At 45.8% G+C, this 70,212-nt stretch overlaps 4 protein-coding genes across 10 annotated transcripts; 2 read left to right on the top strand and 2 right to left on the bottom strand.

The window, feature by feature from the left end:
* Positions 1-17,171: 17,171 nt before the first annotated feature.
* Pwwp4 (PWWP domain containing 4) lies at positions 17,172-24,079 on the bottom strand. Of its 3 annotated transcripts, none has more exons than XM_076918301.1 (5): positions 23,454-24,079; positions 23,072-23,164; positions 21,657-21,819; positions 18,394-19,650; positions 17,172-18,261 (listed from the first exon to the last, which is right to left on the bottom strand). In XM_076918301.1, the coding sequence occupies exons 4-5, from the start codon at positions 19,462-19,464 to the stop codon at positions 17,347-17,349; spliced, it is 1,986 nt and encodes a 661-aa protein (XP_076774416.1). In that variant the 5' UTR covers positions 19,465-19,650; positions 21,657-21,819; positions 23,072-23,164; positions 23,454-24,079; the 3' UTR covers positions 17,172-17,346. The 3 variants fall into 3 exon arrangements, with proteins under 3 accessions (XP_076774416.1, XP_076774415.1, XP_034342202.1); XM_076918300.1 differs by having other exon boundaries at positions 17,172-19,250; positions 19,377-19,650; XM_034486311.2 differs by having other exon boundaries at positions 17,172-19,650.
* Positions 24,080-28,228: 4,149 nt separating this feature from the next.
* Positions 28,229-37,618, top strand: LOC117695328 (X-linked lymphocyte-regulated protein 5C-like). 2 transcript variants are annotated; one of them, XM_034486184.2, is made up of 9 exons: positions 28,229-28,330; positions 30,487-30,608; positions 31,209-31,278; positions 32,185-32,219; positions 33,260-33,377; positions 34,100-34,199; positions 35,668-35,766; positions 37,001-37,105; positions 37,200-37,618. In XM_034486184.2, the coding sequence occupies exons 2-9, from the start codon at positions 30,518-30,520 to the stop codon at positions 37,272-37,274; spliced, it is 693 nt and encodes a 230-aa protein (XP_034342075.1). In that variant the 5' UTR covers positions 28,229-28,330; positions 30,487-30,517; the 3' UTR covers positions 37,275-37,618. The 2 variants fall into 2 exon arrangements, with proteins under 2 accessions (XP_034342075.1, XP_076774466.1); XM_076918351.1 differs by having other exon boundaries at positions 31,185-31,278.
* A 10,196-nt stretch (positions 37,619-47,814) lies between these two features.
* On the top strand, positions 47,815-57,429 carry LOC117694594 (X-linked lymphocyte-regulated protein 3B-like). 4 transcript variants are annotated; one of them, XM_076918186.1, is made up of 9 exons: positions 47,815-47,892; positions 48,969-49,120; positions 49,820-49,889; positions 50,564-50,598; positions 51,829-51,946; positions 52,786-52,885; positions 54,220-54,318; positions 56,370-56,465; positions 56,560-57,429. In XM_076918186.1, exons 2-9 carry the CDS (start codon positions 49,015-49,017, stop codon positions 56,614-56,616), a joined length of 681 nt encoding a protein of 226 aa, XP_076774301.1. In that variant the 5' UTR covers positions 47,815-47,892; positions 48,969-49,014; the 3' UTR covers positions 56,617-57,429. The 4 variants fall into 4 exon arrangements, with proteins under 4 accessions (XP_076774301.1, XP_076774300.1, XP_076774303.1 ...); XM_076918185.1 differs by having other exon boundaries at positions 51,823-51,946; XM_076918188.1 differs by having other exon boundaries at positions 47,827-47,892; positions 48,984-49,120; positions 51,823-51,946.
* An 8,052-nt stretch (positions 57,430-65,481) lies between these two features.
* Positions 65,482-66,745, bottom strand: Pnma3 (PNMA family member 3). The gene is given in 2 exon segments (XM_034486030.1): positions 65,482-66,226; positions 66,228-66,745. Coding segments are annotated over 2 exon segments (1,263 nt in total).
* Positions 66,746-70,212: the final 3,467 nt, after the last annotated feature.

The following is a 70,212-nucleotide window of genomic DNA, read 5'->3' as shown; positions in this document are numbered from 1 at the left end:
AAAGAGGCAAGAACCTGCAGCACACCACCAGAACTTTTTGGTGCATTTCTCTCTATGGAGTCCTGACAAATGCAACTCATCTACAAAATGTAAGGTGGACCAATACTTGTGTGTTGTTGGCAAAGAATCCTTTATCAGATGTCCTTTCATGGGCTTGCTTTAGCAGAACATGCTTTCTCCTGTGTCTGCTTCACCTAAAAGTTCTTTGACGAGTCTGCCTTAGTCTTTCACCTGTGTCCACTTCAGGGAACATTCCTTCACGTGTTTGCCCCAACAAAACACCATCCAACTGACTTTACAAAGAACCCTTAATTTTCCACTTCACCTGTACTTTTATGCTTACGTTTTCCCTGACATGGAGCTTTCTGCCTTCTTCACCACTTAAAGGCCTTCTTGATCATATTTGGTAACCAGGATCCTCCAAGATAATCTCCCATCTCAAAAATGTGAAGTTAATTACAACAGTGATGACTTTTCTCCTAAATAAAGTAATACACTGACAAGTTCCAGGGATTAGAACACAGACATCTTTGAAGGTATGTTGTATCATCCTACTTACCACACAATGCTTCCTGCAGTGGAAACCAGAATGGTAAGTATGCCTTTAGGTGGTAGTATTAATGATTTCTTTTAGGTAAGGGTCATGGTTTTCTGGCAAAAAAAAAAAATCAGCATTTTGCCTTACACTACTAATATTTCTTGAAAAGTATGATCTTGCATCATACTAGATTCTTTTGCCTTTCTTTTTGCCCCTGATTTTTCTTTTGTTTGTTTCTCTTTCCCCTTAATTTTTTTATTGTATATTTTATTTATTTACATTTCAGAGGTCATTCCCTTTCCCCATCCCCCCCCATAAAAACCCTATCCATCCATCCCTCCTCCTCCCTTTTGCTTTTATACCATTTTAATTACATGCAAGTATTAAGGTCAGTTCTAAGTTGAGGAACTACAATAGATGCAAATAGTCAAGGAACAAGCAATACAGTAAACACAAATAGTCAAAGAACAAGCAAGGTAATACACAAAGTCCCATGATCAGGGCTTATCAGGATGACCAAAATATCTGAGCCTATTTCCCTGTCCTAGCCCAAAGTCATTTTCATGTCTGAAGCCTAATTGTTCAAGCCTAAAATTTATATTTCTTCCTACAATTACTTCTTAGTTCTAGCCTAAGATTTAGATTCCTGCCTGAAATTACTTCTTTGTTCTAGCCTAATGTCAGATTCCTGCCTGAAGCCCATTTCTTTGTCCTTGGCCAATGTCAAATTCCTACCAAGTAGCCCGTTTCCTTATCCATGGCCAATGTCAGATTCCTGCCAAGCATCCCCTAAAGCTCTCCACATCTTCTCCTTTTTATTTCATTAACAAGACTGTGCCTGTCTTAGGTTATTCTGACAAGAATGCCTTCCTTACCTGTTGTGGAATATGCATTATCAAAAGCAATGCACTTCTGTCAGGTTGGTAAGGCTCTGTACAGAATCTTACCCATCCTTGGCTTGCCAGCCTGTTAAATTAATAAATCTGTCTAGGGTCCATTTTCAGTTTTAAATGATGTACTTTGGCAGCTAACATGTTGTTGCTGTCTAAGACAAGCTTTAACACAATGGGCAGAAATAAAAGTATTCCCAGGACAAAAAGGGCTAGCATGATCAAGCTATATATGCCATTTTTGATGCTTGACCAAAATGGAAATACTGACCTCAAGCCATGGATAATTTTATCAACATTATCTGCAGCATCAAAGCTCAGCAGAGCAGCATTCTTTAAATTCACAATCTCACTATGCAAAGTTAAAACATCTAGAGAGGTGTTAGAATTATGTCAAATACACTGCAAGTGATTTTAAACTTTTCCTAATTATAATGACTATCATTGTAAATTTTAGAAGTAACACAACTCCATTGGTATTTTTCATGACACTCGAGATGGCTCCTTACTTTTAAACTCTGAATCTCCTTCCAATAATTTGAATAGGACAAAGAACATCAATTTGTTCTCCCAAACGATTTGGAAGATGCCTATCTAAATCCTCTTATATACTCAACACATTAGTAACATTTTTTGCTAAATGATTAACAAAAGTAGCTGTCTTAACTTCTTGTGTCAAAGCAATTGCAGAAGCAGTGGTGCTAGCAATTAATGTAATTAAAGCTGTTATACCAGCAATAATTAAGCCCACTAACTTCAGGCTTCTGCTTAAATCCTGACTCACTTCCTCCAGTACTTGCAAGCATTTTTCAGAAAACCAAGGTTCTGCAATACTCAAGGCCATATGACAAAAACTGGTTGATAGACCCACATAATAGACATGCCAAGTTTCTACAAACTAACACACTTAGAAAGTGTACAATCAATGCAACTTACATTAAATACTGTAGAAGAAACAAAAATATTTTTAACTTGACAATTGAAAGAGCCTTAGCACATGTACTAACACTTGTTTGAAATCCAGATCCTGCCCCAACTTTATCTCTTACTAATATAACCTCATAGAGAACTACAGTTAACTTCCAAATATATCACTGAAAATGTCCAGATCCAGCCTTCCTAATGAAGACTGTTATTTCCAATATATTTTTAAATTGGATATTTTTAAATTTATTTACCTTTCAATGTTATCTCCTCTCCCATTCGCCCACCCCAAAACCCCTTATCCCATCCCCCTCCTCCTATTACTATGAGGGTGTGCTCCTACCATCCTCCCATTCCCACCTCCCTGCTCTCAAATTCCCCAACACTAGGGAATCCAAACTTTCAGGCACCAAGGCTGTCCACTTCCACCGATGCCAGGCAAGGCCACCCTCAACTACCTATATAGGTGGAGCCATGAGTTCCTTCCCTTTGTGTTCTTGGGCTGGAGATTTTAGAATGGCTACTCCAGCTTATTTCTTAGGACTATTTGCTTGAAAAATTGTTTTCCAGCCTTTTACCCTAAGGTAGAGTCTGTCTTTGTCACTGAGGCGGGTTTCCTGTATGCAGCAAAATGCTGAGTCCTGTTTATGTATCCAGACAATTAGCCTATGTCTTTTAATTGGGGAATTTAGTCCATTGATGTTAAGAGATATTAAGGAACAGTGATGGTTGCTTCCTGTTATTTTTGTTATTAGAAGTGGAATTATCTTTGTTTGGCTATTTTCTTTTGGATTTGTTAGAAGAGGATTAGTTTCTTGCTCTTTCTAGGGTATAATTTCCCTCCTTGTATTGGAGCTTTCCTGCTATTATCCTTTGTAATGCTGGGTTTGTGGAAAGATATTGTGTAAATTTGGTTTTGTCGTGGAATATCTTGGTCTCTCCATCTATCCTAATTGAGAGTTTTGCTGGGTATAGTAGCCTGGGCTGGCATTTGTGTTCTCTTAAGGTCTGTATAACATCTGTCCAGCATCTTCTAGCGTTTATAGTCTCTGGTGAGAAGTCTGGTGTAATTCTGATAGGTTTGCCTTTATATGTTACTTGGCCTTTTTCCCTTGCTGCATTTAATATTCTTTCTTTGTTTTGTGCACTTGGTGTTTTGATCATTTTGTGACAGGAGGTATTTCTTTTCTGGTCTAGTCTACTTAGAGTTCTGTAGGCTTCTTGTATGTTTATGGGCATCTACTTCTTTAGGTTATAATTTTGTTGAAGATATTTTCTGGCCCTTTAAGTTGGGAATCTTCACTCTTGTCTATACCTATTATCCTTAGCTTTAGTCTTCTCATTGTGTCCTGTATTTCCTGAATATTTTGTGTTAAGAACTTTTTGCATTTTGCCTTTTCTTTGACAGTTGTGTCAATATTTTCTATGGTATCTTCTGCACCTGAGATTCTCTCTTCTATCTCTTGTATTCTGTTGGTGATGCTTGCATCTATGACTCCTGATTTCTTTCCTAGGTTTTCTATCTCCAGGGTAGTCTCCCGTTGTGGCTTCTTGATTGTTTCTACTCCCATTTTTATGTCCTAGATGGTTTTGTTCAATTTCTTCACCTGTTCAGTTGTGTTTTCTTGTAATTCTTTAAGGGATTTTTGTGTTTCCTCTTTAAGGGCTTCTACCTGTTTACCTGTGTTCTCCTCAATTTCTTTGAGTGTTATTTATGTCCTTCTAAAAGTCCTCTATCATCATCATTAGAATTGATTTTAAATCTGAATCTTGCTTTTTTGGTGTAATGGGGTGTTCAAGACTTGCTATGGTTCGAGAACTAGGTTCTGATGATGCCAAGTAACCTTGGTTGCTGTTGTTTATGTTCTTGTGCTTGCCTTTCACCATCTGGTTATCTTTAGCACTACCTGCACTCAATGTTTCTGACTGGAGCCTGTCTTCCTGTTATCTTGGTTGTGTCAGAACTCCTCTCTGGGCGGTGGTGGCGCACGCCTTTAATCCCAGCACTTGGGAGGCAGAGGCAGGCGTATTTCTGAGTTCGAGGCCAGCCTGGTCTACAGAGTGAGTTCCAGGACAGCCAGGACTACACAGAGAAACCCTGTCTCGAAAAACAAAAACAAAAACAAAAACAAACAAACAAACAAAAAACTCCTCAGAGTCCAGCTGTCTCTGTGTTCCTGTGTTCCTGTGATCCTGAGATCCTGGGTGTAAGAGCTCCTGGGAGTCAGGCTGCTTCTGGGATCCTGAAATCCTGGTGTGACCAATCTCCTGAGATCCTGTGATTCTATGATCCTATGATCCTGGTCGTGTTAGAGCTCCTGGGAATCCAGCTTCCTCTGGGTTTGGGGGGATTGTGTTCAGAGCTGATGCTTAAGGTCTGCTAAGGGCACCTAGGCAAAGCAATAGGTTTCATCATAACATTTTCAAATGTGTATTCTTTGATTGCAACCCCAACTTCCATTATCTTCTCCTGTTCCAATCTCAACAGACTTGACTCTATCTTTATAAAATAATTTCCAAAGCTTACACACCTTGACAATGGAGCAAAACCTCTTAAGGATGGGCAGGAATGAGCCCCAGTGTATCTGTGTTCAGCCCCTTCAGTTCCTTTGCTTCACTCACTGCCTCACACCTACATCTACTCAACACTTGCTGCAGATTCAGCCTCTCCAATTGGTACGGCAGACACTAATGTGTAAGGTTGATTACCACCATGGTGATTTAAGGTTGGTGTTTTCACTTGGGTGATCCCACCCTTTGATACTCAGAGATAGTAAGTCTCCATCTTACTTTTTGAGGCAAGATCTTACATTACACCCAAAGTTCACCAATTAGCTAGATTGGCTATCCAGCATTTCCCCAGGACCCTTCTACTTCTGCTTCCTAGTACTGGAATTACAGGTTCACACTACAGTGCTCAGCTTTGAAAATGCTAGAGATCTGAAGTCAGGTCCACATGCTTGTTAAGTAAGCCCTCACCTATTATCAAAATATATGCAGTACATTATTGCTAACCTTCCTGCATGGTAGCACACCAAAACTTCTTGCTAACCATAGCCACAGATCAGCCTTACCCACACTTCCTTCTTATACTTTTTCATTTCTTTTCTTCACTGTAAAACTACTCAGAATACTGTCTTCAAACTGACTTCTTCTATATATTTTTCCGTAACATATGATTTTTGTAATATAAATGATAGAATATGAAAATAACACAAAAATATACAACTTAATAACATCAAAGAATAACATAAATCAGCTAGTTTTAGGCATATGAGTCATGCTAAGATTGGCTCTGAACTTTTAATCCTCCTGACTCTGCCTCCCAAATATAGCAATTACAGGTATATACAACAAGCCCATAGCCAACATCAAATTAAATGGAGAGAAAATTAAAGTAATTTAAGCAATAATTGTTATAATGCCTTTATTGTGTTTATGTATGTACCTTGTATCCCTCATCTCTCCAAGGCTTTTACCATGAAGGGGTATTGGATTTTGTCAAAAGCTCTTTTAGTATCCAGTGAGATGGTCATGCATTTTTTCTTTCAGTTTGTTTATATGGTGGATTACATTGATGAATTTTCATACATTGAACCACCCCACCCCTGCATCCCTGGCATGAAGCCTATTTGATCATGGTGGATGATGTCTTTGATGTGTTCTTGGATTCAGTTTGTGAATGTTTTATTGAATGTTTTTGCATCAATGTTCATGAGGGAGATTGGTCTGAAATTCTCGTTCTTTGTTGAGTCTTAGTATGGTTTAGGTATCAGGGTAACTATGGCCTTATAGAATGAGTTTGGCTGTGTTCCTTCTGTTTTGTGGAATAGTTTGAGAAGTTTTGGTATTAGCTCTTATTTGAAAGTCTGGTAGAATTCTATGCTAAAACCATCTTACTCCGGGACTTTTTTTTTTTAATTGGGAGACTTTTAATGACTGCTTCTATTTCCTTAGGGTTATAGAACTATTTACATAGTTTACATGATCTTTATTTACTTTTGTTAGTGGCATCTGTCTAGAAAATACAAAATGTCCAGGAAATTTGAGACACTATGAGAAGACCAAACCTACTAATAGAAGAAGATTCCCAATTCAAAGGCCCAGAAAGTATCTTCAAGAAAATCACAAAAGAAAATTTCCCCAACCTAAAGAAAGAGATGCCTATAAATATAGAAGCTTACAGAACACTAAATAAGTGGACCAAAAAGAGAAAACCCTTCCCCACATAATAATAAAACCACTAAGTGTACAGAACAAAGAAAAATATTAAAAGCTGCAGGGGGAAAAGGCCAAGTAACATATAAAGGCAGACCTATCAGAATTACATCTGACTTCTCAACAGTTACTGTAAAGCCAGAAAGGCCTGGGCAGATGTCTTGCAGATTCTAAGAAATCACAGATGTCTGCTCAGACTATTACACCCTGCAAAATGTTCAATCATCATAGATGGAAAAAAAACCCAAGATATTCCATTACAAAACTACATTTAGACAACATCTTTCCACTAATCTGCCCCTACAAAGGCTACTAGAAGGAAACCTCCAACACAAGAAGGGTAACTCCACCCAAGAAAACACTCAATATGATATGTAGGAGGAGCTAAGGTGGGGGGAGTAAGGAGAGGAGGAGCTAGGTGATGAGAGAGAAAGAGAGAGGGGGGCCAGACATGGAGGCAGATGTTCACATGTCTCCGCCAGTCAAAGATTGTTGATATATCTAGGTTGGGTATTAGGTTACACTTCTGATTGATATTGAGCATTACCAAATTTATAAAGTCATTGGTTAACATTAAACAAATTGTATAAAAGCAAAAAGGAGAAGGGGGTATGGGATAGGGGTTTTCTAGGGAGGGGAAATGGGGAAAGGGGATGGCATCTGAAATGTAAATAAAATATCCAATTAAAAAAATAAATAAATTTAAAGAAAAAAGAAAACACCCAATAAACCATTTATATCTTCCAAACCATCAAAATCAAAAGAAGGAACCCCCCCCCACACACACACACGGGGAGAGAGAGAGAGAGAGAAAGAGAGAGAGAGAGAGAGAGAGAGAGAGAGAGAGAGAGAGAACCACCACCAACATCAAAATAACAGGAACAAACAATCATTGGTCAGTAATATCAATGGTTTCAATTCTCCAATAAAAAGACACAGGCTAACAGAGTAGATGCATAACTAGGATTCATCATTCTGCTGCATTCAAGAAATACACCTCAGCAACAAAGATAGATATTACTCAGATTAAAGGGCTGGAAAAAGGTTTTCCAAGCAAATGGACCTAAGAAGCAAGCTGGAGTAGCCATTCTAATATCTAATAAAATAGACTTTCAACTAAAAGTAATCAAAAGACATGAGAAGAGACATTTCATTCTCATCAGAAGAAAAATTCACCAAGAGGACATTTCAATTCTCAACATCTATGCCCCAAATGCAAGGGTACCCACACTCATAAAGGAAACATTACTGAAGCTTAATTCACAATCAAACCCCACACATTAATAGTGGGAGTCTTCTACACCACACTCTCACCAATGGACAGGTCATTGACACAGAAGCTAAAAAGAGAAATAATGAAACTAACAGAGGTTATAAATCAAATGGACCTAACCTATCTATAGAACATTTCACACATTTCACCCAAACACAAACGAATATACCTTCTTCTCAGCACCTCACACATGGAACCTTCTCCAAATTTGACCATATAATTGGTTTCAAAGCAAGCCTCAACAGATACAAGAATATTGAAACAACCCCATGCATCTTATCAAATTACCATGGGTTAAAGCTGGACTTCAACAACAGAAACAATAGAAAGCCCACATACACACAGAACCCGAACAACTCTCTACTCAATGACCACTGGGTCAGGGTAGAAATAAAGAAAGAAATTAATGACTTTCTAGACATTAATGAAAATGAAGGCACACCACACCCAAACTTATGGGACACAATGAAAGCAGTACTAAGAGGAAAATTCATACCATCAAGTGCCGTCATAAACTGGAGAGATCCTACACTAGCAACTTAACAACACACCTGAAAGCTCTAGAACCAAAAGAAGCAAGCACACCCAAGAGGAGTAGATGGCAGGAAATAACCAAAATCAAGGCTGAAATCAACTAATTAGAAACAGAGAGAACAATACAAAGAATCAATGAAACCAAGAGTTGATATTTGAGAAAATCAACAAGATAGACAAACCCTTAGTCAACCTAAAAGGCAGAGAGACAGTATATAAATTAACAAAATTAGAGATGAAAAGGGAGACATAACAACAGACACTGAAGGAATCCAAAGAATCATCACTAGGTCTTCTTTCAAAAGCCTGTACTCTACAAAATTGGAAAATCTAAATGAAATGGATGATTTTCTAGACAAATACCAATTATACACATTAGTAGATTTCATTAATTGAATTGTAGTTCTTTAGCTGAGATGGCTCATGTATGAGGAGCTCCTTCAGGCTATCTCTCAAGACTTCTGAACTAGCCATTGTTGGGAGCTGGAGAGATGGTTCAATAGTTAAGATCTTTTACTACTTTTGTAGAGGACTTTAGTTTGCAGCTGCTACATTGTGGCTCACCTTAACTCCAGTTCTGTGGGATCCAATTCTGTTTTTCTGACCTACATAGGCACCAGACACACATGTGATAAACATAGATACATGCAGGTAAAACACTCATATGCATAAAATAGACAAAACTAAGAAAAATATAACATAGTTATCTTTGGGTTTTCGCTTATCTGTTCTTTCTTTTTATATTATTTTCTTGTTCGTTTCTACTTTCTTTTCGTTATTTTTTCCTCCTGATCTGAAACCATTTTCCCCAGGGGATCCATTGCTGGGTTTCCTTCAAAACCTTTTTTTTTAAACGTGGGAAATATAATTTCTAGAACAATCTGGGTGTTTCAGGCATTCCTTGCTGCTGCATTCATTACTTCTTTTAGACTTCTATAGTGTTCAGTTCTAGGAATCACATACACACTGGAAAGATTAAGCTGTCTCATAGCCCTCAAAGATGATTCCAATTTATATTCAGGACTGCAGAGTAACTTTATATACTTAACAAACATGTAAGAATTAGAGTATAACTTACATAAAGCTTACAATAAAAATAAATAATAATGACAAAGGTAACCTTCCACCACAGTAATGAAAAGATAATGTAAATAGTATTTGCACATCTGGCCTTTTCTTGATTTTTATTCATTCTAGGATGTGTAATATAGAACTACCCTGAGGTACATACTGTAAACTTCCTCATTAGCCTGGGGCTTGTTAATTCAAGGAAACAATTTACTTTACCAATCTCCTTTCAGTCATTCTGATCACTTGAAGCTTATTCTTGTACAGGTTCCTAAGAAAGGTGTCATGGCAACACCATTCTGCAAGTCATTGCATGTCTATGAGGTTTTGCTGCAGTCACACTCTGAAGGTGAGCTTGGTTGGATTTTAAATCCTTTGCTATGATTTCCACACCACCTTTTTTCCCCCTTAAATTTCATTCTGTCCAAGAGCATTGCTTTTGGACACTATAAGGGGAATTTAATTTTCTTTCTATTATACCCTTAACTTCTTTGGCTACATAGCCAGACTTGTTTTTTTTAAGTTCAATAATTTCACTAAAACACAATTTGGTTTTGCTTGTTCTTGACTAGTTCTCTTAGGTACATTTTGTTCCCATTCTGTTTGTGGTTTTGAATAGTACAGGAAGTGTTCATTGAATTAAGCATTTTCATGTTTGTCCTTTTCATTTGCTTTATTTTTTATCTTGGAGATATTTATTATTTACAGCAGAGTTTTATATTTGTTCTCTTTCTCAAGTCCTCTTCATCTCTTTGCCATTTTATTTTAAATGTGCACCTGGTTTCTTCATTTGTTTCATCTTTAAAAATGTGTATAAGTGTTTGTATGTATGCATGTCAAGTGCCTATGGAGTCCAGAAGAGTATGTTGGGTCACTCAGAACTGGAGTTACAGATTGTTGTGAGATGCCCTGTAGGTTCTGGGACTCAAACTAGGGTCTTCTGTAAAAGCAACATGTACTTTTAACCACCAAGCCATCTATCCAGACCTCTTTTTCTTTTGAGGAATTATAAGCTATGTTTAGTCACTTCATTAGAGTTTTATTGCTGTGAACAAACACCATGACAAAGGCAATTCTTATAAAGGACATTTAATTGAGGCTGACTTACAGGTTCAGAGGTTCAGTCCATTATCATCAAGGCAGGAACATGGCAGCATCCAGGCAGACATGGTGCTGGAGGACCTGAGAGTTCTACATCTTCATCTGCAGTCAGCAAAGAGGAGACTCACACTGAGCATAGTTTGAGCATATATGAGACTTCAAAGTGCCCACAATGACACACTTCCTCTAACAAGGCCACACCTACTCCAACAAGGCCACATCTTCTAAAAGCACCACTTGTCATGGGACAAGCATTCAAACACATGAATGTATGGGGGTCTATTCAAACCATCATAGTCACTTATAGGTCTTTTAAATTTAATCCTATTTACTGAAAAAAAATTAAAAACCTTAAATTTTCACCTAAAATTACTTTTTAAATCAATTGCCCCATTTCTGTGATTTTATGATTCTGATTTGTGTTGTTCCTTCACGTCTTGGATTATCCTCCCTTGGTACTGACAATTGAACATAGAGCCTTGCACATGCTAAGCAACTACTCTACCACTGTGCTGTATCTCTAGCCATTTCTTACTCAAATATATTGTATGTTGAGCAAATTCTCCCCTTTCTTACCCTCCCCATCCACTTAGTTTTCCTAGACAATTTTACTTTTACTTTCTGTAGAAATTCTCTCTCTCTCTCTCTCTCTCTCTCTCTCTCTCTCTCTCTCTCTCTCTCTCTGTGTGTGTGTGTGGGGGGGGTGTATGCATCTACTCTTTCCCCTTTTTTTCTTCTCCCAAAGAACATAGACTAGCCAGGTTGTAGGATCTCAGTAGCTCAGTCTCTTGAAAGCTAAGAATAACATGCAGAATAACATGCATCATTTAGTTTGGTTGTATCTTTTTTGTCTACTTTCAGCTAAGACTGCCTCACTGCTCCTTCGTATGTTTCTACCATTCTCTGTTCTATATACATTTTCTTCCTTAATCTTTCCTCAGCCCACTAATCATAAAGTATTACTTTGGGTCTGTTTTCATGGTGGTTGTTTTTCATTTTGGCTCAACACAAAGTAACTAAAAAAAAAAAAAAGACCCATCTGCTCAGCGGAGTGGACCCATCAATGCTGGAAAGGACCTGTTTATCCACATCTACTCATAGTCCTAGTCATGGGCACAAGACTTGTAGTCAATTGGTTCTTCAGGCTTAAACCATACAGTGTTTTTTTTTTTTTTTCTCAGCACTTTTTACTGAATTGCTGACAACTTGAATGTAGAAATCCCCTTGAATGGTGCCTGTTTTAGAATCAGCAGGACTGGTCTTTCTAAACATCACTTGGCCAGGTTTTATCCCATTGAGCTCCTCCAATTGCCTCCTCCACAGGCCTTAAATTCATATACTTCACTAGCCTGGGGAAGAAAGGATTGTTTCTCAGGTCAGTGTAGTGCTGCTGCTTGAGGTGCTCGTCAGAAGCCCAAAGGAACTTCACAGTCATCACTAGGAATCTCTTCTGCTTTGAAACCCTTGATGATCTTGTCCACTAGCCTGGCTTGATGGTAATGAAGGTGTGCTTGAAGTTAGCAATGGTCTGAAAGCTAGTGGACTGGCCTGTGGTAGCTTCGAGGAGACACTGGAGCCATCAATGGGCCAGTGAGGTAAGTAGAGGAGTGGGTGGGGGCATGGTGATTATTTTTATTAGGCTATTACTATAACTTTAATTTTTGAGAAATGGTTTCACTGCTGCCTAGGCAAGCTTTCAATGTGTGATCCTCCTGATTGAGCCTCTAGAGTACCTGAGATTACATGTGTTCAATAAACACACACAACCTGAATTATTTTCTTAATGACTTTACATTAGTTTAAAGCGAGGGAGACTAGGAAGGTGTTTTTCTGCTTTTATTCCTTTCCCCTGTTAGTGATTTGCATACGATTGATCTTTAATTGTCTTCTGTTTGTTCATTTTCACATGAAGTAAAACTTTTCTTGCTTTAGGGAAGAACAGCATAGCACAGGCTGATTGTCTCTGCTCATATGTGTGGAGCGCCCTCTTCTGTTGACTTTGTGAACCCTCCAATGCTCATATCTTGCTTTGGGTTCTTTGAGTGCTTTATACCATCTTCTTTGTGGGGGATGTTCTTGTTTCTTGGTCATTATTCTCATCTCTCTGCATCTTTATGCTATCCCTTGCATATATCCTCAGTGAAATCTCCCTTAACACTTCTGAAAGAAAAATTTGAGTCATCCCTGAGAAAGGAAAAACAAATCTTCCTCTTCAAAGTTAGGCCCTGGTTCTTTGTGATGTGGGCTTTGTTTAGGGGCCACCAATTGGCTGGAAACTGCCGGTTGTCAGAATATTCACTGTATTTCCTGACTTATCTTCTGTACTATTTGCTTTATTAGGTCAGAGTACCATTTTTATCTCAGTAACAGTTAAGCAAAGGGTACCAGGCTGCCCTACTTGGGCCACATCCTCAGCCTTCTCCAACATACAGGCCACCAACCTGCTCTAATCTACACTAAGATGGACTTAACTTCCAAAGGAAGCTCAGGATTCATTTTTAAAAGTATACAAACTTTACTGTATGTAAAAAATATCAAAGTCCCAGTGCACTGTCTCCTCTTTGTTTCACACTTCTGCCGTCTTCCTAGTAGGATGCCTCTGGAGAAAGCTGATGAGGCTGGGGGCCATTAGTTCACTTCCTTTACTTCCCCAAACTACAGGGCTGGATTTTCTGTACTCTTGTGGATTATTTACATACAGCATCTTTTTAATTTTTAACTTACATTGACCCTTTGAGTTTATTCCAAATATGTGAAATGTATAGGCAGTACTTCCTGATTCATAGATAAAGAAGTAGAGAGGAAAAGATGCAAACAATAGATTAAACTAGCTAGTTAGATGCATCTCTAATAGAATACAGCCCTCCCAATTTGTTGAATAGCTGTTAGCATTTATAAAGATAAAGAAGCTTTCTTGATGTGTGTGCTGTGGCTGGCAACCAAGTCCAAAAAGCCAGGAGATTGATTGATCTGGTCTAGCACAGCAGTTCTCAAACCTGAAGTTTCATCAGAATGAAAAATGGGATTGTGAAAATACAGGCTGCTGGGCTTCTCTCTTTGGGGTTCTTTTTCAAGATTTTGCTTTCCTACAAAGTTCCTGGGAAATGTTGATGCTGCAGGTCCCACACTCCTAGGTCTGAATGTAGCTGGGAACAGAAAACACATTAAGTTCAGATTTCAAGGTTAGGAGCACGAAAAGGAGCAGTTTGAAGTAGATGAAAAAATAAGAGCAAGGTGATGCTCTCTTACATTATTAGAATGACATACACTAGAATAATTGGCTAAGATGGGAAGAAAAAAATGTGGAAAGTTTGCAGACAGTACACCATGAAAGGGTAAAGTGGACCAGAAGGAGAGAGTCAGACTGATGGCCAGTCTGGAATCAAGGAATGAAGGACATAGAATCTGACCACACATGATGAAAGGAGTGATCCCAGTTGTGTCAGGACAGAGAACAAAGGGCTGGTGGGAGATTTGGCGGGGCTGAGAATGTATTAGGATATCAAGTGTGTGCCAAAAGGAGAGAAGGGATGGTCAGAGAGTGTGGTCCTTCGAATAGAAATGGCCCCCATAGATGCATGTGTTTGAATGCTTGGCCCATAGGGTGAGGCACCATTGGGAGGTGTGGCTTTGTTGGAGTAGGTGTGGTCCTGTGAGAAGAAGTGTGTCACTGTAGGGGTGGGCTTTGAGGTCTCCTATGCTCAAGCTCTGCCCACTATGGAATCTAGCCTCCTCCTTGCTGCAAGCAGATCAAGATATAGCTCTCTTGGCTCCAGCACCATGTCTGCCTGCCTGTCTCCGTGTTTCTTGCCATGACAATAATGGACTAAACCTCTGAAACCGTAAGGCAGCCCCAATTAAATGTTTCCCTTTATAAGATTGCTGTGGTCCTGGTGTCTCTTCACACCCAAACTAAGACAGGGCATAAGGTTGTGTTACCCATGAGCTCTCCACTTTTTGCTGCCATATCTGAGTGCCCCAAGTGTCATCCACGGGAGGTTGTGTTCCTGTGGCCCAGCTCACATAACCCACAGACTATTCTAGCCTTAATTCTGTTCCTGGGCATGGCTGGTGGTCAGTGCTGTGTTGGCCAAGGTAGTGTTCCTCCTGTCCTGACTCACATGTGGGACACCCCTTTAACACTGAGTGACAGTTAAGATGTTTAGCTTCTGCGGAAAATGGAGATAAAGAGAGAGTTGCAGATCAGATCAGTTTAGCTCAGGTAAAACAGAGAGCAGGGACCATAGCACCAGCTGTTGCTAATAGGAAGTGACAGTGTAGCTATGAGAGTGGATGACAGAGGTTGCAGTTGCAGAAAAACATTGAGGAGTTGAGAACAGGAGTGGAGGGCTCAGGTCCATTACTGATTGCATAGGGTTTGAGGACTACAGAGTCTCAAGAAGCCAAGACTGAAGCAGTGGTAGAAAAGACAAAAGGACAGGAGACAACAGGCAAGTGAGCAGATGGATGCAGCAGTTAGGAAACTTACGTGTTCTTGTCCCATGGCAGGCACTCACAGTAAGAAAAATGGCAGCAAGTTCACTTAGGAAATGTGAAGGACAAATTGTCTTCTAGCTCTTGAAGAGGATGCTGTAGGTAGGGAAAATGGTGCTGAAGGGGCACATAGGCCCATATGTAGTCGAGGTAAGAAGAGGGGGTTTTGTTGTCAGATCACATGCACAATGGGGCAGTTAAAGTCCGAAGAGGCTGAATGCTCAGGTGAGAATATGACTGACATGTAGCCTCTTGACTATTCCATTACCATGGTGCTTAGGTATATAAAACACAATTACATTAGATGTGGCCTTCTCTTGCAAAAGCCATCAACAGACTAGAATTATTAATTCCTAACCTAGGCAGATTCAAAAGCAGGAAGAAGAGAGGTCTCAGTGCTTTACATACTTTTAAAAATAAGGTGCGAGATATACTGGGTTGGTAGCTTTTACAGAGAGACAGCTCACAGCACAAAGGGAAAACTCAGTTCTATTTAAAATTCTTCTATACTTTGTTCATATTTAGGGTATGTACATGGTCATTTTTGTGTACAACTAATTGCAAAAGTGAGAAGATGACATCTGCTGTCTTCCACATTTATTTTCCACAAAGTTTTTTAGACAAGGTCTCACACAAAACCAGGCACTTGCCAATTCAGCTATACTGGCTAGTTTAAGAAGATGCATGTCTCTACAGTCTGACTACTGAGAATATAATCACCTTCACCATGCTTGGATTTCTACACATATAAAAACCCACTGTGTGCATAAAGTCAGCAATTAGCATCAAAACCTAACATTTACCATTCTCCAATGCGACAGGAGAAGTATTACAAATCCAGACACTTAAGCTGGAAAACACATGGATATTAAACAGAGATTCAGCAGAGACCAACTGGAGAGTGGGCTCAGGAGTTTATAAAGATGTACTTCAGAGTTCACAGAGGTACCAACTAAGTGCCCTGTCAACAAAACATGTCAAAGATACAGATCAAAAGAGGAGGAAACAGGACCTTCTGGGAGATATGTCAGGGTTGCTTCTCATCAGTACACCCCAAGTGTCAGTGATTCTAAGGGCTGACAGCCCCCCTCCCTTTCCTGCAAACACCAGAAGTCTCTGATCTCAGATATGTGGGAAAAGCTGAGATACCAATGTCTACTGCATGGCTGCAGACAGTCAGCCCACAAGGTCCGCAAATTTCTCTCTCTCAATTAAGAGTATGAAGTCTCTGGCGTGTGGAGGATGGCTGAGAATGTAAACTGCTTCCTGCATGGGCTGAAAACCTGAGTTTATTACCCAGTACTCATACAAAAGGGGGGAAAAGGGTATATGGACAGGCATGTTTAATCTCAGCACTGGGGTAACAGAGACAGGAGGATCAAAAGAGCTGCCTGGCAAGCCGCTCTAGAACAATCAGTGAGCAACAGGTTCAGTCAGAGATCCTGTCTCAAAAAATAAAGAGAATATCTGAAGAAGACACCTGATCTTAACCTATGACCACTGCACACTTGTGCACGCACACACTTGTACATATATACAGGATACAGATAGGGAGAGAGGAAAACAGACACAACACACACACACAAAAGCAGGGGAGGGAGGGAGGGGAGAGAGAGAGAGAGAGAGAGAGAGAGAGAGAGAGAGAGAGAGAGAGAAACGCAATAGACTGTGTTCTTGTGTTTTTGTTGCCTTTTGTTCTTTGCATCATTGTTCCAGGGTCACAACATTTCCAACCCCTTCTGTGGCTTCAAAGCACAGCCTCAAAACACACATCTGTTCCTCTCCCTCGGTATGAGTGAGTGAAGGAGGAAGTAATGGAGAAAACAGTGGAACCCAGCCTCATCCATAGTAGCACCCTGGAGAGGAAGAGGATGGGGGTGGAGGGGTGTCAGAGACCCGGGGTCATCAGGAACCTGGGTGTGCTGTCTCGGTGCATGGGGTCCATACAGAGAGGTGCGACAGCCTGTGTTTCAGCTAGCCAATACTCCACACTGGGTTGGTGACCTTCCAGAGAGGCGCCCCCACGGGACTTGTGCGCGTTTGGGCACAGGTGAGAGAGAGAGAGCCTAAAGGCTAGGCCTGGCCTGAAGCTCACAGGATCGGTAGAGCCGACTTAGACATCTACACTTAGTCAAGCACGAAACATGAACATTTATTTCGAGGGAGAAAAGAAACACTTAGTGAGGAGCTTTGGCAGCGGCCATAGCGCGCGCCCCACGGTCTCCCAGATGTTCCCATTTGGAGGCGTTTCCTGTCTCCTGTCTTGGGAGCTGCAGGGGTGATGGCTGAAAGGAGGACGCTCCCTTCTAAGGGGTGGGCACAGGAGGGCCCCTGGCAGCCTGAATCCTGGCTGCTGACCTCTTCCTGGCCGCCTTTAAGATGGTCTTGTCAAATAGCTCTTTCTCACGGTAGTGCACGGGTGGACCACGTAGGTACTTCTCTTCTGCCTCCTTGTAGCTGAGCCCATCCAGGACAGCGATGCAGTAGATGATTGCTTCTGGAAGAAGAACCTCCGTGGTAAACCGCACTTTGTCGCCTCTTGCCAGCGAGAGCAGGGCCTCGTCTGCTTCCTTGGCTACTTCTTGCAAATGTCTGGCCACGAGATGCAGCTGGTCCTCGTCCTCCAGGTAGGTCTCAATGCAGAAGACATCCCTCCTTGATTTCCAAAGATTGTCCAGCCACCTGGACTGTTTTCTGCCCTTCACGATGTCCAGCAGGTGCTGGTCAGCCCCCTTCCTCTTCACGATGAAGTCCACGAGCTTCTGGTTGGCTCTGTCCCGAGCGGCCCTCATGCGGTCAGGCAGGAGTTTCTTGCGGGTCCCCTTCCCACCCGGGGCAGTCTCCTCCTCCCAATCTTCCAAGTCGGCATAGCTCACCTTGGGGAAATCGATGTGCAGGTCGCCCTCCTGGATGGCTCTCCTTAGCGGGTAACTGGCTCGGGTGGTGTAGTAGTCCATAAAGGAGCCCAGGAAGGAGCCACAGGCGAGGCCCTCTCTGTAGTGGTCGATCACTGAGAAGCACCAGTTGATGCCGTGGGCGTACAGTCGGCTGGCTCGCCTCAAGAGTGATATTTTCTCCCCACAGTCCAGGTGCTTCAACTTGCGGAGAGGGACACGGATACCCCTGCGCTCAAGCTGCATGTTGCCCTCGATCAACAGCACCCTCGCCATCTTGTCATTTTGGCTGACACTCTTGACCACCGCTGGCCAGAAAGGAAGGTCCTGAAATTTGAACCAGACCAGCGTTCCTCGCTCAATGTTACTGGGCCCCTGGGCAGAAGTCACATTGGTGGCTTGGGCGTCCTTTTCAACTCCCACTCCCGCCCCTCTCCTCTTGGACCTGGTGTTAGTCACCTTTGAGTGCACTTGGGGTTCCTGTTCTGGGAGCCTGCACTGTGCACACAGCACATGGATCTTCCTTTTGCGACTAGCTATGCGGAGTGACCTTCGCAGCCTCGGGATTGGAGGCATGCAGGCTGCTGATGCCCCCTTTGAGTCTAGCTTCGGGGTCCCCGGGCCAGGATGGTCCTTGTTCTCTGGGAAGGCGGTCTTCCTTTGGGCTCCGATTGCCCGGATCTCTAGGCCAGCACACCGAACTCGTTGTTTGAGAGCTTTGGGTGAGATAGGGATGCGCCTCGGTGGCCCAGGGGCAGCCTTCTGCTCGCTTTTAGCCCGGGTACCCTCCCTGGAGGCTGGGGCACTCAAAGACCTGAGCTTGGATGTGCCCAGCTTTCTCTTCCCTGGAATACCACCAGCATTTCCCAAAGGTGCCTCCAAGTAACTTGGCTGCACTCTGGTGCCTCTTAACACATTCCCTTGCATTTCAAAGCGAGGGGGCCCTACAGCAGTGTGGGCCTGGGCTTCCCCGCCTTGCACTGCAGGCACATTCTGTGAGCCCATCAACACAGGACCCTGGCGGCCCCGCTTCCGCTTCCCAGGACTCCTCTGGGAGAGCCCTTGGCCTTTCTGGTTGCGCCCTTGGAGGTGCAGGCGCAGGCTCAGGCGCAGGCTCAGGCGCTGGCCTAGGCTGGAGCTGCTGGAGCTGGCCTGCTCTTTCGGAACCTTTGGAGCCACTGTGCTGGTTCTTCGGCCGCCTGCTCTTCCTCCTTGAAACAAACAGGTTCCCTCGCCCAGAACATCCAGTGCCACCTTGAGGGCTCTCCTGTACGCCCTGGTCTGCCTTGGCGAGCCACTGCCCTGTGACTCCTTTCCTGCCAAGGAGGCAATGCTTATGATTTCAGACTTGGTTAGGGGCCTCACCTCGGTGCTCCTCACCCTCGCCTTCTCACCCACAGGCAGGATTTGGACCTCCAGGAAAGGCGCCCCCCTCCTCTTACTATGGGCTGGGGTCCTGGGTCTCGACAACACCCTTGCAGGCCACAGCTGTCCCTTCCAGCCACAGAGCACATACTCTGCAGAGTCCATGGCGACTGGACTCTGGGGCTGTGCTGATTGATCAGAACACGGTGACTCCTTTGGTTGTTCTGGGCACTGTGACTGCCCGCAGGTCCTCTCTGGCTCTGCTCTCCTGCCTGTGGTGCTGTCCTCCCTCCAGAATCTGGTAGAGAAGTTGGAAATGACTGGGGTCGCTCAGGGTGGTGTGGGCGTATCCTGTAGGGTGGGAGAGGGAAGCAGAGCTGCATTAGGAAGGAGATGGCCTTTAGTGGACAAGGAAGCAGCACCTCCGTGAGGCAAGGCTAGAGAAATCAAGGGAGCTCACAAAGTCTGTTCTACAGAAGGGAGGGTGTGGGAGAAGGTATGGAAGTTTTCAGAGCATCTGTGGGAGGCAGTCACAACAATTTTGTGCCTCGACCCGAGGCTGGGGTGGTGAACATCCTCCCCGAGAGGTGGGTGTCTTTACAAGGCTCGTGTGTTTTCTTGCCCACCCAGTCAGTGTCTTGGGGCTCCCTGGGATTCCCTGGGGGTGGGGGAGCCAGCCTCATTCTTTTCTTTCCTAGGGAGGCAGTCCTGTGCTGCCAACCCCAGGAAGCCTGTGGACACCTAGTGCACTTGTTAGCAAGTTGAAGAACAGTGGGGCTGGGGAAATGTTCATGGTGATTTGCAAGTAAGGATGGCTTCTGCCCTCCTCCTGTTCCAGTACCCTGCCCCCCCCCCCACACACACACACATCCACCCCTGTGCCTCCAATCTTTTGGTTCAGATCTCTTGTTCCCAACTCCAGCCAGGACCTTTCACTGTGGGATCAAGTGTTCACAGGGCACACCTGGGGAGAGCCCCAAAGAGAAAGCACTTCACTGTGGAGAAATGCTTACTAATTGGCAGACTCAGCAGTATCAGATGGAGAGCAACAGGGTAAGCAAGTGCCTCTGTTGGAATCCTGCACCCCTGTGCTGCAACCTCAAGTCTGTAGGAGACTCTGCATATCCCTATCTGCCTGTGATGGGCACTATTCTAACAAGAAATCCCAGACCACAGAACTCTCTTGCACACGAGCTCCAAGGCCTAATCTTAATCCACCATGTCTTAAACACATAGGAAATTTAAAACAGCTACTTGATGGTCTGGATGGTACCTCGCCCATCCCTAAGTCCAGTGGTGTCCACTCTCATCTGTAACATAGCTCTTCTGTTCATGTTGCCCCACACTCTGCCTCTCAACAGAGTTCCTTCTCCCCAGCCATCTCAGTGGGATCTCATCACACTCTTCTCCCTAGCCCATTTCCATGTGTGTATTTTGTGTGTGTGTGTTATGTGCGAGGGGGTGTTTTGTGTGTGTGTGTGTTTTGTGTGAGGGGGTGTTTTGTGTGTGTGTGTTGTGTTTGTGTGTGTGTTATGTGCGAGGGGGTGTTTTGTGTGTGTGTGTGTTTTGTGTGAGGGGGTGTTTTGTGTGTGTGTGTTGTGTTTGTGTGTGTGTGTTGTGTGAGGGGGTGTTTTGTGTGTGTGTTGTATGTTTTGTGTGTGTATGCGTGTTTTGTGTTGTGCCTGTTTTGTGTGGGGTGTGCATGTGGGGGTTGGCTACCGTGTTACTGACTGCTTCTGCCTTGAGCCAGCCTGTTTCCTATCAGCAGTGTGCATGTCATGCATGCCTGTGTGAAACAAATCCTGCATCTGGCTGATCCTCAAAAGAGGCCCACTGTGCTTGCTGATAGATATGGACTACAACACAGAGGAAGGACCAGGATGGGCTCACATGCAGCTGCTGCTCACTGTTTATGCCAGGATGCAAGTGATCCAGGTCATTATCTGGGCCCCAGCAGGCACAGTGAGGCAGAGCACTGTGGACTCGGGGCTCCTGAAACAGCTTCCTAAGGACTCTGCTCTTCTTGTGAACTCCTGTTACCCTGTGTTCCTTCTGCGAGCATGGGCCAACGGAGCCTATCATGGGACTCCAGACCTTCTCTGTAGGAATTTCCAACTATACAGAAATATGCGGGCGGGGAGGACAGATGATATTCTCGTGATCCCCTCAATCCTTCCCTTCCCACCCTCTGTGTCCACAAACACCTGGTGGTACACTGTAGCTCCCAATTCACTCCACAAATGTGCAGTGTCCCTTCTGTTGTATTCCCACCCACGTCTTACTGATTTCAAATCCCAGTTCACAATACCTAAAGTGGCTTTCTACATAAAGCAGTCTAGGAATGTCTCAGGGCACACCTTCTGGATGATGCAATAGTAAAAGTGTACTGTGGAGGTGTGGAGCTCAACTTAGGGATCATGGACAGTGACCCTTCATCCTAGGAGGCTGAGTCATCTCCCAGGGTTGGTTTCCTCTGATCCAGCCCCCTTGGAGTCCTGGGCCTTGTCATGCAGATAACTCCTGAGGACACAGAGGAAAACAAGAAATCTTCAGTTACTTTTAGGCTGCCTTCTGCTGGACCTTCCTTGCACATGCTTTCCAGCAAGGCTAAATGAACCCCATCAAGTGCAACCATGCCTCTCCACCATCCAGGCACCATGCCTCGGACGCGTGAGAGCCCACCCCTCACAGGGTGCCCTTAGAAACCACGGATGCCCGAGTTACACCTATAGAGTACACGCTTTCTACCCTGCACGGGCCTGCACATGCTTCCACATCCCTCAAGTGGAACATTCTCAGCCCCACATACTACTTCAGTTAGAAAACATACCCGGGGATACCAAGTATGTGTTCAAGCCCACAAATGAGGGCATCCATGCAGCATCTGGAACTCATTTATAAAGAAATGTGTCTGCACTCATATCAGGCCACACTCTCCCCAGTGTGTATTACACCTGTGTGTGCCTATTGCTCCTGGGCGTATAAAAGTCCCTATGTTTCCTACATCCTGGTTAGATGTTAGCAGTATCGCCACGTGCCTCCACTTTTTCCAGGCATCACCTCTGGTGCACTACTTTCAACAGGTTCTCTGAAATTTCTGTGAGAGTTGCCTTTCTGGTGAAAAGGGCACACTACCTTTCCCAGGGGCACACAGAGAAGTTTGGGAGGTGGAATCCTGAAATCTCTGTCTCAACACACACTTTGGCCCTGGGACCAAAGCCCTTCTATCAAGAACTTGCACACAATCCCTCCATGAGATGTCTTTTCATATTATCTTCAGATGGGAACAATGGCTTCCCTCCCTGTGGTAAGACAGACAGGCGGAAGACTGTCTGATGAGAGGGTGCAAGAAGAGTACAACACATATTGCTCACACACAGGGGGCAGAGATACACAGGGTGATCCAGATGTGCTGTTGGGTCAGAGAGCAGCCCCCGCCACACACCCTGTAAAACCCAGCTGATGCTTCACCCAACTGTGAGGTGAGCACAGTAAAGACTCAGATACAGACACAAGCTAGTATCTGTGGAGGGAACAATCTCTGCCCCTTCCTGGGGGAGGGGAGGGCATGCCACACTGATTTTTTATCTCTGTCTGTGTAACTGCGACTAGTGGCAGTTTCGGGAGGCCTTTTTTTTTTTTTTTTTTTTTTTTATTACTGTGTCAGGCAGGTCTCCAGGCCAAGAGAGTATCCCCACCACTGGGCTTCAACCATTCTCCAAGGGAACTTCAGGTTTCCCCGACCCACACCCTACCCCCCAGCCCTGTTTACCTCCTCCTTAAATGCCTCCCAGCTTCTCTCTCAGACAACAGGAGAGCCGCAACTATTCAGGATAAGGCAAGCTGTCACACAAACAGGGTCATCCTGTCAAGAAGAGCACATGTGACAATCATTGCCAAACAGAGAGGAGGTGTCCGTTTACAATGGCGAACTATGCTCTCAGGGCCTGAAAAGATAAAGCTAACAGCAAAGAAGCACCACCTGAGGACAAAGAGACAGGGCTGAGTGAGCAGCCAGTCCTTGGGGCTTCTCTTCAAACAGCAGTAGTGAGAGAACCTTCCCTGTCCCAGGAAAGAGCACACACATTTCCAGGGCAAGCTCGCAGACTCAGCTCTCTCTCACACACACACTCAGGTTGGCTGCAGGCACCTACCTACGCCCTCTGCATGTCTGTCTAGTCATTCCACCTCTCCAGTCTGTGAGTGTCCTTCGCAAACTTATCTGTAACCAGGAAAGAATGGCTAGTCCCCGTTGTCATAGTAACCACAGTGTCACCGAAAAACATTCTCTCCTAGTAGCCAGTTCTCTGAGGAAATCAGGAAGTACTAATCCACCCACCCAGGAGGCTGACTGTTCACTTACAGCCCTGTCACCTGGTTCTCCCACCATCCCCTGCAGCTGCACACATGAATGTAAGAAAGGGTGCACACAGTACAAAAGATGATACTGCCATTCCAGCGTGCCGGGCTTTTGACTTGACCACAGAGGGTCTGGGGCAAGGCAAGACAAGAGACTACAGGTTCCGTCCTGCCTTCTAAAACAATAAGATCAGGGCCCACGTCTGAGAAGGCCACCTTTTCCCCTGACAGAATTCAGAAGGAAGGCAGGCACACTGTTTGTTTCTCCTGATGCAAACAAGCATTCCAGGTCAATTGGCAGAAGACGCGGAGGTCCGTGGACCTGCACAGGATAGAAAACAGCACAGGAGTTCAGGTGGCAGCATCATCAAAAAAAAAATCTACCCTGCATCTCAAGGAGGAAGGAGAGAGAACCAACTTCAAATGGCAGGAGGCTTTGGAAACCTTAAAGCCCGCCCCCCCAGTGACACATTTCCTTCAGCAGTGCCACACCTCCCAAGCCAACTCAAAATAGCGCCCTCTACTAGGAAGCAAGAATTCAAACACCCCAGGCTGCAGAAGCTATCTCATTCAAACCACCACCACCACCCTCGTGCACGCACTCATGCACAAACACGGGGACACACACACACACACACACACAGAGAGAGAGAGAGAGAGAGAGAGAGAGAGAGAGAGAGAGAGAGAGAGAGTCAGAGACAGAGACAGAGACAGAGGCATACGTGCATACAGTCACCCTCTTCCACAGGCACAGAGGAAACTATGTTCCACTAAGCTGTCCCAAGGTGTGCCTGCCACTCTAGGCAGTCATGCCTTCACCCAGTGAGATGTTTTCTGACCATATTAGATGGCACCAATTTGGACAGACACCTCTTCAGGATTTTTCTACTCTGCTTGTGGCACATACAAGGATCCTTACACAAAGTGACTTTTGTCAGAGCGATTTCACTTGAAAATGCTTCCAATGTCTGTAAAGGGAAGGTGCATTTCCTTCTGACGGCTTGGCTAGTATTCTGCTGTGTAGATGCAACGTGCTTGGCCCATCTTTTCATCCTGAGGGGAAAATCGGGACTTTTCCACTGTGATTTGGGTTGTCTTGGGCTTTGCCATGCCCACATTCACTTGAATGCCTCTATTCGGGAAGTGGCACTTACCTAGGGGTGGGTGGTGTGACCCTTTGATGGGCTGATGCAACATTTCCCGTTTTGATGAACACAAGGGCCCCTCCCCCTCACAGTAGATACAACATGGAAAATTCGCACAGCAACGGGGCCTTCGAAGTTATTCTTAATTCCCTTCCCAAAGAGTCAAGTGGAGGCTGGCTGGATTTAACTGCTGTCCTTGTATGTTTCTTGCATCCCCTAAGGTCTGACTTCATGGAACATGCGTTCTGAGCCCCCGTGCTTCATGCATGCACAGATGATGCGGTGGTGAAGCATGGCCAACATAGATCCACAGCCCTTGGGGGAAGACAGTAGGACCATGAAGTGTCAGATCCGGAGCGCAACAATACTGTGATAGCCAGGAGTCGCACTTGTAGTTTAGATAGCACAAAGCTCTTGAAGGAGATCAGAAAGACGGCCGTGAGTACTGCAGTCCTAAAGAGGCTGGTCAGGAGTCTGTACAGAGGGCATGGGACTAGGGGCCTCCTTTTTGTGCCCCTAGTGTACTTTTGCAGTCATCACTGGCAATCTGGGTCCTCTGGAGAAGCAGCCACGAGTGATACTTAGACAGGAGGGGCTTACTGCGGCCCAGTGTGCAGGCACAAACACAGACACCAGTCCAGCATGCACATCATCTTCAAGTCTCAAGTTAAAGTCATGTGATTGTTTGGTGGGTGTCACTTCATCCAGTCTCACGCATGACTTGGAGCTTTCAGTTGTGCGTGCATAAACTGGGAAGTCACCTAGGAAGGGCCGGAAGTACTTTTCTGCCTTTCTGGAGACGCTAACACTCTTAATTTCTGCATGTGAGGACTAACCCTGGAAAAGAAGGGTCTCAGGTGATTGTCGTGAAGGGGGTCTGTATAGCCGAGCAGCCAGTTATTAGGGCCAATGAGGTGATGTCACGGGCCTCAAGTCCACCCCGGAGTGGACAAAGCCCAGAGGGCCATCCTTGGAAAGCTTTGTCAAGGTGCTAGGGACTCTAATGAGTGTGCGTGTGCGTGTGCGTGTGAGTGGGGCAGCATGTCTGCCCCTGCAGAGAAAAGGGACCTTCTGCAAGGCCCTTCTGGTACCCTTTGTGTGCTCCTGCGATTCTGCACAGGGCCACTCTTCCTGCTGTCTTGCATAGAACAATTCATGGTCCTACCGTCCCGCTCCTCCCCCAAGGGCTGTGGACCCATGTTGGCCATGTGTGCGTGCACAAAACATGGGGCCTCAGAACACAAGTTCCATGAAGTCAGACCTCAAGGGTGACTGAAAACGGGGAACAGAGGTGTCCCCAACACATTAGGCCCTTCCTAGGTGAGTTCCCAGTATATGCATGCACGACTGAAGGCCCCAAATCAATCATCCGTGATTACAGGGCGTGCCGGCTATGGCAGGGGGGGACAAGATGGGCAGCATTGGCCAGGCTCATGCAGGGGAGACATGGTTTTCCACAGGGCAAGAGGAAATGAGGAATACTTGGGACCACCCTGGAGGAGAAAGAGGGCCTCGGGGATTGTGGTGAGCTATGTGTATCCCTTGAGACCCAGGAGAGTCCTGAGGTCAAGATCCGGAGCCTGAATTCCACAGTGGAGTGGAGGAGGCGGGTGGGGAAGGGTGGTGTGAGAAAGCTTTGACACAAAGGAGCAGGAACTGAGAAGGGTGGGCAGGACACCATGTGTGCTTGCAGAAAGACTGGGGATCTGCCACATGGCCCTGTCTGAAGTCCTTGGGCACAGGAGACATTCATCCATGTCCACACTTCCACAGTTGGGCCTACCCAAAACAGGTATATGGGTGTTTCAGGTCCTTCCAGGCCTCAAGGGCGCCGTTTCCTGTCCAGGCATGCACGGTTGCTGGTGGGCCTGTTATGGTCTGATCCCCCACACCCAGAATAGCTGTAGCCATCCTGTTCCACGCCTACCAGCTATTTCATATTCTTGCTTCAACATGCCTGCCAGTCATTGACATAGAGAAGCGACCTGGCTCAGAGCAAGGACAGGCAGGCCACATAGCCTGATTTGTTTGGTATGTTCTGAACGATCTGTATGAGATCTGCTAATCTTAAGAAATTCCACAAAGCCTTACGTAGGACCCATCAAACCAAAGGTCAGTGTGAACTGTTATGTCTAAAATAGCTTGAGTCAGAGCTGACCACCAGGCAGCACTTCCTGTACCTGCATATGAACTCATTGTGGGTTTTGTGTGCTTTCTTTTCCTTTCTTAGCAGACAGAAAAAAAAAAATACATCCGTTTTCATAGTTCAGATAATTCTGAGTTATAGCCCTGGTCTGACCAGCACTGGGGTGTGCATTCCATAAACTATTCTTCCTTTTTTTAAAAAAATATTTTTATTTACTTTATGTATGTGAGTACACTGCCATGGTTTTCAGACACACCAGAAGGAGGCATCTGATTCCATTACAGATGGTTGTGAGCCACCATGTGGTTGCTGGGAATTGAACTCAGGATCTCTGGAAGAGCAGTTAGTGCTCTCTTAACCACTGAGCCATCTCTCCAGTTCCCCTAAACTATTCTTCCTTAACTGAGGTCAGTGTTCATACTGTTTGTGTGTAGATCCTTGAACCCCAACAAGCCTAACCAAGGACAAGGACTGGACAGGAGCCTGTATGCGGCCATGCTTCTCCACGGAGGTTGAATACTCTCTGAAAGTGAGGACCAACCAGCTGTGACCACCCTCCAGGGCAAGCAGGGCTCCGGGCACCCGTGGTGAGGTGTGTTCTTCTAGGTGAGTGACCAGATATTAGGACCCAGGCTAGCCTCCCCGAGGTGCTATGTCTGCTGCCCCAATTCCACATCGAGTGGCCTAGGCCCCAGGAGGACTGTCTAACAACGTCTTGTGAGGGTCGCAGGGACTGAGAAGAGTGAACCTGCAGCAGGTGTGCTTGGGGAAAGACTTGGGACCTAGTGCATGGATCTTTCTGGAATCTTTAGGCACTGCAGCAAAAGTCCTCTGGGTCCGTGTGTCTAACAGTGGGGCTATCTGAAAGCAGTGTGGGTTCTTCAGGTCCCTTGAAAACCTTAGCCCAGAGATTTTTTGTTGTTGTTGACACACTCGCAACCCCAAGCCCCAAGTCACACATGCATGATTGTAGGAACCAGATTGGCCAGTCTCATGCATGTGCACACATTTTCCAGCGCGGCACAACACTTCCGGAAGTGACTTCGCACTAGTTGTGCCCTCCCACGAGGGTAAGAGGGGTTTGGTGGGACTGTGAGAGGTGCAACTCCCTAGCCGAGGGACAAGGTATCGCGAGACCCTAAGGCAAAACCCTTCCGGAAGTGATGTCCAAAGACCGTGCCCACCCTCGAGGGTGAGTGGGGTGAGGGGGCTTGTTGGAGGTGTATTTCCCTAGGTGAGCAACCAGGTATCGCGAGACCCAAGGTGTAACCCGTCGGAAGTGACGTCTAAAAGCAGTGCCCACTCTCCAGGGCAGGAGGGTTTGGGGGATTGCAGGAGGTGTAGTTACGTGTCTGAGCGACAAGATATCACAACAGCGAAGGTAAAGCCATTCGGGAATTGACTTCTAATATTTCAGCCGTCTCTGGAGGGTAAAAGGGGTTGGGGGAGTGTGAGAGGGGTATGTCCTTAGCAGAGCGACAAGGTACCATAAGGCCCAATGTAAAACCCTTCCTTAAGTGATGGCAACGTACTGTGAGCACCCTCGAGGGAAAGAGGGGCTGGGGAGGGGTGTCGTAGGAGGTGTCATTTCCCCAGCTGTGTTATAAGATATTGCGAGACCCAAGGTAAACCCTCCAGGAAGTGACATCCAATAGCCGTACCCACCCTGGAGGGTAAGAGGGGCTTTCAGGGATGGTAGGAGGTGTATTTCCCTAGGGTGGCGAGGTATCCTGAGTAGTACACTCCTGCAAGTGACTTCTCACTGGCTGTTACCACCCTTGGCAGAGACTGCTGTGGGTAGGGTTTACCTAGCTGACAGAAAAGGTATCGCGAGACCTATGATAGACCATATCCAGAAAGGGTGTGTCCTTAGCTTTTACTACCCTCGAGGGTAAGAGGGCTTTTCCTGCACTGCTTTGAGACTGTTTCCCTTGCTTAGTGCCTGTGCATCCCAAGACAGGTGGTAATGCACTTCTGAAAGTGACATCTCACAAACTGTGACCACCCTCGAGGGCAAGAGGGGTTGGGGGGGGGGCATGCTGTGAGGCTGACGCCAGCGAAACAGGGGTTTCCCAACTCCCGGTCATCCAGTCACCACGGAAACATCATAGAACTGGGAACATCTGGAAAGAGGGGGCTGCACAAGCCAGTGATGAGCCTGGGCCCAGGGGGAGGGGGAACTCTGGCTCAGCTGGCGGGGGGGTGGGGGGCAGGAGTATCCTTTTCTACAGATCAGAGGGACCTTCTGCAGGAGACTTAGGAGGCAAGGGCTCTGTATGACGAAACACCCCCCCACCCCACCCCCAGTGGTTCTTGATGAGAAAAATCTTTGCTTGTCCCACACTGTTTATTCACTGTTCATCGTGGAAAATGGGGTCATGCGATTTACTCAGGGTGGACCAGAGATTAAATACATCTTGTAGGAAGGAATGTCCGTGAAGGGAAACTTATTGGCTAAACCCTGTGGCGGGGGAGGGGTGTGTGTGTCCATCTGGCTGTCTATCTTATTAGCACAGAGAACAAGGTGTTCTGTGCTATGTGACTAGTGGTCATGATATTCATGTGGGGTATTGTGGTCACGTGTTCCAGGACAGGAACCAGGTGGGGGTAGATGAAATGCCTCCCATTCTCCTATATAAGAATTTACCAGGGTTTCTGTAGCGGCTCAACCTTCCCAGTTTTTGTCTGCTGACACAGTTCCACATGTCCCACAGGGTTCTACTAACTGCTGACCAACAAAACTAAGGATGAGGGTCTGAGTGGGTGGAGAGTCTGAGATAAATGTAAAAGTCAGGAGGATTCGGGTGTGGCCTGACCCCACAGGTGGCACAGACCACCAGGCTGTTAACTTTCACTCCCAGCCTTCTGGGTAGAAAAGAGACATATACGTTTCTTCTGTTGGTGAGACAAGCCTGCCTGCATGCTTCTCATCCCTGGTTTCTATAGTCCTTGTCTGTGAGCACAGAGACTGCATGCCCTCCACAGGCTGCGTGTCATCTTGGGTGAGTGTATTGGGGAATCTCTGCACTTGCCTCTGGTGTATTCTTTGGGTCTCTCCTGGGGATTGGGTCCCTGAGTTTCTTCCGAAGCATCTAGACTGAGAGTGGTTAGGAATTTCACCTGACCACGCAGCAGGGCTCAACCATTGCTTGCTAGGGCATGGCTCCAGTGACCTCATTGGCCATTGGTAGATTGGTGTTTGTGACTAGACACCAACATTAGATCACTTGGCTTGGGGTCTAGCCAAGCTTGTCCTAACCTAGTGACAAGAAATCAGAAGGAAGAACTAGATCGAGGGCAACTGGGTTGTGGAGAGCTCTGCATTCAGCCAGAAAAAAAAAAAAAAAAAAAAAAAAAAAAAAAAAAGGACAGGATGTGATTGGACCTGGAGGGATATTGATGTCACCCTGCCGCCTCCTCTTTGCTCCAGCACAAGTGCCAGCACACTTGGCCACAACCTGTGGAGTCCTGGTCCCTGTTTTCATTTACTGTCATGAAATTCAGCGTCTTTACTGTCTGTGCATACCGACATTTCAGGAGTCCTGTCTGACCCAGGAAGGTTCCAGCCATGTCAAGCAAGGAACAGAAAGCCATGAAGAAAAGTGCCAAGCGCCGGAGAGTAGATAAGACCCTCCCATCAGATGACTCCAAGAACCCAGGTGCAGTCAAACCTGGAAACAACTGATATGGGGCTTATGGGGCTGGGCCCAACTGTGGGGACACTCTACTACTTGTCACATGGAGTGTAGGGGGCAGTCTGATACTAATCAGGCCATTCCATGGCATTACTGCTTGGCAGGCTGGGGAGGGGTGTACATGGAGGGCAGGGGGATTCAGACTCAGACCTCTGATTCTCAGTCATGCTCTGGGTTTCGGTCCCCACCTGACATTCCCAGCCCATGGCAGAGATAGATAGATAGATAGATAGATAGATAGATAGATAGATGCATACATACATACAAGGCCCACAGAGACATTGGTCCTGGCCAGCATGGCCTCTGAAGAAGCCCAGGGGCCACAGGGAATTTTCTTGTAAGACTTGTACACATACATGTATCTGCTGTCCCTAGACTGGGGCCAAGCTGAGTTTCACCTGTGGGGCGTGGGGTGGAGGAGGAGCATGAGTTCCTGGAAGACTGCTTCCAAACCTTTGTGTTGGACATGGGCTCAACCAACTCTAGAGTGGAGTTGTTTCCCATGCAGGATGATAAGAACAGCATGCTTCATTTGCAAAGGTTTTCCCTTCCCTCTTGATGCAGCGGACAATCCAGCAGTTGGTACCAGTGAGATGGGCAGCCATTCCTCAGGATCAGAAGTGCAAGAGGCCAGGTGATGTCTTAAAGGGTTAGCCTTCCCCATGGAGGTAGTTTCAGTGTGGTTATATGCAGGTATACAAAGCAAAAAGTTCCCTTTGCCAGAAAATGGATCTAAGTGGGGAACGTGGTGTTAGGTGAAGTAGGCCAGCATCAAAGAGGCTTACTGCCACCTGTTTTCTCTCCTCTGGGGATCCTGGATTACAAGTAGGCCCATAAAATGATATAACCTGAACTCAGAGGGGAGTCTGGGAAGAGGTGGGCGATACCCAGTTGAGGGGAAGGTTTGCAGGGGTTGAGGGGAGGTGGTTAGAGGCAGACTCTGGAGGTTGCACATGGCCACCTGGCATGAAAGTAGAAGAGACACTGTCTGGGTGATGTAGGAGGAATAGCAGGAGGGGCTTGAGGAAGGAGGAGAGTGAATGTGGCTGGAGTGCAGGGCGCATGGGTGAGTACACCTTTATGAAACCCTCCGATGCACTGTGAAAGGATCCCATAAACATGTAATAATAGAGTCCCCTACGCTGCCAGAACACAACAGACACAAAGTCACCACTTGAGGAGAGGAGATACTTCTGTGCAGCTGCCTCCAGTTGGGCAGGGAACACCTGGGTTGCGGTTTCCATGAGCTGCCCAAACCCAGCCTGGAGTGGGATTCCTGGGGAAACAGTAGGCTTTCAGTCACTTGTGCTCCAGGAAGTAACCCTTAGCCATGTGCCCATATGTATCTGCAAATACATATGCTTTGGGTCAGTACAAAAACAAGGACAGAGGATTAAAATTAATGACCCAAAGAGAGGAAAGTCTGACTTTACCCCACATAAGCTCTAGCCTCTGCGAAACAGCATGCCTCTCCTTTTCCTTCAAAGCGAACTTAGGATGCTTGTCCTCAGTTAAGGAGTCTGGGTTATTTTCCCCCCAGGGAGCCTGTTCAGAAGAGGATGCAGGATTTCGAAGGTAGGTTTGAGCAGGACTTGGTAGTCCCAGAACTTTCTTTCCAACCCTCCGACTTCTGCACAGTGAGAATGGGGTCACTGAGAGACAGCAGAACTCTGGAACAGTTCTGTGGCTCAGAGGATGTTTCTGAAGAGGAAGTTGTCTTTGGCCTTCAGGGGTTACCTTTACCTTAACTTTTAAGATGCTGCTGTGAGCAGGGGAAATGTTATAGCTGTCACCCAGGCTGAGGGGAGAGATTCCTGCTTCTTGCTTCCTGCATCACTGAGGAGTGTCACTAGAGATGATGGGCAAGCAGATAAATCTCTGCTCTTTAACTTACTGCAGGAGGGGTATGTCAGATTTCAACAGCTGTTTTTCAGGTTCTGATTCAAGTCATTTTTCTGGCTTTCCAGAGTTGCTCTCCTCCAGGAACCCCTGCCAAAGGAGAGCTTATTAAATACCCTTTAGTCTGTAGATATTTAGGGGCCTGTCAGGGAACTCCGAAGGCAGCCCCGGGAAGAAAAGTGAGATAGCTTGTACATGTCGTGCATGCCACACTAGCTTGTTTTCTGTCGTTCACGGTAACAATGCCGGTGTACCACATGCCCCTCCAACCAAGGCAGGTTTTATTCACTTGTGTAGGTGGACCAAGACAGCATTACTAGAGATCCATCATCAATTCTTAGCAGGCATGTAGAGTCTGTTCATACAAGCCAGGAAGTCTGACCACATTGATCTTTCTGGTGCAGAGGAACTGCTTGGGTTTTGACGTGTCCAGAAAATTGTTTGTCAGTGGCATTCTTTAGTCAAGCAGGATGCCCCATGCCTGTTGTCCTAGCGCTTAGAAAGTAGAGACAGAATCAGGAACTTGAGGTTGGCCTCAGTTACATAGCAAGTTTGAGACCAGCTTAGGCTACAAGAGACCCTGTCTTAAAAAAAAAAAAAAAGACAACGGATGCATAGTTATTCATATTTTCCTGTAGGCAGTGTGCCTGGGATGAACAAGTTCTTCTCCCTCTGGATATTTGATTTAGAGTGATACCTTTTCCCTTCTCACACAGGTGATGTTACCAGGTTTCTTGTGGAAAAGAGGAAGCAGTTTGAAAAGGATGTAAATGCCTCTTTCAGAAGCCTGAATGAAAACCTCCAGGGTATCTTGAAAGCTCAGCAGAAGTCAAGGTAACATTGTGACCATCTGTACACAGCTTTTACTCTTCCTCCCAAGTCACTCCTGTCTGCCATCTTGATCATGTCCAGAGTGGAATAACTGATGGGACCTCTGGAGCAGCGCCTTTTTCTCTATGGCCTGGTCCTATTCATAACCAAGGGGAAACCCCCTTTTATGGAACTCAGATGTGTTAGCTGTGAGACTGGCAAGACAGCTGTTTCTCCCCTATCGGGTAACAGTACAGGTAACTTCTTGTAAGGGAGGCCAGTCCTCTATGGTCTACAAAACTGTACCTATTAGGAGATGTCACCAGAGCTCTCTTTTGTAAGTCCCGCATGGGGAAAGGGTTCTGTGCACACTTTTTTGTCTGTAAAACACCACAGGGTATGTCGCCTTCAGGACATGGACTTAGGCTCTTAGAAATTATAGGTTACTCCATAAGGGGAAGGGAAGATGAGTCTAATTTTAAGCCAGAAATGCAATCTTGGGAGAGGTATGCACGAATGCATCCTGAGTGTTCGAGGGGGAAGACATGTGAAATGATGTCTCTGGTAGCAGCTTAAGACAAAATTCTTCTGGAGTGAGAGTCACATTTCTGCCTCTAATGAGTCAGTGTAATTCATTGCCCCTTTCTCTTTTGCTCCTAGCACCTGTTTCAAAAAGATGAGTGTGTCTCATTGGCTTACCCTCACCCAGTGTGACCATGCTGTGTAATCTGTACTGTCTTTTACAGGCAGGAGCTCAAGTCCTTGTACTGTGAAAGGTTTGAGTCCCTGCACCAGAAGTGGTTGGATGAAGTGGACAGCACAAGGGACCAAGAAGAACACCTCAGTGTGAGTGGTGCTCTCAGCTTGGAACAGATCCTCTGCTGTGTCAGTTTCCCTAGTGGCAGGGCTTCCTGCAGCAGGTCCGGAGGGACGGGGCAGGACATGAGCTCAGGGAGACGACAAGGAGGGTGGTTGATGTGGTGAGGAGAGACTGGCCATCCTCCCTGGCTTGTTTCTTTTTCTGTGGAGAGGTGACAAGGGTAATGATCGGTACTGTCTGCAGAGTGCAGGAAAAGGTATGGGATGGTATGATGAGAGGGGACCCTTCAGGATCCACACAGTGCAGATGCCCAACAGCGGGAGGGCCCCCAAGTAGCCTTCTGACACAGTGATCAGGGATGCAGAGTGAGAGCAGTCCATGTGGCTGTGGCAGAGCAGGTGGAGACTTAGCTGTCAGTGGTTGGAGTTCAGACCCACCCTGTCCCAGAGGAGAAGAGGGAAAGGTTTCCGTGCAGTGATGGATGGACCTGCGATGGAGCGACCGAGTCACCTTTAAGCTGGGGATGAGAATGTAAGGTTTGGGGGACAGGTACTGGATGGACTCGGTGCTGTCTCTGGGGACTCTTTCTTCCTGGTGGAGGATGGAGCTGCTCCCCCTGGAGATTCTGACTTCCAAAGGTGGGGTAGCAGAGAGGGGACTACTGAGGGGGATGGAGACAGACTCCAGTCTGGCAGTGAGGAGCAGGCTCTCCAGAACCCACTGTTTGGGACACAGCCAGTGTCCTGAGGCTTACTCATTTTGAAAACTCAGGAAAATCGTTAACTTGTCTGCCTCAGTTTCCTAGAAGTAAAACCAGACTGGTGGAGAAACCCTACCTTCTAGACCTGTGTATTGAATGGTTTCAGCTTTTGACATTTTTGTTGCTGTGGAATGCTCGACAGCAGGAGATGACATACTGTTGCTATTTTATACGCACACACACGCACACGTACACACACACACATACACACACATCTGATATATGGTGCTGATATATGGTATGGCTCTCTGTCATATTTGGTTGATAATGTCATTCATGGGGTGTCACAATGTGGGGAGTCACTGACTATTGAGGAAGGCTTAGGTGAAAAACTCCTTTGAAAAGTTGTGTTCTCTTGGAATCTAATCTATATGCCCATTGAGTTTGACAAAAAAAAAAAAAAAAAAGATATAATAGTTTATGAAAACTGGACCCCAATAGAACCTAAGTGTTTAGTTTATTTTATTGAGGTGAGAGTCTACAGATGAGATGGATCTTAGGTTAATTTCAAAATGAGTGGTTATTTTACGGGAATTTTTCCCAGATTCGACAGAATGTCTCACTCTGTGACCAGTCAAGACATTGTCATGTTGTTTTTGATATTGAAGGTCATGTCTTTGACCTTCATCATGAATGATAGAACCCACAAAACAGTATGGGAAGCAATTGCTGGAAGCAGCTGTGTTGGATGTTCAATTTTATTGACTTTTTTAAATGGATTTCCTCTATTTCAGTTTATAACTTGGCAGCAAATGAAGATTTTACAGATGGCTATAATGGATCATGGAACCAAGCTTGAAAATGCTAAAGATATGTGTGACACATTTTTGAAGGTCTGGTAGATTGCACTTGTGAACAGAACACATCCTTATGTCACACCCTGTGTCTATAAAAGCAGGAGACAGAATGGCCCTTTCTCAATTTGTGGGAAAAGTAATTAGCTTTGAAATTGGTGATCACATTCTCTTTGGAATATTTTCCCCACACGTAGGAAAACGACTAGGCTTTGTTTAGCCTTGGAAACTGCTGATCTTTAGTGGGAGAACATTCTAGCATGGGAGCTGCTGACTGGAAATTTGCTCTTTGGATCTCCCTCTGCTCCTTCTCCCAAGCTTCTGCATTTCCCTAGACCTCAGCTCTGAGGAGTTGTGGTCCTGAAACACGGCCTTTCCCTCTTCCATATTTCCCAGTGGCCTTCCTTCTTAATTCTCCCTCTTTCCTGTGTCCTCTGCAAACACCCCTCCAAACTCCAAAAGCTCCACTGGCTGCTTCTGTCCTGTCTTCCCTCCTCCTCGTGCAACAGCTTCCCTCGAAGTGACTCCTGTTCCCTGTCCATGCTTTGCTTCTGCTCTTGGCCCAGATAGATCCATGTGCCTTGTCTTCCCTATGGAAATCCTGTGTTTTCACCACTGGAAGTCACCATGTGTGTCCTCTTCAGTCACATAGGCAGCAGCCTCCCCTGCCACACCGATTTTCAGCCGCTGTAGGTGTCTTATGGCCTTAAGTTCCTCTGGGCCCTGGGAATAGGGCAGAGACTGGACAGGCATTTTCCGGTTTATGGATAGGTGGTGACACAGTTCTTTCTCCTCTGTATCCACCACTGCAGTGCTCCTTGAGAGATGACCAGAGGGGATCGAGTCCTCACTTCAGCTTTTCTTAGCTTAAAAGGGCATGTGATTGCATGCTCTGTCTTCTCTGTGAAAATTGCATTCCATGGACACAGTGAATGAATGGCTCCATCCCCTGGGAAACCTTGGGGGTCTCCAGCACATGCCTGTGCCTCTTTTTCCATGTCTGCTCTGTGTGGCCTTTACCTGCTCATCTGTCCATTTTCCGAGATAAATGCCTTAGGTGTTCTCTTCTCACAATGATACTGAGCTCAAATATGGCACTGCAACTCTTTGTGGAGAGTGTTCATATAGATGCACAAGAAGTAGCCACTGTTCTCACTTTGATTCCTAACAAGGATCCTTTGGATATGCAGAGTCGGTACTTTTTTAATTAAATGAGGTGAGGTGTCAAGTCAGGGCTTCAGGCTCAAGTAGCTTCTTTTGTTGTTTGTTTCAGAAAGCCAACGACTTGAGTAAACATCGCAAAACCTTTATTGGTGGTCAGCAAACTAGTGTGGAGAAGGAAATCTCCAAGGTGCAGGACAGAGTTATCATGGAAACTGTAAGTCGTGTGTCTGTAACCCTTTGCACCTTGGGCTGGCTTCCTATTAGCAGAGATGTAATGCAGACCCTCTAAATCTCCATTTTTCAAACAGCAAGAGCAAGATGTATCCGTTGCTGAAACATACCTTCAGTCCCTGATCCTTGACCGCTCTGAAGAAACCATCTGAAGCTCACACACAGGATGCACTGGGAAGGGAGGTTAGCCACACTAAGAAGACATTAGTGGTAGTCAGTGCAGCTTCTTTCTCCTTACCTTGTTACAATTGAGACTGAGACTCTTGTCAACCATTAAGTGAACCCCCAACAGTTCTGTGGGTAGCAACAGTTAAGTGTGGAACGTCCAGGCCCATGACAGCAAGGGAGATAGATACATTCTGCCCAGTAGTGGCAGTTACATTTTGGAAGCAAATGTCATTTGATTTTGTGGTTGGTTCTCTGTCACTTCCCCAAAGTGAATGTTACCTTACTTATTTTAGGAAGAAGTGAATAAAGATGGAACCCGTTTTGTTGTACATGCTTTCATTTATTCATGAGGTCACAGAGCCAGTTCCATTGCGATTGGAAAATCAACCCAACATGCCACTGAGACTTGCTGAACACAGTCATGTTTGTGTGCTCAGATGTGTTAAACTGTTAACACGATTCCCACAGCAGAGCCAGATCCTAATGTGTTGGGTCTGCGCTAGTTGTGGGGCTGCGGCATTTCCCAAAGACACCCAGACTCTTTTCAAAGCTGTCTTCAACACTGGTTGGGAGATACCTGCCCTTACCTTTGGTTGAAAGCATTTTATCAACAATCTGTGTAAGCATTTGTGGTTCCAGTGTTTTCGATGGGTATTTACAAAAGCATTTTCTAGGGTTCTCCTTAGAGAGTTTAATATTCATCAAGTCCTTCTACCTCTGTGTGTGTGTTTGTCTAACTCCGGAGTCAAATCTCTTACCCTTGTCCTGTGCTGTAATTATTAAAATGAATGCTTAGAATCTGTGTTTAGTACATTTGAGGTTTTGTTTGTTTAGTTGGTTGGTTGGTTTTATGTATGTACTTATTGAGTCTTTGTGAGCATATTCCAAGTGTGTGTCAGTACCCATGAAGGCCAGAAGAGGGGCTCAGTTCCCCCGGGGCTTGAGTTACAAAGGATCTTGAGCTACTCCAAGTGGGTGATGCTACCTGAACTTTTGTCTTCTGGAACAGCATCGAGATCCTTCATTTCTCAGAATGACAACATTAATGTATCCTAGCAGCAGGCATGTGATTGAATGTGCAAGGGGATTCCTCCTGCTCTAGAAGTTTGAATGGGAAATGGTTGGGGAACTCAAGAACCTTCCAATAGCCTAAGACCCAACAATCCTTTAATAACGCTCTGTGACTCATGAGCCAGCTCTGTCCAACCAATGACTCGTGAGCCAGATGATAGACTTGTTGCCATCTTTTGTGGGGTGGGTGGTGAAACCAGGGAAGCTTTGAGAATTCCATAGATAGGGAATGGGAAGAGTGGTCTGAACAGCAGCTGTTATATAGTTCACTACAGAGAGTGTAGAAGCATAAGGAACTTTGAGCAAGAGAGAGGCAGGGGTGGCAGGGTGATAGACGAGACTTGGTGCCATTAATGTTGGTGCCTGGACTAGGGAGATCAAGCTGGAAATGGCACCTTTTGAGAGTGGCCGTGACCCACTGGGGATCTAAGGAGTCTTTGACTTCTCGGGGTCACCCAAGACCATAGGAAAACACAGAGATTTGCAGTACTGTTCATACCAGTAGCAAAATTACAGTTACAAAATAGCAATGAAAATAAATTTGTGGGTGGGGGTCACCACAACCTGAGGAACTGTATTTGGAAGGTGGAGAACTACTGCTTTAAACACTCATAGGCAAGCCTCAGAATGCCTGCACAATGCCTAATTCATGGGGCCTGCTGGTCCCTGCTTCATGCATGCAAGCACATGCTGGACAGCCTCCCTTGTGAGCACCTGCTGGACTCCCATCACACATTCCTCTGGTCTCCCTCTTGTGTCCACGTCTGTTAGGCCGCTCTCAGGGATGGCCCAAACATAAGCCAGGCTGTGCTTGCCTCCATCATACATGCCTGCTATGCCTGCCACTCACATGGCCACGTGCTAGGCCCATCTCAGGAATACCCGTGTGCTAGAACATCCTTCAATATATCCTGTTCCAGCCACTCTTGGGGTAGAGAGGGACTGGTTGCGTATCTTCCCTTTCTGAGGAGGAAGGTTCTGAGTAAGGCAGTGGGGTGATAACTGCAAGGTGGGGAACTGGGTATCAGGGTACCCTGTGCTGAGGTTTCTGTGGTGGGTCAGAGTGGCCAGGATGGATCCAAAGTAGGGTCAGAAGCAAGCAGGGACCACACTGGCCTCTCAGGTGATGTCCAAGAGCTTCACTTTTCCCTGGACCTGGAACTTGCACCATGCTTATTGTGGGTCCTACTTGCTCATTTACACCTGATGGGCCCCCATGCTGGGGCCAGCTCATGTTCATGGTTATGCTAGGACAATGTCGGGAATGCAGGCCTGCCGGGCCCACCTCACTGGCAAGCTCCCCAGGGTTGCTCATCCTCACGTGCTATCTTTCCAGGCAATCAGAAATGTACACCCAAGCAGGTAGAGTATAGCTAGGTATGGATGCTCTCCCCAAGGGAGGGAAGGAGAATGGCTATGTTAGATCACCCAGAAGGGTAACTGGATGTAGGCAGCTCTGGGATAGGCTACAATGGGGCGGGTACCCAGTCAGCCAGGATCCGGAGCTTGTTGGGGCCAAGAAAATGGGACTGTAGAAGAGCCAGCCAGGGACCAGACTGACAATGATGTATGATAGGTGGTTCTTCCTGCTGTTCACCTCAAGTCTCATACCAGGTGTGGGGGCCAGGGCCAGTCACATCCTCCTGATCCCAGAGTTACCGGCCCAGTTGAGGAATTGTGAAAGCACTGCTGCCAAGTAAGCTGAGGAGATAGCCCTCAGGGAAACTGTCCATTAACAGGGGTTGTGGCTGGAGAGATCTACCTAACGCAAGAATGAATGCATGCTCATTGTCACACAGGCACCTTGCAGGTCCAGGTGGGCCAGAACTATACAGTCACAGCAGCAGGGGCCCACGATTTGTAATAGAATAATCCTGGCATCTCATAAAAGAACAAAGGAGCAAACTGAATGAATGTACCTTGGCCAGCAATTTGTTTTTGTTAAAAAAAAAAAAAAAAAAAAAAAAAAAAAAAAGATATCCAAGGACTCAAAGCAGGCAGTGAGGTGGGGGCTGGGCCTTGTGAGGTGTAGGGGCCAGTAACGGAACACATGGCCTGGATGGCTTCTTCTCGTCCTCCACAGGAGGTGCTTGGCTGTTCATTATTAGCTGAGGTTCAGTTTTCCAGTCTTAAGTGAGAATGTGAAACACAAATGGAGAAACATGCGTGAATGCATAATTAGAGACGATTGGGTGTGCAAGCATTATCAGCAATCCCAGAAAGCTTACCTTCAAGCATGCTTATGTAACAAAAGGAATAACAAAAGCAACCCTGTGCAAAGGAGGGAACAGGAGGAAGCAGACACACAGCCTTAAATTAAATCTGTTAAGCAGACACACAGCCTTAACTGAAATCTGTTTGTTGGAGGAGAAATGACTGGAGCTCTCACACCACTTATGCAGGCCTGGTGGGCCAGACTGGCTTGCACTTGTGCCTTCAGGGCCCATCATACACCTCCACAAATGACCAGTCTGTTGCCCTCCTGGATTGCTTCTGCCCTCGGGGTGTTCAGTTGCTGTGTACTGACTGGGCAGGACTGGAAGGAATGAAGCCGACCTAGCTGGGCCAGGTGGCTTCAGCAGAACGTTGGTCAGCAGCTGGGAATGCCGGACACACACAACATTCTCCGAGATGGTTTTCAGTGAAACACCTCTCCTTTCCTGGGGGCTAATAAGGGCTATATAAGCCTTGGGGATTGGGTAGGGATTTGGGGGTAAATATACATCATTGCCTGAGGTGCTAGGAATGCTTCATTTGCATAAAGAGTAATTCCAGGTGCATGCTGGACATGTACTTATTTGGGAGAGAGGAAGTTAAACCTGCCACCTGGCTGTGTGACTACCTCAAGGGTGCAGAGGTAGGTGTCTCACAGGCTACATCCCCTGGGACATGCAGGCCCAGAGCAAGGAGGAAGACAGTCCTGCTCCTCCTGGTCTCAGGACCAGGTTTTCAGGGTTTGGACGTGTCTCCACCTGACCCTTGCTACAGACTGGCTCCCCCAGTTGAAAGGCTGTCTGGCCCCACATCTCCCGCCTTTTGTTTTATGGAGGAGGATGTATCATCATAGTCATCAGTCTCTATGTTGGGAACGGTTTGGTATTGAACCAGAAACTGACTGGCAGTGATTTTTTTTTCAGTGCTACTTATCTGCCATTTTAGAAATTTTAGAAAATGAGGCAAGGTGCCTGGAGGATTAGGGCTCCAGTAGCCAGTTATGGGCCAAGGAGGGGAGAAACCAAAGCACCAGAGGGGCTTAGTACCATGAGGTAGGGGTTGTTGGTCGCATAGCGTGCCCAGGGAGATCTCGCTGGAGATCTTTGAGCCTTTGCATATTTTATTCCACCAGCCCAGGTTCACTGGCATAGAAACATCATTCCTCCCCCAACAAAATGCAAGTCCCTCAGCAGTCAGTAAGTACAGAGTTTTCTGACTTTGTAGAATAACCCTCTCTGGGGAGGTGTTCTGTCACTGTAGAGACTCAGGTCTCTGGTGGAAGCCATGGCCTGGTTTAGCTTGTCCTGGAAGCTGTCAGCCAGGTGCTGTGTCTGGTCCATTTGCCCTGAAACACACAAACTTTAAAGGTAACACTGTAGGTACATTTCTGCATTAACACATGTATGGAATGTACAGTGTGCACCATTCCAATAATGATGATTCTCTGCTCTATGTTTGAACAAGTAAAAGGCATCAAAATTCATAAGTCCACTGGAATGCATAACCAGACTACAATATAAATCTCTATCCGTGCCATATTTGGAACGATGGCATATATAAAAAGTCATGGGGACAGGTAGCCGAAGGGATTTGTTGGCCTTGTAGGGGCATTCATATCTCAGCCAGTCTCTAGAGCTATTCCCATGTAGAAGTAACACTATTTACATCATCTGGTTGGTTTTGTTTCTTCGATTGCCTGGATCTCTTCCTTCCTGTCAGCAGCCAAGATTTTCAGGAGGTCCTTCCTGGTTAAAACTAATTTTTATTAGCTTTGAAGGGATCTGCTGCTTGTTGCTTCCCATTGAAACAAGAGAAAAAAAAAAAAAAAAAAAAAAAAAAAAAACCTCTTCCCTGAAAGCAACACGTTTCTTGACTTTATTCTGAGGTTAACATATCCTTAAGGTATGTTAGCTGAGTTAATTCTGCAGTCCTTTCCAAAATCCAGTAATTTTTTTAGCAGCTGTGTTACCTGTCCCATTTAAGAACATTTGAAGTCAATAAAGCATCAACTGTCCCACCTGCTTAGAGTGGCTGGGAAAGGAAACACCATGCTAACCTATGTGACCTGTTTATAGACTCCTGGAGAGGCCTAGTTAAGAGGCAACATTTTGTGGGAACGGTGGAAGGTTTTGGGAATCCTTTAAAATTGACTGCACAAAACTCACAGACTTCTAACTCCCTGGAATTAATTTCACAACGATGAAGGAAACACATTATTAGTCTAGAGATTGCTGACTACTAGGACATGTCATAGGCAGTATTAGTTATTAGACATTTTTCATACAAGAGAGGACATGATGCCAATATACAATATTTTGGGATAGTCAGTAAATGCTTGTCTGTGTAAAATAAACTGTCACAAATAAGTGGCGTACCCCCTCCCCCCTTTTTTACATTAATTGAAGATTAATAAGCACCAAATAAAAGAGGGCAAAAACATATCTCCCTGAAGGGGAAACTTCTAGTTTCTTTGGAAAGTCAGTTATGTCAAATGATGGTTTGCTGGGGCACACAGGTGAGAGGATGTCTTGCTAAAGCAGACGTGGGAAAGGATGTCTTCCTGAAGCAGACACAGGTGAAAGGATGTTTTCATATAGCAAACACGTGAAAGGACCCTTGATGAAGAAGTATAAATATGACCCCACAGATGGTGGGAGACGAACACTGAGCATCGGTTTGTTTTTCTCCACCTGGCTATTCTCTACTAATAACAAGTATGTCTCAGTTCACCTTACACAGAGTTGTTGATCCTCACTTGTGGTGACGCCACAGAGAACTCGCCCAAAAATTGCTTGTGAGGTTCCTGCAGCAGTTTCCAGTTTCTGTGGCCTTGCCTCAGTGCAGTTGGCGTTCCTGCCTGATGTCTGCCTGCCGAAAGAACTGGACTGTAGCTGCCGGTTCGTGCCCGGTGTCGGCTTGCTGAAAGGACTGGTCTGCAGCTGCTGAGTTGTATTTGGTGTTTGCTATAGGACTGAACTGCTGCCAAAGAAGATGGAGCTCACCCCCAAAGAACTATTGCTGAACAGGTCCACTTCCCCTATATCCTAATGACTTTTCTCTTCCACTACAGCTGCTGGGTGGTGGGCTAGAGGTGAGGTTGGACCCTTATTAGAAGGAGATTGCAAAATATTTATGCCTACATCTCCCTATTGATTTTGTACCGATTTCATATTGAAATGTCACATTAGATATATTGATTGGTGAATAAAGAAGAAATGTGCTAAAATATCTTTCACCTTTTTTGTTAGCTTTCAATGTGTTTACTGGAAAATGTACCATTACACGTGGTTTACATTTTCCTTCTATTAAATGGCACTGTTTAAGAACAGAGACCTTTAATTAGGTTGATTGTTATCAGAAGCAAACCTATTTATAACAGCATGCTTACAGGGAGTTTCTCAAGAGCAATATAGAGTAGAATAGATCCTTGGCACCCTTCATCAATCATAATTCTGTGTTTATGTTAATTCAGAAATTATACATTGCACTTGAAAAAAGTGTATGAGCTAGTTGGTCAATTATACACAATTAGTTCCAAATGGCAAAATGCCAGTTTCATATTAACCAAGGTGTACTGATCAAATTAACATGAGTGCTGTTCAGTCCTTTTTTGTTTTTGTTTGTTTGTTTGTTTGTTTGTTTTTTAGAGACAGGGCTTCTCTGTGTAGCCCTGGCCGTCCTGGAACTCACTCTGTAGAGCAGGCTGGCCTCGAACCCAGAAATCCACCTGCCTCTGCCTCCCAAGTGCTGGGATTAAAGGCGTGTACCACCACTGCCAGGCCTGTTCGGTCCTTTCTTAAAGACAGACCTAAATCTATAGTTGCTGATGTATAGAATTTCTACAGGTAGATAATCTGTAGGCCATTTGACTCTGAGATGTGGATTCAGGAAGATTTTTCTGAAGCTTACAGGAATTTTTTAAGTTTATTGAAACCCACATCTTAGAGAAGACAATAGATTCAAACCTTTTGTTTTATAGTAGCAGCTGGCGCTGGCGAAACAGTTTTGGGTTAACAGAAGGATCATTCTTTAGTTTGACTGCAAATCATGAAAGAGGGGCTTCTATCCTTTATCCAGAAGTCTGGATGAATATAAATTTAGCAAAAAGAGAAGCATCTTGGAGTCTGTACTTAAAAGGCAACCAAGGGAGCTTGTGAACAAGATATTACCAGAAATCCACTGATGTAAAGACTCTGAACTTTATGTAGTATGTTGTAGCAAATAGTTCTGGCTTTCTATCATCGTCACATAAAAATCCATACCAAAGTAAAATATTGAGACTCCTCGTTGCTTTCTTAGTCTACAGGGAGGTATAATAATAATTTTAAGCCTTCTGATGATGTAAACCTTTTTTAAAAATTTAAAAGATGTTTGAAATCTCCTAAATGTGATATTGTAACATTAAAAATAAAGTACCCTTTGAAGAGTAAAGACATAGAGCATAACCATAATTTTTAGAAGGCAAAACAATCAAGATACAATTGACTTGACTTGTGGATCCAAGTGACCCATCTGTGTCCCCTGTAATGTCTCTTTTCCTCCACAGCCAATTCTCTTTTAGGCTCAGGTGATAATTTTCTTGGATTATTTGAGTGCAAATTCCCTAGTGAGGTTTGAGAAAAATTACTTGGATTTCCAATCTTGATAGTGGGCTGGAACCAGTCAGTCAATAACTTCATAAAGGGATCATTCACAATCAATTGTTTCTGCTATTAGAGACAAGCCAAAAAACAAACAAACAAACAAACCATTTAAACAAAATCCAAACAAAGAAACAAGAAAACTCTTTAAGTTTTTGGCTAGCTACATTGTTTTAAGCTATGCCATCTTGACACTGCGGCTTCATCAGCAAAACTCTGCCCATTATTCTTGTCATCCAGGTTTTGCAGTTGTGTGGCCCTTAGCTGGAGAGCTGCTAAGCAGCAAGTAGGCACACTCTGCCCAGCTCTGCCCAGGAGCTTTAACCTGGTGACCTGCTGCCATCCATGCCTGGCCTGGGGGAGGGGCCCACAGGGCCCACCCTGTGGTTTCCAGCCACTCACTTCAGCTGTCAACTTTGGTGGCCCTGCCACGGGCCAAGTCACATTTTTCAGGAGATGCAGGGTAAGCCCCTGGTGGGCCCAGGACTGTGTGTGCATGTGAGCTTGCTTGACAGGACCCTTCTCCTCCCTGCCCTCATCTTTTGGCAGTGTTCTGGCATTGCCTGGTTGGCAGAAGGGGACTTGAGAGCCTCTTTTGTAGGAGGGGAGCACATCTCTTTTCCCCCCTTTTAAAGTAGACCAAGAGAGGGTGACACATGTAGGCTTGTGGAAGTGGGCCACCAGGGCCCTGAGTGAAGTCTTGTGAGCCAGAGAGCAGGGAGACTCTGTCTCAGGCCTGTAGCCTGTGGAGGTGGGAGATATGTGCCCTGCAACACCCTGCTGGCTAAGCTGTGGGGGAAAAAAAAAGAAAGACTTTTAAACTGGCAATCTGACTTTGCCCCTCCCACCCCCCCCCCCCCCGTGGGGTAGACATTAATTGGAAGTGCGTGGAATTCGTGACTCTGCAGCTGAGTCATGAGTTAGAGGGATGGGCAGAGTTGGCCCTAAGATTAATTGGCGTTTCCTCCACTTTGGACTGGGAGAGAGGTAGCCAAGAGGTTAAAAGGCATTTCCTTCTGGGTTTTTTTCCAGGGTCCTGGAGAGTGCAGGACCGCTGGGGCCAGGGAGTGGCATAAAGAGGCATGGGAAGCCATGATGAGGCATGGCGGTTTGTCTATCCTTGTAATGGAGTAGTGCAGAGCTGTTGTGCTGCTGGGGACTGGGGTGGGGAAGCAGATGGGGCTCAGGACCCACATGACTTCTTGGTGGGTGAGTTTCATTATAGTTTTCATCTAAAGAGGGCCCATAGTTTCCTAATCTGAGGGGGTTGTGTTTCCTCTGTGATCAGGCATTTCCCATGGTAGAAAAGTAAAGGAAATGCTGGTCCCTGAAGACCAACCATGCCTGCTTCCTCACGGCTGTCACAGGATCCTGCAAGGGACTACAGGGCAGCATGAGTGCAGGTTTAAGCGTTGCGTTCGGTCAACCGGCATAGGAGGTATTTACTGGTTGCCTTGTTGACCGGATTTTATGTTTTAAGGAGAAATAGATAGCAGGTTTTGCCAGTGCCTGAGCAGGCCGTCGGGCTTCAGGTGGAGGAGGTTTAGGGACCTTTGTGGAATTTCCTCTACAGCTTCACCTGCATGCTGGTTTGTATGAGATTTGTCCCATTGACTCGGGCGTTTGAATACTGGATCCGCTGTCGTGTAGATGGTAGAATGTCCTGGCTGTAGAAAACCAGAGGTCTCCCAATACTGTCTTGCTGTCATCGTCCAACTGCTATGGGTCAGTCACATCCTCGGAAAGGATGCACGTCTTTGGAAAGGCCGGCACTAAGTAGCTGTGACTCTCAAGGGAAGGATGCACTTGGTGGCTCAGCGGTGTGGTGGGTTTGGGTTGCCTAGGTGAAGTACTGGGTGAAAGGGCATCCTCAGCTAAGCTGAGTTAAGAAGAGTAATGCTTGGACCACAGCAGCCCTTGCGGGAGGATGGCGGGGATCACAAGGAGACTTGCCCAAGGGGGCCTGTGATGTAACACGCCCGACTCTGGCTTTAGCCTCAGACTGGAGTAGGAGCCCCTGGAGGGTCAGAGAAGAGGTTCGAGAAATGGAGGGCCTGGGATGTCCGATTCGGACACTGTGGTCGAGGTAGGGGCTCACGGTACCCAACATCTGCCCGTTGTGTACTGTTTAGGGCCAGACTGGACACCCGAGGCCTCTGAGATATAGCCAAGGGCATCCCGCAACAGGGCACCAACTGGAGAAAAAAGGACAGCGGACCCTTCAGGTATGCCGTGCGCAACTGCTGGACCCCAGAGTACATTTGTGACCGATAGGTTTTCCTATCCCTCGAGGAGCACCGGAGTTCTGCGCATGCGTATAGGAGCGCCTCGTCTTTGCACATGCATATTCTATCGCCACAGTGGACCTCTCTCTGACACACATTCAGCTTTCTTTCTGTTGCAGCCAATCTGAGATAAATACATAAAGAGATGGGCAAGAAGGGCTGCGGCTGTGGCCCAATGAAATGAAGCCACAGTCCATCCCTCAACAGGAAGGCAAGTGTGAGTGGACGAGGCATGCTGGGCCCCTTGACGCATGCGCAGAGTGCTGGTACCCAGTGCGCATGTGCAAGTGGTATACCAGCCAATCAGAGAGCGTTATATCGGAGGTGGGCCAGACGAAGCCGGATCAACCTCTGAGTGGAAGAAGGCTGTCTTGCGGAGAAGAGGGGCCTAGGTGGGTGACGGCTTTTGCGGGGGACATTCCGTGGCGGGCCTCCAGGGGTGGTTTAGAGGCACCAGGAGAGACCGAAGCCCTTGTTGTCGTGGGACAGCGGGATCACGGACCGTGAGGGGTCCAGGAAAGCCTGTGAGGTGACTTCGGGAGCTTTCTTTGACTTTACTCAGGGCTGCAGGAGGCGCCACAGCGGAGAATGAGGAGGGGTGGGGGGAAACGAAGGCAGCAGGACCATAGAGCGGTGGATGGGGCAGTTGGTGGGCCTCGAGAGGGGATGGGCACCTTTATACGCCTCTCACGGTTTCGGGGTTGTTTTTCGTTGTTCTTTGGTTTTGCGTGGGTTCTGTTGTTTTTGTTGTTTCCTTTTCCGTTGTTGTTTTGTTTTCTTTGGTTTTGTTTGGGTCCCGACTGGACACCTGGATCCTCCTGTGCCACTTCCATAAGCAGTATCTGCACTGGGAGGTGGTGCCTACGTAGGTATGACCAACCACTTCTCTGAGAAGAAGGAGGCTTCGAGGGCAGAAGAGTACCTTAGGTGGATGATTGGCTATTCGGGAACTCTGTTAAGAGGCTCTCCAGTTGGGACAGGGTTCAGAGGGGAGCCTTAGCTCACGCGGTAGGGAAGTGGGATCACAAAGAGGCAGGTCCAAGGCACACTGGTAGGATCATACCAGGAGCTTCACTTTCCAAATGAGAGCAGACAAGACCACAGAGGGCAAGGTTAGGGAGCGGTCATGGGGCTGTACAGATTGGGAGGGCCAAATGGGACAGGATGTGAGCTGTGAGACATGGCCTCAGTGACTGAGTAGGACCTCAGTGAGTTGAAGTAACCAACCAGACACCAGCATTAGGTGCCTTGTATTATAGGGGGTGGGGGTGGGAAAGCAGCAGAGGGTACTGATCTTGCGAGGTAGTGGGTCCAGGAGCTCCAAGTTCAGATAGAGAAATGGGGCAGGTCAGGACATTGGTGACATGCTCTTGCCCTTATTTTGCTCCAGCACAAGTGCCAGGACACCCGGCTACACCCCGTGGAGTCCTGGTCCCTGTTCCCATTGCCATCTTGCAATTCTTCCCAGCACCTCTACTTCCAGGCCTCCTGTCTAACCCAAGAAGATTCTAGCCATGTCAAGCAGGGAAACGAAGGCCACTGACAGTGCTGGCAGGCACCGAAGGATGGATCCAAATCTCTCCTCAGATGACAGCCAGAACCCAGGTGCAGTCGCTGCAGGTAAAAAGCAGAAAACCACCACCACCACCACCACCCAAAACAACATCATAAAAAACCCACAAACAAACAAACCAGAGGGGCTGCTAGAGGGCTGTTTCCACCCCCAGGAGACATCCTAAAATCCCTTGGCAGGTAGAACACTGAGTGAGTGTGGTGCATGGACATTTCTTTCTTGGAATAGTAGGAGGTTTCAGATGCTATTAACTGTTGCTTGAGCTTTTTTGTGGCTTTAGCTTCCCCCACCTGAAATTCCCATCCCACAAGAAACCTGTAAGGCTCATGACAGTTCTTTCCAGGCAATATGCAATATGCCTCTCTGGGAACACATTGGTCACATGTGGAAGGTGTGTGCAGGTGCCTGCAGCAGCTGGTCCAAGACTCACTCAAGTCTAGTGAATTTCGTTTGTGTCTGAATTTCTGTGTGATAGATTCTCTCTCTCACTCTCACTCCCTCTCACTCCCCTCTGTGTGTGTGTGTGTGTTCATTCATTCACCAGCACGCATGCTTCTGTGTGCCCTGCCTCTCACCCTTCCTCACTGTGTGTACGTGTGTTTGTATGCATGACTTGTTTAAAAATTGTAAGTTACCATTGGTGGCTATAGGCTCTAGAAACCCCACAGGGAATCTGTTTTCAATGGGAGATGATGGGAGCAGCACTCTTTGTCTCAAAATACTTTTCCTCTTTGTCTTTAATACAGCCAACAAAGAAGTCCTTGATGCTGGTAGGGAGGACACTATTTCCTCAGGAACAGAAAGGCAACAGGCCAGGTGATGATCACGTTTCATTTTTTTATCCACTCATAAAATACATCAAGAAAAGTCAGACTGGAACGATGGCTCAGTGAAAGAGTGCTCAATGTACAAACAACAAGAATCTGAGGTCATATCCTCACCCCCACAGAAAAGGCCACATGTGGCCACTTAACACCTTTGAAGCCCAGAACTGAGGGCTGAGGTGTGGCAGAGAAGTTCTTTCTGGATGCCAGCCTCACAAAAATAAGCTGAGGTATAAACAAACAAAGAAACAAATGCAGTCGTGGGTAAGGTGTGTGAATCACAGGGATGTGCCAGGTGCATCGAGCTTAAAGGCCCCAACACATTCACTCTGTAGTCCATCAGATGTTCAGCATGTTACAAAAGGAGAATCTCATGCCGCCAGCAAAGTACAAGTCCTGTCACAGAACTTGTCTGACAGGACTAAGGTGGAGATGGGTAGAGAAGAGCCCCCCCCCCCCACACCCCACAAACTTCTACCTCTGATGGCGGCACACGTGGACTCATGCAATTTCTCCTGCACAGAGAGAAATCTAGAAGAGTCAGTGTCTGCTCTTGAACCATGAACTGTATATAGGCTGTGCTTCACACTCCACTTCCTCTGCTCACGCAACAAAGGTGGCCTTTTGTATATGTGGAAGTAAAGAGTTAATGTGCTTTCTTTGCAGGAAGAAAACACAGGATTTTTTCCAAGAATTCGAAGGTAAGTTCTAGGAGACATTTGGAATTTGAGAAAATTGTTTGAGCCAAAGAAGTGCGAGGCAAGGGAGTTGTCACTTGGCGGACAAGAGAAGTGTGTTTACTGCCTTGTTCTCAAACACTCTGTTTAAATAGTATTTATTAGCTCACCAGGCTTCTCCTTCATGTTAATTGTCCATATGAAGATCATGGCACCTGCAGTGTGACTATTCTTACCTACTCACTGTGAGATATTTAAAAATTGGATGAAATTATCTGTCTCCCAGTTTTTTATTCACACAAGTGATGCATCTGTTTCTAATACCACATCTTACTTCACTCTTTTGTATTCTAGTCCAGTTCTTCTTTATTTGGGGAGGGGGGTGTGGGGGTGTGCTCTGAGAGGGCTAATCTTTCTTTAAAAGCTGCCCACAATTTATCTTGCAAAAAGATAGCCCATGAAGTGGAAAGCTGATTGTCAGTACTGTTACCCTGTGACTATAGTATGATCAGTTGAGTCCTCTTTAAATTGCTGTCAGAGGTCAGTCACATGAACTGTTGAACAAAACTTACAAACTGAGAACCAGCTGGGAGGTCTTTGAGATTTTTGTGATGGAGAGCTACATCAGAAACCATTCAGGACTCCGGATAGGGATGTAGATGGGTGGAGGGCACTTGCCTCGTATGTTCAAGCCTCTGGGTTCCATACCCAGTACCACAGACTTTTCCATGAGTCGGTTTCCCCTTTAAATTATTCAGGCTATCTACCTTATCAAATTTTTCAGATAGCCTCAATGGCTACAATAATTACCGTATGTATGTATTTTTCGTCTTGCTATGCAGTGATCTCTGAGCCTTTGGAGATTTTTGTAAATGGACCACATCTGTGTTTTCCATCAAGCAGCCTAGCAGTCCCTCCTAACATGTCCTTGAACTGGAGCACACTTAGTACATTGATTAAATGTATACTTTATAAGTGACGTCTAGTAAGGAAGTTACGTACGCAGTGACTTGATACCCTTTTTGTAAGTTTTGTTAAGTCCCCTCCGTTATATTTTGTATGTAATATCTAGACACTGAAGTCCAACTATCCAATTTCACATTAAGGCCAGAGCCACTGAAATACTTGACTGAAAGAAAAGAGGCAAATAACCTTTACATGGAGAGATCATTTCCATCTATTGATAACAAGCGTCTTTCCAGTACCATTGAGGGACTTTCGCAGTAATGCTTACAGGATTATGTTCAGTTACAGTGCCAATTAAGAATGTTCTTCGGGAAAACAGAGAAAGATTCTCAAGGATCATGGCCTCATCTTTCCATGCCATGGAGGTCAAAGTTACGGATGTTCTGAAAACCCAGTGTGAACAAAGGTAGGGTTGTTGCTTCTCGTCACTTGGATCCCAGAGCTGTTGACAGTTGGTGTGTGAGCACGATGAATGGGGAATAGCCAGTGGCCCCACTGGCTAGAAGCTTTGATGGCAAGTGTATTTGCCTTGGTTTTTCTGTAGAACAGACCTTGTTTCGTCTTTTAGCCTCTCGTTGTAACTGAAATCAACTGTGTTTCCTAAGGATGAAATAAGATGTTTTGACACAGGGCAGTTGGATCAGTGTAACTATAAGAAAGGTGTGTGCATTGGGTGAAGGTGCTAGGTGCATTGAGCTTGAAATCCTCACAACATTCATCCTGCAGTCGTCCATCATCTGTTCAGTGTGAAATGAGATGAAACTCTCTAGCCTCCAGTGGTGTACAGATTTCAGGAGCAGTGTTCACCATACAGGGGTACAGAAACCCTCACTGTACCAGTGAGGAAAAGTGGGTAGGCATCCACAGAATTCTCTGATTGTCGTGGGCGTGCATCCTCCTTGGACCTTCCTGCATAAAGAGAAAATAAAGCGGAAGTTGTGCTCGTCAGAGAGCCAGCCGAATACTTGTGGAAAGTTAGTAAAACAATGGTTCTTCTTACCGGGTTTTCTAGCACTGAGAGCTGCGAAGTGACTCCTGTCTCTCGGCCAAGGCAGAACACATACTGTTAATGTGATAGAAAATAACCCACCTCATTTTCCATGTCCCTGTCAGAATATTGTAGATGCCTTGTCCCAGTCCTTTATCCGTAGCTTTAGTGAGGGCAAGTCAGTCAGTCCTGCTTTGAATGCATTTTCTTCATGTCAAGAAGGGATATCACAGTGTTCACTGTTGTCTTTTTTACAGGCAGAAACTTTATCAAGACTACTCTCTTCAGGTTACAAATTTGAATAGAAAGTTAACCATGGATGCAAACCAAGTCAAGAAACATGCAGAAAAACTCTCAGTGAGTATCAGGCTTGGGTTTGAAGGAGTCCATTGTGTCAGCATCAGAGGTAGCAGCAGAGGCTTCCTGCAGCAGGTGCAGAGGGAAGGGATAGGACATGAGCTCAGGGAGACGACAAGGAGGGTGGTTGATGTGGTGAGGAGAGACTGGCCATCCTCCCTGGCTTGTTTCTTTTTCTGTGGAGAGGTGACAAGGGTAATGATCGGTACTGTCTGCAGAGTGCAGGAGAAGGTATGGGATGGTATGATGAGAGGGGACCCTTCAGGATCCACACAGTGCAGATGCCCAACAGCAGGAGGGCCCCCCAAGTAGCCTTCTGACACAGTGATCAGGGATGCAGAGTGAGAGCAGTCCATGTGGCTGTGGCAGAGCAGGTGGAGACTTAGCTGTCAGTGGTTGGAGTTCAGACCCGCCCTGTCCCAGAGGAGAAGAGGGAAAGGTTTCCGTGCAGTGATGGATGGACCTGCGATGGCGCGACCGAGTCACCTTTAAGCTGGGGATGAGAATGTAAGGTTTGGGGGACAGGTACTGGATGGACTCGGTGCTGTCTCTGGGGACTCTTTCTTCCTGGTGGAGGATGGAGCTGCTCCCCCTGGAGATTCTGACTTCCAAAGGTGGGGTGGCAGAGAGGGGACTACTGAGGGAGATGGACATGCTGTCCAGCCCAGCTCGGGTCGGGAGCATGGACTGTGGAATCCCACCAATTGGATTGCAGTCAACCGTCCAGTTTCCTGCTAGTTATGCTAACTCAGAAAAAAAAATAATAATTTAAGTCTGTGTCTTAGTTTCTTGGGAGTGAAAGGAGAGAAAAAGTCCTGATCTCACGGAATTGTTTCAGACGTTTCTTCTAGATGTGTAGTCTTATATTGGTCCAGGGCAGTATCTGAAGTCAGTCTTATAGAATAGAATATGGCACTGTTAGCATGGCACTGTGTGCTCTACTCTTACTGGAAAGGACAAAATGGAGTGGGTTCCTATGTGGGGGAGTGACAAATGATGGGGACAAACTCAAGGTAGGTTCTAAAAATACAGAGAGTCCAGCAGATTTGGAGGCCTCTGTTAGGTAGGTTTTCAAGTCTTCAGGAACTATTTGACAGGTTTTGAGTACTGTTAAGTAGAAACACTTCCCATTAAATGAGTGAGCTTCACATCATGAAGGTTATTTTTCTACTTTTGGGTTACTCTTGTAAATGTGGTCACTGTTTTATGTGGAAAAACTAGTACGTGTATTTCACTCCATCTGTTTTGCATAAATACAATACAAAATTGAATTTCTGTAAGCTTTCTGTTTCCACCCCCCTGGCTTGTTCTTACATCTTATCCTGTCTTTGTAGAATATGTTTATGGAGCAACAGAAGTTTATTCATGAATCTCTCACTCTTCAGAAGAACAGAATTTTGGAATTTAAATCACTGTGTGAAGAATACTTGGAGGTCTGTTGAACAGTCTTCAAAGCAAACTATACAAGGGGACACTGAGTATCCTGGTATTCTTTCTGTGCTTTGGATAACACTTTAGGAAGGTTACCTGGAAACACCTGCCAGCGTGTCCCTCATGCTCCATGTAAACCTAAGCACAAAGTCAGTTTTTAATTTTAGGGTTCACTCGTGGTTAGGAGAATCATTCAAAGCACAACTTGCTGCTGCCTTGGTGATTTCATCTGGGGCTGTTCATATTGCACAGGGCATTAATGCTCTTCACATCATCCCATCTTGCCTCACAATGCATTTTTTCATTGGGTATGTATGTGCACACATGCACACACGTGTACTTGTCTGTGCACAGGTGTGTAGAGGTCGGAAGTCAACTCTTGCAGACACTCTTCATCGTATCTTTTATTCCTAACCTTTCTGTTTGGTTGGTTTTAGTTTTGAGACAGGGTCTCGCTGTGTAGATCTGGCTGTCCTGGAACTCCCTATGTAAAGCAGTCTGGCTTCAAACTCACAGAGATCTGCCTGTCTGCCTCTGTCTCCTGAGTGCTGGGATTAAAGGTGTGCACCACTGTGCCGGGCTCCATCATACCCTTTTGTAACAGGATGAGTCACTGGACCTGGAACTCTCCACTATGGCTAGGCTGGCTGTTCAGCAGGTCCTTTGCTGTCCCAGGTCAATGCATCACCAGACCTGGCTTTTAGTATGTGTGCTGAAGAGCTACAAGGTTGGCTCTTTATGCTTGTGGAGCAAGCTCCTTGCCTACCGCTGCATTCTTGCCTCCAAGAAATACTCTTACACACCGCAGCTCTCTTCCCAGACCCTCTCCAGCTGTTTTTAAGCAGAACAGTGACAAGAATATTTGCACTTACTTTACTTGCTCAGTCCATTTACATTTCCCATCATCGTAGGACTGAAACATGGCTTCATGTGGCCAATTAGAACCTTAAGACAGCTCCCAGGTATAGCACTCAGTGAGAAAGTAAGTGGAAGACAGAGATACTGTGAATTGAGAGTTATCCCCTGTAATAATCTTTCTAAGTTCTTCCTATGCACGTTGATTGACCTATGCTGTCTTCAGGTTTGTAGCTCTCTACAAAACAAATACAGGATGTTCTACTCTCATTCAGACTCAATGTGAATTGGCTTGTTCAAGTTGCAGTTAAAATTTTGTTCATGTCGAGTAATCAGATGACCAGATGACCTGAAACCCTGACACGCGTGCACACACATGTGCACACACATGTGCACACACACACACACACACGCACACACGGGGCAGGAGAGAGAAAGAGAGAGAGAGAGAGAGAGAGAGAGAGAGAGAGAGACAGAGAGAGACAGAGAGAGAAAGAGAGAGAAAGAGAGAGAGAGAAAATACATATATATGTATGCTGAAATAACATTCTTTAACTACTTAGTGGCCCAGAAACTTGCTCGCCCATTCCAATGTTAAGATCTCTGTGTTGTTCTAGTTTCTATGGTCACTGCATCATGAGACCATGGAAGAGCTCCTGCAAAGTTTTAAAATCCCTCCACAATGTTTAGCAACACCGTTTAGATGTAGTGTGTGCTGTTTCACCCAGTGCTAAAGGGAATGTAGAAATGGAAACCTTGAGTTTTAAGTTCCTGGTGCACAGTGGTCACAGTACAAGCCAAGCTGTTCATTCCATCTTGCAAAGAAGTGGGTGAGTGGCAATGAATGGACGCATGCTTCCTGCTCTCTGTTTCCATTTGGCTTCATTGGCTTTCATTTGTGCTGTGCAGGGAGAGGTATCCCAGGCTCTCAGGCATGGTAGGTCAGCACCCTTCTTCCCCTGGGCCACCCCTATAGCAAATCCCTCACGATTTGAATGTTTATCAGTGGGTTGAGGAGTGGAAAGTCTGTCTCTTTGGTGGGTGTTTTGATCTTCATGTTGTACAGGGGTGTGTGTGTGCTTCTTTTGGAGTAATTAAACCATGTCTTTTACCATATTTGTTCCCTTTGAAATGTTGATGTTTGCATTTCTAAGGCAAGATGACCAGGGCTGATTTCCACACATGTTTTTTGCTTCAGAAATTTGAGATGCTGAGGGATTCTCGGGGAAATTCCGTTGCTGAAGAGCTGAGACGTCTCATAGCGGCCTTGGAAATAAAACTTCTGATGGTGCATGTAAGTACCGAGCCTTTCACATAGAAAATGGGGATAAGCCCAACCCTGAGTGCTATTTATTTTACACCCATTTAATACTTTCTTTACTTAACAGAGCCAGCAAGAGACTGCTGCTGCTCCACAGTCTCTCCTGGATACGCTATTCTCATAATACTTTGGAGGACAGAAGTCGACATGAGGGGAGCAGAAATAAGCTGGGTGAATAAGTCCTTCGGTGACTAGGTCTTCTCATGTTCTCCTCCAGTTCCTGAAGATTCCCCTTTCTGTTAAAAACCCCCAAACCCCAAGGATTTGTGTGACAGCAGTGCAAATATGTTTGTAGGAAGCTCCAGCCCTCGGGTAGAAACAGCAGGCTTTCCTTGGTAGCATGGTAATTAAGGGTTAGCACACATTAGGGTTGATATAGTGGATTATCATACACGAGCGTCATTTTCCCAAATTAGAAGGCACACAAGTGGGCCTTCCTTGTCCTGTCTAGATAAATAAAGAGGATCCAGTCTTTCTTTTACATTCTGTTCTTAAATGTGTTCAGTGATGGAGCCTCTGGAACTGACCTTAAGCTTCCAAAGGCAGTGTGTGCCTCAGAAATAGTTAAACTACTAGAATTCATCAAGCCTCCCAAATAAGAAAGATGTGGGTAATGTGACTTGAGCCTGTGGAAATGTTATTTGCAGACAACATTTACAAGGTCTTTGAATTAACTGTGTCTGTCACACTAAGGTGATTCTGAGAGTGAATACAGCTCAACTCGCCACAGTTTATTAATCTCCTCACTTGTATGGAAAGGAGTAACTGAGAATGTTTTGTTTTTGAAGTTTATCACGCATGTAGTGCGTGACCATCAGGGATACAGGAGGACTCCTGTACAGTTAGAGCTCATGTCCTGTGATTTCCCATATGTAAACCCTGGGAAATCTTTACTGGGGAACATTCCATTTAATAAACATGAAATTGTTTCAGATGACTTGTTGGGATGACTCATTTAATTGCACTCTCTTTCTGACGTTCCTGACGTTTCACCCCTTCTCAGACAGAAATGGCCCCATGCCTTGTGGAGGTGTGCTATCACGTGCGTTCCAGGCCACTTATCTGATTGTGCCCTGTTGTGTAGAAGCATTGCAAACAGGCTGTGTGAAGCCTCTCCCATTTTCTACAAGTGGAATTGCATTCCTCCAGAGTGAATGAGGGCTTCCCTGCTGGGCTCCCTTTACTTTCTATAATTTGCACTCTATAGAAGAACTTTCCCCCTTGTGCAAACTGCCTGTGAGCCTGTGGCCCTTGAGTATTATTTCTTCATTATTATTGTTGTTGTTGTCGTTGCTCTTGTTGTTGTTATCATTATTAATATTATTTCCAGTTTTGAATGTCTCCTACTTGAGATATTCTACCTTATTTCCAGACATGGATACACTCCACAGTGTTTTCCCAGTGTTGAATTCTATATTATTTGTGTGTGTGTGTGTTTAAGAGAGAGAGAGAGAGAGAGAGAGAGAGAGAGAGAGAGAGAGAGAGAGACAGAGAGAGAGACAGAGAGAGAGACAGAGAAACACACACACAGAGAGAGAAAATATTTCCTTTTGCGTGTGGTGCATGTGTATATGCATTCATATGTGTAGGCACACCTGTGCATGTGTGCACGCATGAGCACCTTTGCACATAGGGGCCAGAGATGCTTCAGGCATCTGGTTTATTTTTATGAAACAGGGTCTCTCTCTGAATGTGGAGCATATCAACTGGGCTAGGGTATTAGGTCACTGGGTTCCAGGGATCCATATCTGTCTCTGTGCCCTTGTGCTGCTGGTACACACACTCACTGCTGTGCTGAGATTGTTTTTCTTTAAAGTTTTATTTTGGTTACTTTATTTATGTGGATCTGTATGTGTCTGTGCGTCTGTATGTGCTCATGCATTCCCATGCCCACAGAAGTTGTCAGACCCTAGAGGGAGAGTTGCGGGCCACCTGATGTGTATGGGGATTTGAACTCGGGTCCTCTGCAAGAGCAGCAAGTGCTCTTAACTACTGACCCATGTCTAAATCTCCTGTGCTGAGGTTTTTAAAAGGCTTTCTGGGGATCTGAACTCAGTAGTCTCACGCTTGTTGAGCTAGCATTTTACTTGCTGAGCCATGTCTCCCTGGCCCCATGTACATATTTGTTTCTTAGGAGTTTGAGCTCAGATCATTTTTGTTGTTGTTGTTGTTGCTTTCTGTCCAAACTGATGATGCATACAGAACATATTCTGTGACCCTTACTATTACATTGTACAGCATCTAAATGTGTAGATGTGTGTCTGCCTCCCCAGGCACACCACAACTCCTGTCACAGTATCCCACTCTGCTGGCAGCACCAAGGTACTTCACCCACAGATCTCCAGGGTAACCGGGATTATTAAGCAAGCAGGGTTATCTTTTCAGCAGAAAAGATACAAAAACCCGTCCTTGGATCCAGAAAGCTGGAAACAGGAAGTGATAGAATAGCCTGGTGGTCTGAGTTATGTGTTCGGCCTCCACATCTCCCACAACCAGGAACGGTGGTACCTTATAGTCTAAAGGACCCTTTGTTATCTGTACAGCCAGGGGATTCCCAAAGCTCCGGCAACCAGGACTGGAGATACTTAGTCTGAATGACCCTTTTGTTATCTGTACAACCAGGGGCTCCACCCACCATCTCCCACAACCAGGACTGGAAATACCTAAATTGTCTAAATGACCCTTACACTCACTACCTGCAGAGGCACAGGCTCCCCCAAGCTGCCACAGCCAGGACCGGAGATACACAATAGCACCGATGACCTCTAAGCTATCTGTATGGCTCAGACCAGGCCAGATCCTTCCTGAGGCCCGTAAGCTAGCACAGGTAGCCTATCCTCGGAACTCATCTTCTTGGAAGAAATGAATGAAATGCACTGGGTGGCGTTTTGGTGTAATTATGCTTCCTTGTGCACTGGGGATTGTGGTACACCAGGAAACTTTTTTTCCTACCTATTCTGTGCTTAAATATACTGGCCAAATCCTTTGCCTGGCATCAGACACCCTGAAGTTTGATCACAGCTGACAACATCAGTCTCAACCAAGTTTTCATTCTCACCTCTTTGCTGAGCCTTTTGCTGCTTGGGGTGACACCTACAGAGACCCACTCACCACTCTCTCTGCTGTACAAACCAGTCACACTGCATATCCAGAGGTGAAGTCACAGGCAGTAGGTGACGGTGTGTGAGTTGGTGAGTTTTACAGCTCACAAATGACAGGAAAATAATTACTCGTTCATGTAGGTCAGTTACCAGGGTGCTGGGCTGGTTGGGCACACAGCTGAAAGTCATCCCGTATAGTGACACCACATCTGTCATAGTGCACAGCACAGCGTGAACCATAAGAAGAAGGGCTACAGCACTTGGCCTTGCAGAGGATACAGACCGGAGATGTGCTCTTTTACTCCTCCCCAGAAGTGGGTTTTCAGGGAAATGTTGCAGGAGTGTCGATGTTTGCACACAGTCCAAGTATCCGTGTGGTGAGAGCGGAACTATTACTTCTCACTGAGTTCTCTTCTGTGCCTGTTGGACCTGCCCTTCCACAGTGGCATGGCCCTATTAGTGCCGAAACGTAAGTGAAGCTTCCTGGGAGACATGAAGTGGCAGGAAGGAAGTAGTCAACTCTGGTGTGTGTGTGCAGATCATACCGTTTGCTGCGCTCACACTGCAAATGACCTGAGACTGAAAATCTGACCAGGGTTTCAATGTGCTGGTAGGTTAGGTTTTTAGAAGGCTATGCCTATGCCCACTTGTTTAATTTTTATTGCACCTTATTTTGTTAGTATGGGTGGTTTGTTTGCATGTTTGTCTGTGTAGCATGTCCATGGCTGTTGGCTCTTGAGTCCACAAGAGTGTGCCAGATCCCTCTGTAACTGCACTCATCCATAGTTGTAAACTGCAATGTACATACTGGGAAACTAACCTGGGTTCTTTGGTATGGGACCCAGTGTCTTTAACCACTGTGGGGGGACAGGGTAGAAAGTTTATAAGATCTAGAGATAGTGGATGGCTAGGAGACTGTTTCATAAACATAAGAGGCAAGTTGCACCAGTAAACTCACAACAATTGTGACAGCATGCACTACACCCATTAAGCTCAAGCCAGACCAAATCACAGCCTGGAGGGGCCTGGTGGGCATGAAGAGTTATGCCTAACTAAGGAGCTGTTGGTGAGTGATAGCTTTGGGGAGAAGGAGAAGGACAGTTAGCTTTCTTCATGGGTTGGCCCATGACAGGTCTGATATGCTCTAGTGAGTGGCTGGCCACACAGCTGATTGTATATAGGCAGCACTAATGTGTCTGGATAGGTTCAAAACATGACACAACGTTGGTTAGGTTTGAAAGTTGGGGTTGGACTTGAGAGGTGATGGGAGGAAGACAACATGTTCAAAACACAATGTATGAAATGGTTGAGGAATTAACAGTGTTTCTTGGAAAACAAGGGACTTAAATGATGTCTCGGAGATTAAGAGCATGTGATGATCTTCCAGAGGAACCAGCTTCACTCCCAAGCACCCAGAGCAGATGGCTCACAATCACTTGTATTTCCAGTTCCAGAGGATCAGTGCCCTCTTTTGACATCCATGGGCACTGCATGCAAATGATATTCATATTAATAAACAGGCACATGTGCATACATGTCAATAACAATAAATTTAGATAATAAAATTATCCCCAGAAACTTTTCTTGGCAGTGCCATAGTGGCATTATTAAAATCGTGTTTGTAGGATCTTTAAAAGCTGTTACCACAGCTACACCTGATATCACAGCTATACCATCTTCATGCTAAGTCATACTTCAGAGGTACCTACACATTCCTGTTTATTGTAACCTTATTCACAGTAGACAAAATAGGGAATCAGCTTACTTGATTATCAACAGATCAATGAATGAGTGAAGAAAATGTGGTATATTTACACAACTTATTTTTATTCAGGGATAAAGAACACGAGTGAAACTATAGATCATCATGTTAAGTAAAATAAGCCAACTATCAAATATCATATATATGGATTCTACGTTGTGTGTATGTCATTTATACAATACACATGCACAAATGTATGTGTGTGTGTGTGTCTCTGTAAGTCAAAGTGGGCCTATTTAGATCGACAAGGGAAGCAGAATATAGGGAGATATGATATGTTACCTTAATTAGGACCTGAATTTGAATTCCCTGCTCCCATGATAAAAAGCCTAAAATTCCAGAACTAGAGAGATAGTGACAAATTCCTGGAACTCCCTGCCCATTGTGCCTAGCCAAATTATCGAGCTCCAGGTCTGTGAGAAACCGTTTGTTAAAAAAAAAGAAAATGGTGATGGGCCTGTATAGATGGCCAGTGGTTAAGAATACTTGCTCCTTTCCTAGAGGAGCCTTGTTCATTTTCCATCACTCACATTGAGTGACTCAAAAACATTTGTAACTCCATTCCCAGGAGATATGACACCTTTATTTGACTTCCACAAGCATACACATGGTGTACAATTATTCATGCACAGAAAAGACTTGTATCTATAAGATTATTTAAAATTCAAAAAAGTATGGAAAGAAAATGAGGAAGATATTTGATGTGGATCTTCAGCTTCCACATGCATATATATCTGCATTCACAAACAGTAACACCTACACAAAGACCACATTCACCAAAATTTTTAAAGTCAAATACTACTGTAAGATCCTGTAATGAATCTCTCAATGGATTGGCTAAAAATGCAAATATGACCTTGTAAAGGTCTTTGGGAGACCCAGGAAATGAGAACTTTTGTGATCAGAATGTAAATTGTCACAATAAATTTGGGAATCTATGTGGTGTTTCTTCACATATAGTCAACTATGTGCCTAACAATGGGCCCTAGCCATTCCAGCCCTGGTTGTTTATAGAAGAAAGGAAAACAAATAACCACCAAGAGATCCAAGCAAAGACACTGACACTGAATTTATGCAAAGAAATAACAATAATAAACAGTGTTTGAAAATTTTGAAACTAGGAATGTTCCAGGACTGGGACATGAGTGGTGATGCTCAGCCTCGGGTCTGCTGTCATTAATTCCCACACTCTGCTGGGATTTTGATCTCTTGGCTGCATTTTTGGTTTTTTTTTTTTTTTGAAAGCCAATTGCATCTTGCTCTGCTTTCTTTTCAACACTGTTATTTAATTCATTAAAGAAACAAGAAATCCGAGCAATCATCATTCATTCACACAAATTTGCATGCCTTTTCAGACATTTTTATAAATGAACACACAAATATGTTGTTATTCATTCTCAAATATACAACAAACACCTATATATTCACCCATTCACATTCATGCATTCACTCAAAACACTGAGATACATTCACACACCGTCACATATTTGACACAGTAATATGCATTCATTAACAAGTACACTAATATTCCCAAACATGCATTCATACAACAAAACACATTTTCACTAACACTTGAAAATGTCCTAAAACTCAAATATTAATATAGATACATGCACACCCATCTCTCATTTGCTCCTGTGTTAACAGATTAACTAACGTGTACTGATATACAACACATACTCAAACTCAATACTTTCACACTCTAATATACAGTCACTTATTAGTCTGTACAAATACACAAAAAATGATAAACTGGACACTCATATTCAATCACTAAGTGACATACACATACATATTCATATATTCACACACACTGACACATTTGATATTCCAGGTCAGATACACTCTGCCCTCAATGCATTTCTAAGCATCCTGGAGCCTCGGGTCCTGCCTGATGCCCAATGCCCTCCTTTTACAGCCTAACTTACTTATTCCTGGAGCCCCCCTGAATTCTCTGGGAAATAAGGCAAACACTCTCCCCATGCATACAGCACCTGGTCACTGACTTCCACTCACCCAGGGAACTGCATAGGCACTCATGGGCTCTGCCTTGAATATGTGTCAGTATTGCTCATTTTTCCCCACCCCATCCCAGCATCAGAAAAAGCCAGAAACAGCTGGAACATTTATGAAGTTTATTGAACAGGAACATTTGCTGAAACTATTGAAACTATTGAAGAGAAAGGGGTGACAACATAGGAACTTTCCACAGCCACTAGAAGCAACAGGTTCTGGGGCACCCTCTTGAAGCTTCTCAGAAGGGCCTTGTCTGTCCACCATACCGGGATCCCTCTGCTATTTTCTCCCTTCCCAAGGGCCCAAGAGCTACCTCTTACAATTTTGTCACTCTTTTGGGAACTCTCACAAGGGATTACCACTGTAGGGTGGCCCTGCCCTATTCTGGCACAAGATAGTCACAAGACACTGCAAAGCACAGCAAGAAATACCCCACCAACCTGAAGAATGATAGTCACAAGGAATAATAAAATTGGAACATCAGCACAGTGCCCAGGCCCACACACACACAGGTCAGATCTTCCTGTCCCATATTGAAGTCAATCATAAGATGAGCATCAGTCAGTCCCTTGTCAACATCGATAGTTCCCACTGGCTACCAGGACTGGGCTCGGGAACTCTGGGGAGCACCTGATCAGGTTAAAACACACACATCTGCAGGAGAACAAGCAGCAGGCAGCTGGCCTAGATGTACATCAGGAAAGCTGTTCAGAACACCAGGTAGGTGGGAGAGCAGCTAGCATAGCCTAGGCTGGTGCAGAAGCTCACAGCATGTGCCAGGGTGTAGAGGTGTCTGACCAGGTAGCCAGAGCCTCCAGTTGCCCTTGTTAACACACACCTCACTCACAGCTTTGTACAGGAGCAGCTGATGGTGGGTAAGCATGCGAGGGGGGAAGGGACTCACTGGACAGCTGGGTCACTATGAGGTTAACAGATAAGGATGCAAGCAAGGTTCCAGAGCAGGGGCTAGCCTGCCTCTGGACAGCAATGGGAAGGGGAAGGGGCATCCGTGTTGGGAGAGCCAGGCAGTTGGCAGAACCCTTGAGATGGCCTTTTCTGTGGCATCCACCTGTTTGGTATGGTTGGCAGATGGAGGATGGCACCTCAGCAATACTGTCAGGCCACCTTCCCAGGTCGGCAGGGTTTGGGGCCGGCCTTGGCAGCTGCCTGGCAGTTATATTCACCCAGCTCTCCCTGCTTACTCTCTGGAATTCTCCAGCAGCCCTGGACAAAAGAGAGCAGAACAAACTCTGCCCCCCTCTCCTCCCCCTCAACACACACAGAGTCCTCCTCCTGCTGCTCTTCCACTTCCTGTTTGTTCACACAAAACCTGCCCTGCACACTCCCAAGCTCTCAGGCCAGCTGAGGGCATTAACCCTGTGGTGCCATGTGCCCCAACCTGGGGCTCTTCTTGGGCATTGGGGTCCTGTCAGGGTGCCAAGAAGGAAACTGCCTTGTGTTGGCACTGGCCTCCCAGGTCCTTTGGGTCCAGAGACCTGGGGGTTTCACGGGGGGGAGGGGGGTGGCGGTGGTGCGTGAGGAGAGTTCACTCACGAAAGGACTCAAGGGTGCTGCCCTCATGGGGCTCCCCTAGAGCAGTGTAGATGATCCTGAAGACAGGCTGGATCCTGCGGCCTCCTCTCCTGGGTACTGCCTTTCTACCTAGCTGCACTTGATCCCAGGCACTGGTGTCCTCTGCACAAGACAACCCTGTGGCAGGCTCTTCCACACCCCTTATGGACTTGGACTTGAGGTTGCTAGATTTCTTTGATCCACCGCCTTACTATCTTCTGCCTTTGCTTTGCTGACACCCCCATCTGAGTTCTTGTGGCCCCACACATCTGTAGCAGTTCCTTGAGGCTTCCTTCTCTGGTACATCTTAAACGCCTTGTGTCTGGTCATTATTGAGTTGAATGCAATGTACTTCTGCTTGTTAGAATTTTTTTTCCAGCTGGTACTGGCTTAGGGGTCTTGACTTCTGCCTGGTTACATTGCCCCTGTGCCTTTCTAAGGTTCTTTGTGATCTCTTAAGCTGTTCTTTCCCTTCCTTCAAATATCTCTTTTTTTTCCCTTGGCTTACAGGAACAAAGGTTACCCTGTTCCCTGGAGTCTACATGGTTTTGGGCTTCGGATGGCTCTTCTCCCAAGCCCAGTTCCTGTTTCCCTTCTGCATTATAGCCTGTTTCTTCTGCTTCACCAAGGTCCGGTTGGAAGGGTTAAAACAGTGTACTCTGATATGGCCATCTTCCCCACAACTATAGTTTTATAATTCATAATTCCGCTTTCTTGTGCCTTGAGGACCATCCCTGGGCACACCTCCCCTTCGGTGCTGGCCTCTCCTCCAGCGATGGCGGGAACCCTGGTAAGGCCTTGCCTCAGGAACACTGCCAAAGGCTGGAACAAATAGTGTTCTCTCCTCACTGCCTATGTTAAAGGGACTTAGAACTAACTCCAGCACCTCATAGTAACTCCTCTCTGGACCCCTAGTGGCCTCCCACTCTTCCTCCTCCTCACGGAAAAACTTCACTAGGGCCAGGAAACCAGGTGGTCTTCTATGTTGTTTCAGCACCTTAAGTTTCTCTCTCAGTTTTGCAGAAAGGATGGCCCCACCTAAGATTTGTTTCAGGCGGGTCTGATTCACATTCTTTCGAGATATTGCATTTTTCTCTAGGGCTTTTTGGAGCAAGGTCTCCAAATGCACCACAAAGCTAGAAACTTCCTCTCCTGGTTCCTGATAAGCCTTGCAAAATTTCAGCTGGGCAATTTCCACCTCAGGTACCTGCCACATCTGTAACATGTCAGTGGTGTGCTCAAGCCAGGAATCAAAGGCCAACAACCCTGGGATTGATATGAATCCCAGAAAAGACTATTAGTTCTCGGTATAACATTTGTTGTAGTAGAGGCTGCATCACTGCACTTAGAGTCTGAGCCCAGACCCAGAAATCTGCTGATATAGCTGTTTTGGTAGGTGAATAATTAGAGTGTGTCCCTAGGACCCTGTTCATGTCTGACACTGTGCGCCTCTCCTCTTCTAAGAAGTGATTCAGTCTACTAAGAAATTCATCATCTGAATTAGGGGATTTCACAGCCACTTTCCAGGGCTCACCCTTTCCTTCTATTTCCCTGGGCACCAAAGCATAGTCAAAATCACATACAAGTTCCACCAAAAAGGCCTGGGCATTTTCCTCCCTCCTAAACATCCTGCCGATGATCCTGTATCTTCCCAGATGCTTGAGAGCTTCATGGAGAGTCTCCTCAAACTCATCCTCACTACAATCCTCCAGAATCCCCAGGATCAGCATAGACCTCTGGGTGTTCAGATTTCCCCCCCCCCACACACACACACACCAGTCCTGCAACAGGTTCAATGGCATGGCCCCAACTTCAAGAAATTCTAATGTGTGTGTGTGGCGGGGGGAGGGATGAGCAGGATGTGATGCACATAAATCTGGGCAAATTCCAAGAGATCTGTAGCCTCTCCTGTTCTCTAGAGTCTGTAAATAGGGCAAAAGGAGATTAATGCGCCCCCGCCCCACCCCCACCTCCACGCGGGTCCTGCCTCCTACCCCACCCAGCCTCCACCTGCCTCCAGCAAAGACATTTCTATAGCTCCCCAACCATGCATACTGCAGCCCCTGCTCACCCTAAAGGCTGCAGCAGTCCCACCGAATTGGGCCCACTGCAGCCCCCTCCCCATCCCAAATGTTGCAGTAGTCCCACCCGATTGGGCAGAAGGGGCTGCCTGGGCCAGCCGCTTCCTCCTGAGATCTGGTACCTCTTCCTAAGGCAAGATGCTTCCTCATTCAGTCCCTCAGTGAGGTTCCCAAACTGCTCAGGGAAAAGGCAGGTCGAACACCATTCCTTTCCAGGGTCTCTTGCCAGCTCCTTTGCTCTCTTTGGCCCTCTGGTCCCCGCATGTAGTCTAATGAGCCGCAGCTCTATGCAGTGTAGATTTGGGGCGGGGGGGGGGCTGCTGTAGCGCTGGAGCACAGACCCTCCACATCGCCTGGGAGACAGCTGGGCCATTGGCGCATGAGGATCAGGATCACAGGACAAGTCTGTTGCCTAGGCCTTGGGCAACCTGAGGCCTCGGGTGACATCACCTGCTGCTGCCCATACCCAACACACCCTGGGTCCCCCAGCACAGGGGATCCCACCCCAGTCCTCTGAGTCTGGGGTTTGTGAGTCAATGTCCAGTTTCCTCCTGCCTTTGGCTGTCCCCAGGTGACATTATCCTGAATGCAGGCCAGTCCCTCTCTCCTGAATAGACTTCAGGACTGCAGAGTGCATGGGGTCTACAGAGAAGGGCATCAGAAAGCTGTGGTGCCCCCTCCAGCTCTGTCTCCTGATCAAGGCCAGGAAGCAGGGGTTCCAGGCTTCTTCCCCCTGGTGAGTCCCCTTCTAGATCTAGTCCAGTAACAGAGCTGGGCAAGTAACACCTGGACTAGGTAGATAGATAGCACATGAGCTCATATGAGCTCACACACCCGCCACTCCTCACAGAGCATGCACCACCTGGGTGATGCCAGTCTCAGTGGGAAGGGGCTGCAGGCATATTCACCACCATGGCACCTGCATGCTTTACTACCCTTGGTGCCACTGGCTAGCTCATAGAAGGGTGGTCCAGCATCAGGCAGGCCTTTCCTACTCTGCCTACTGCATACCCAAGGTCTTGGCAAGCTGCTTTTGAGATTTGAAACCCAAACCCCTGCGTCTGTTTTTTCCTATGGCCTCTGAGATCCTTACTTTTTGTATTTTGGGGGAGGGGGCTCCAAGGGAGGCTTCATTCGTCCCAGTTGAATGAGGGATGTTTGACTAGTCTGGATTGTCTGTGTGTTCTGTCAGCTCTATTCTAACCTTATGCTTCTTTCCAGCTACACGAAAATGTGCCTGTGCTATTTAGTTGGAGTTTAGCTGTTTACTCATCCAGCCTGCTTTTAGTATGTATAGGGGTATGGCCCAGAACTCATTGGCAATCTTCTACTTGTTAATCTGCCTGTTGTCAGGGACCAAACAGAAAAGATCCCTATGAACTTTTGCTCTGACTAGATTCTCACTATTTTGTTGTAAACTTCTTATTCAATTTATGATTTGAATTTATGGGTAAATTGTGGTGAACTTTTTACCATGTGATCATGTATTCTGAACATGTATAAGTGCTGAGGACAAAGAGAGGAGAGAACCTCCCTCTCTCTTTTCTTAGAGAACTTTCATAGGAAACTTTTTAGAGAGAACTTAGAAATAAAAGCTAAATCACTTTTCTAAGTGTCCTTTTTTTCTTCCTGAGACTTCAACTAGCAGGCCTGGAGTTAGAGCCTCCAAGTTCCTATAGAGATAGAACAAAGGCTATATTACTTAATCCCCTGCTGTTTTACTATGATGTGTTAAATGCCAGAGATTGCAGCTTCTGGCCTCAGAAGAAGTCAGACAGGCAAGTCAGGTACCACTGCAAACTGACTTAGACTTAAGAAAGGTAAACATTTTATTATTAACTAACCGTAAATATCTCACCCGAGAGGATGCTTTCTCCCACCACACCCCCGACTACTTTCAAGAGAGAACCAGAAAGAAAAGCCTGGGTATAGCTCCCAGCACAATTTCTTATCTTTAGAAACATGCAAGAACTTGGCAAACTTGTTGTCCTCCAGAGCAGTGAAAGGCTCGGTACTTACATGCGCCATCACAAGTTTTATTTCCAAGGAGGCTATGAGATGTGTCAGCTCTTCAGCAATGGAATTTCCCCAAGAATCTCTCAGTACCTCAAGTTTCTGAAATGAAAAGACGTGCAGAAGTCAGCCCTGGTCATCTTGCCTTAAAAATATGAACATGATCAAAGTGACACAGACATTTTGCTACTGTTATGAATTGTAATATAAATATCTGCTATGTAAGATATCTGATATGTGACTCCTTTGAAAGGGTCTTTCAATACTCTTCCAAGGGGGTCGAGGCATACAGGTTGAGAACCGCTGCTCTAGAAATAGTGACGAGCCTTTTACCATGACATATGGAATGAATCCTTGTTATGCATACTTTGGAAATCAAGCATGTATGTATTGTATCTTAAATAACATGGAACAGATTGTTCATAATTAGTATCTCTCACAAAACAATTGCAGAGTTCCAAATTGAAGTAGAAAGGATGCCTTCAGGCCACATACTGATCTCATCTTTGCTGTTCTGAAGGTTCAACTTGCTCCAAACCATATCTTTATCTGTTCAACGTACAGTGGCATAATGCTAGCTTAGGGGTTAAAGAGATGTCCCAGCAGTCAAGAGCACTGGTTATTCTTGTATAAGACCCAGGTTCCATTCCCAGTACCCACATGCTGGCTTAAAGTCATATGTAACTCCAATTTCAGGGGATGTAATGTCCTTTTTTGTCCTGTATGGATATCAGGTATGAGATATACACTCACACACATAAAACAGTCTTGTGAAAGCAGAGATATCTCTAGAAAGGAGTCACTTATCTGGATGTTCTGAACAGCAGACATATAGGATTGGATAACAGGAAAATTGAGGCAATAGGTTTGAATTTGTTCAAATTGAAAAGTTTTTTTTTGTATGTATTTGTAAAGTTAATCATTGGCCTTGAAGCCAGTCTTATCTGCTTTTGGGTGTCCAACATCTTATGTGGTAACTAGCACTAAGGTGCTACATATGGAAAAGTGATGGGTAAATATCAGTTACACTGTAGAAGTATACAAGACTGTAGAGGAGGTAACTGCAATTCATTTGACCTTGCCCTAGAACATCAGTGAGTAACAGGGCCATTCGGAGTTAGTCAGGCCAAATTCATAGACTTCCAAGTTTGAAAGGTCTAATCCCAAGTGCTGGG

Source organism: Arvicanthis niloticus, chromosome X (genome assembly GCF_011762505.2).
Source record: "Arvicanthis niloticus isolate mArvNil1 chromosome X, mArvNil1.pat.X, whole genome shotgun sequence".
In the NCBI taxonomy this organism is placed as follows: domain Eukaryota; kingdom Metazoa; phylum Chordata; class Mammalia; order Rodentia; family Muridae; genus Arvicanthis; species Arvicanthis niloticus.
This window is presented reverse-complemented; position numbering and strand designations above follow the sequence as displayed.

Bases quoted from the DNA above. Each gene is read 5' to 3' on its own strand.
- Pwwp4 (XM_034486311.2), bottom strand. From the start codon at position 19,464: ATGGACTCTGCAGAGTATGTGCTCTGTGGCTGGAAGGGACAGCTGTGG.
- LOC117695328 (XM_076918351.1), top strand. From the start codon at position 30,518: ATGTCAAGCAAGGAACAGAAAGCCATGAAGAAAAGTGCCAAGCGCCGG. The intron at 30,609-31,184 runs GTGCAGTCAAAC...TCATTTGCAAAG, and splicing joins AGATGACTCCAAGAACCCAG to GTTTTCCCTTCCCTCTTGAT. The intron at 31,279-32,184 runs GTGATGTCTTAA...TTTTCCCCCCAG, and splicing joins TCAGAAGTGCAAGAGGCCAG to GGAGCCTGTTCAGAAGAGGA.
- LOC117694594 (XM_076918185.1), top strand. From the start codon at position 49,015: ATGTCAAGCAGGGAAACGAAGGCCACTGACAGTGCTGGCAGGCACCGA. The intron at 49,890-50,563 runs GTGATGATCACG...CTTTCTTTGCAG, and splicing joins ACAGAAAGGCAACAGGCCAG to GAAGAAAACACAGGATTTTT. The intron at 50,599-51,822 runs GTAAGTTCTAGG...GATTATGTTCAG, and splicing joins TTTTTTCCAAGAATTCGAAG to TTACAGTGCCAATTAAGAAT.